This window comes from Mesoplodon mirus (assembly GCF_964341445.2).
Source record: "Mesoplodon mirus genome assembly, chromosome: 18".
In the NCBI taxonomy this organism is placed as follows: Eukaryota; Metazoa; Chordata; class Mammalia; order Artiodactyla; family Ziphiidae; genus Mesoplodon; species Mesoplodon mirus.
In genome coordinates, this window is record NC_138994.1 from 48,375,537 (window position 1) to 48,446,159 (window position 70,623).

At 52.7% G+C, this 70,623-nt stretch overlaps 1 protein-coding gene across 1 annotated transcript; it reads left to right on the forward strand.

Moving 5' to 3' along the window:
- Positions 1-13,013: 13,013 nt before the first annotated feature.
- WSCD1 (WSC domain containing 1) lies at positions 13,014-54,183 on the forward strand. Its single transcript, XM_082604358.1, has 9 exons — positions 13,014-13,174; positions 22,314-23,017; positions 29,367-29,481; positions 29,817-30,001; positions 34,218-34,339; positions 47,606-47,765; positions 48,469-48,633; positions 51,441-51,641; positions 53,055-54,183. Exons 2-9 carry the CDS (start codon positions 22,591-22,593, stop codon positions 53,405-53,407), a joined length of 1,728 nt encoding a protein of 575 aa, XP_082460484.1. The 5' UTR covers positions 13,014-13,174; positions 22,314-22,590; the 3' UTR covers positions 53,408-54,183.
- The last annotated feature ends 16,440 nt before the right edge of the window (positions 54,184-70,623 follow it).

Genomic DNA, 70,623 nt, shown 5'->3' on the forward strand with positions numbered 1-70,623 from the left:
AGCTCATGGGCTCACTGGCCGTGGAGCAGATTCTCTGTGATTTGCTTTGATGTTAAGACCCAAGTAAATAATTCAGCAGCATTTCTGCTCTTCCAGCACATTCGAATGTGGCAATTAGCAAAGGTTCTGCTGGGATTGCCTTGTTTCCAGCGTTCCCTGACCTCTGACCCCTGTGAATTGAATTCTGCTCCTTTAATAATTTCTGGGAGTATAGAATCTGTTGAGTGAGCAGGTTCCCTCCTGCAGAAATCAACTTAAATCCTGAAGCTGCACACTGCATATTCAAGAAGACCAAGCCCTGCTTTGTTTCGCGTGCAAGCAGGAGAAGGCTGCAGGAGTTGCTCTGGACGCAGGCTGGGGAACCAGGCAAAGCCCTGCCTGGAGGTGTGGGGCTGGAGGACAGGCTCTCCAGCGCCCCTCGGATGAATTGCCTGCCTGGGATGCTTTTGGTTCTAGGACAGGCTCCTTTACTAAGTCCCTGCAGGGGACAGAAGAGCTGTGAGAGTGCACGGTGTTCCAGGTTGGAAATGCAAGCCTCTCCCCTACCATTTGCACCTTCCTTTACTCAACAACAATTTAGGCTCCAGGCACCAGACCGGAGGAGAGGCAAAGCTGAGAAACACATGGCCTTTAGGGATCCTTTATGGCCCTTTCAGGAAAGATAGACACGTGTGGTAGACAGGTGTGAAAGGATTAGGCCACTATGGAGTGTAAAATCATCCCGTAGTTTGGGCTCCACAGACGAGCCTGACCCTGGAGGGGCCAACTGGGGCTGTGCCCGCAGAACTGTGAAACTGAATCAGGAACGGTCCAGCCTTCCCATGGCTAGAACCATGGACAGTTTAGATGCTGTCAGGTAATACTTCTCTACCTTATGGCTAAGTTGAGGAAGATGCTGGTCTGCAGAGAGAAAGAGAAAGAGAGTGACAGAGAGGGAGAGAGAGATAGGAGTGAGGCCAATACTGAGATAAAAGCAGAAGTAAAATGGGGAAAGTGGGTACTTAGTATGTTTTCAAGTTTATATTCCAGGACTTCCTGAGGCTTAGCTACATTCTTGCCCTTGGGATTCTGTGAGACACCCCCATATACTTACAACCAGCCCGTCTTTTTGCCTAAGCTAACTTAAGTCAGTTCCTGACGCTTGCAAACAGAAGTGTTTGTAAACTATTATGACAGATGGCGATCTATTGGCAAACTGGTCCTACGGAAGAGAAGAGACTGCAGGAGCTCGGACAAAGGGACGGACATCTCACTCAAGGTGAAGGAGTCAGGCCAGCCAAGGAGGGCTTCATGAGAGGAGCAATATTCAATCATAGTCACAAAGCGATGAACACTGTGCCGGACACTCTTCTAAGTGCTCCGTGATTATCTCTAAGTTAGTTCTTACAGCAACCTGGGAAGTAGGGACAATGGTGATCCCACTTTTCAGAAGGGAAAACTAAGCCTCGGAGAAGCTAAGTTGCTTGCCCAAGGTCGTGTAACCCAGAAGTGGTGGAGCTGAGATTTGTATCCTGGTCTCTGGCTTCGTTAAGCCACTGGGCTGTGCCGCCTCTGATACCCAAGGCATCCGTGCCCAAGGTTAATCCCATGCAAGGACCAGGCAGCGCTGGGCTGAAGGCTGACGCCTCTGGTAGAGAAAACAGCTTGTACAAAAAAAGGTAGAGAGGGGGCTTCCCTGGTGGCGCAGTGGTTGAGAGTCCGCCTGCCGATGCAGGGGACACGGGTTCGTGCCCCGGTCCAGGAAGATCCCACATGCCGCAGAGCGGCTGGGCCCGTGAGCCATGGCCGCTGAGCCTGCGCGTCTGGAGCCTGTGCTCCGCAACAGGAGACGCCACAGCAGTGAGAGGCCCGCGTACCGCAAAAAAAAAAAAAAAAAAAAAAAAAAAGGTAGAGAGCAGTGGGAGAGTGTGGTGAATCTGGGCACGATCTACTACATAATTTGCAAGGCCCAGCGCAAAATGAGAATACGGGGGCTCCTTGCTCAAAACTTATTAAGAATTTCAAGATGGCAACAGCAAAGCCTTAAAGCAGGTGCAGCCCTTCTGGGTGCTGCACCGTGTGTGCCTACACAGGCCACTCGCTCACCTAGAATTTCCTGTCTGGGGTTCAAAAGGGAGCAGGGTGGGTATCGTGGTGTCAGATGTGGGCAGGGTGGGCCTTTTGTGCAAGACTAGAAGCTTTGGATTTAATCCTGTAAGGATTGGGGCACCAGTGAAAGATTTTGAGAAACCAGTGATTCCAGCTAAGTTTATGCTTACACCTAGCAGATCACCAACGGCGCTGGAAATCATCATTTCTATAGGTAACTGTGACAGGGGTTTTCTTAACATAGCCTGCTTGGGACCTCTTAACCATTTGAGAGGATCTGGCCAAGGAAGTTCAGAGGCCAAGGTGGGAAAATACTCATCTAGGGGATGTCAAATCCATTAACACAGTGTTTTTTTTCTCAGCTGGAGGAAAATATTTAAATAGAAGTCATTAGCGAGCATATTTCCGAAGCCAACAACACCTAGTAAGTCAAAATTGCTTTTCCTAAAAATGCAACGTATTGAAGGTTTTTCAACCCATCCCCCGCTTTCTGAAGTGCTCAATTAGGGTGAAAAAAAAAATCCATAGCTCTCCCTGGATTGAAACTGCTGAAAGGCCGGAGTGCTTTCTGGTTAAGTATCATCCAACCACAGTGATACAAATCAGCCCTTTAAGATAATTCATATCTCGGAGAGGACTTCGGAAGTGGGTCCACTTGGAGCTAAAAGCATCATAAATAAGCTGGGTTGGGTGGCTGTGCCAGCTCTGCTGGCTGCAGTGGGAATTGTGGACTGGTCTCTCAGCTTCCCCTGACCCCACCTGGTCCACATGGACACCTCCCATAGTCCTTGTGGGGAACTGAGCTTCAGGGAAGGATGGGGACTCATCCACGGTCCCACTACAGGGCAATGGCAGAGCCAGTCCCAGGGCCGTGCCTCCCGACTGCCTAGTGCGTTCATTCATCTCTCACTGGGCGCTGCGCTGTCTGCTGTCAGAGGGTCAGGAGCTGGCAGTGAGGAGGAGGGACGGTCCAGTACAGGAGGACCCAAACGTACTGTGGAAAGAACCAAGTATCAGCGTTATGATAGAAACACACACACACACACACAAGCATTTGTGTGTGTGTGCATGTGTATCTGTGTGTATGCATGTACTGGTGTGTGCATGTGTTGCCGTGCCCACACATGTTCATGTGCGCAGGTGTGCGTTGTTTGCAGGTGTGCGTGTATCTGTGTTTGCACCTGTGTGCGTGGATATGTGTGTGATGCTTGTTTGTGCACACGTGTATCTGTGTGGGCATTGGGGACACCTAACCCCACCTGGGGGAGTCAGAAAATTTAACACAGGGGCTGGAGGTCAAGTTTGGGGCAAAGGCTGGCAAAATGTGGATGGCACGTTTGGCTGGATCAGGACTGGACTGGTAAAGAAGTTCCTACCTGATCTTGCAGAGCCTTGAAGGATCCTAAGGAGGAGAGTGACTTGGCCAGATTTGCATTTTAGAGACTGTAAATGGCTGCGTGTAAGATGCGATTATTTTTCTCCAGTATTTCCCTCAGAAAAGATTCCTTCCAAAGTCTGTCGTGTAACAAAGAGGACACTGTCTAGATTGTTTCAAAAAGCAGGGCTGGGGCTTCCCTGGTGGCGCATTGGTTGAGAGTCCGCCTGCCGATGCAGGGGACACGGGTTCGTGCCCCGGTCCGGGAGGATCCCACATGCCACGGAGCGGCTGGGCCCATGAGCCATGGCCGCTGAGCCTGCGCGTCCTGAGCCTGTGCTCTGCAATGGGAGAGGCCACAGCTGTAAGAGGCCCGCGTACCGCAAAAAAAAAAAAGCAGGACTGTTTGGGGAAAGACGTGGTAGCCGGAAACCCCTCAATCTGTCTGTACAAATAAAAAAAGACAAAGACGTTGAATACAGATGGAGTAATTAATTATTCCTGGGAGTCTGGCTCCAGAATTGTTGGATGTTATCGTAAGCAAACCTTTCAAAGGTTATCTTTATTTTATTTTCGCCCCTGCCACATGGCTTGCGGGATCTCAGTTCCTCAACCAGGGATTGAATCTGGGCCGTTGCAGTGAAAGCCTGGAATCCTAACCCCTAGACCACCAGGGAACTCCCAAGGAAGTTATCTTTAAAAAGTACCAAGGAAGGTCGTTTCTTCTGAGGAGACAGTCCTAATGCTGGGCAAGGTAAGCCCACCAGCTTGTGGCTGGGTGTGGAGGACCCAGATAAAAGATGGTTTTGGGCCAGGGCTGGGCTGTGGCTGGACACAGGGGTCCAGGGTCTGGGGCAGGGAGGCCGGTTTGAGGGAGGGGTAGGGTAGCATGGGGTGCAGCCAGGCCTCAGCTTGGCTCAGGTGGCTCCTGCAGGGACAGGGGTGTCTCTGAAGTGCTTCATTTGCTCAGCACCAGCTGCATCTGCCTGGAAATCGAAGCGACAGAGACTTAGTGACTCCTGGTGTTTGCCGTCACTTCCCCTTTCCCTGCTCCTCAGAGCCTGGTCAGGACTGGGTGGAAGCTGGTCAGAGAGCCTGACGCACACCTGAGCCCTGCCATCCCTCAGGTGGACAGGGAGGGGGGCCAGGAGGGGCACAGGGGCCACAAGCCAGGCCTTTGCTCGCTGGGACAGTGCTGAAACGGCTTCCTCACCTGGGGACTCTAAGGGGAGTAGGTGGCCACGGCTATTTGTCTTAGACTCGGCCTGAGATGCTGAGGGTCAAACTCATACATACAGAAACAGGAAGATCCCTCTCACGTGCCCCCGCCATTGGTTGCCATGGTAACAGGCAGGCCTGGGGATGTTGGTTAGGATGGTCAGGACCCACTATTCCCCTCCCTTCCCCATACCACTGTTTCTACCCATGGGTGGAAAACTTTCTTTGGCTCTCCGTTACCTAGCTCCAGGATAAAGGCCAAATCCCTCAGGCTTTCCTAATACACTTCTAGCCTCCTGCCCCCACCTGCTTGCCAACCACAGAGAATTTCTCACCTTCCCCTGAGCACTCCAGGTATGTTTGCTGCCCTAGTCTCTGCCGACTTGCACCGGCCCCTCCTCATCCTAAAGTATCTTTCCCCTCCATCCACCAACATTTCTTCTTTGAAGTCTTCTCAATCTCTACTCCTGTTCCTCCAAAGCATATTCCTTGCTCTCCTGAGCTGCCCAAACTGGTGAAAGCAGGGTTGGCAGGGCCTATCTGAATTAGACAGACAGTCTCCGAATCCCCAGGTCCCCACCAGCACCCAGCCCTCACTCACCATCTTCCAGCACTCTACCCCACCCCCAGGCACCAGTGCATGCCCCAGCCTCAGGCACAATCCCTGCAGGGGTGGACAAAGCAAGAATGGAGAGGGAGATCGCAGCATCATTCACGGTTCTCATCTTTCCCAAGCCCCGCCCCATGACAGCCGCTGTCCTACTCCTGGGGAAGCAGCCTTCATGAACTTTAGAATGACCTCTGCCTTCGGGTTTCAAAGTCTAGTCTCAGAAGCAGACATTAACCCAATAGGTACCCAAAAGAAAATATAACTGCAAATTGTGAGAACACATCGGGAGGAAAAGAAGTAATTAAGTTTGTGCATGTAAGGTGGGAAGCACAGTCCTGAGGCCCCTCCAACACCTTATCTCCTCTCATTCTCATTCTCTCCATTTTTCAGATGAGAAAACTGAGGCTCCGAGAGGTGAAAGGTGCTGCTCAAGGACACACAGTCACGTGATTAGTGAATGGCAGAGTCTGTCTGCTCTGATGAACTTCCAGAGAATAGTGAGTTTCTTGATCCAGTGCATTTCCGGTCCTTCTTAGCACCTCTATCCCTCGGCTCCCCTCAGGGAACACACATAAAAGGAAGCAGAGGGAACTAGATGAAACATGGGGGAACACTTTACTCATCCAAGTGACTTTGCTTCTCTCCCTTGTGTGTCCTGTAATAGAATAGATTTCTCTTGAGGATGAGCCCACATGCTTGGGGCACCTGGCACTGGGGTACATGCAGGGTTGGGCTGAGAATTCCTTTCCTCTGCAGCTCTTTTCTCTCCTTCTCCCGAGAGGATCCCTTGATACAGCTCAAGAACCTCTAAGAGAATAACATTTCTCCCTCCCTCCCTCCCTCCCATGATCCCCTGGGCTCTGGCAATGACATTGGCCATGTCCTCTGTCAGTAACAACTCAGCAAGCATCCTTTCCATAGAATTCCTTCAGAATCTGAGATGGAGGACAAGCATGTGTGTGTTGGACTTGGGATGACTGTGCAAGGGAAGGAGGCCAGAGGCTCTCCCTGTGTGCCTCACGGGTGGCATGGGGGGGATGGACAAGTGGGTGGACATGAGTGACCAAGTTAGAGCCCACTGGAACGGGTCCCTTTGAGGCCAACCAGATCTGAGCTCCAGCTCAGGTTTTCCACTTTCTGGGTGTGTGATTTTGGCTCAGTCACTTCACTCTTCTGAGCCTCAGTTTTCTTGTCTGTAAAATGGAACTAAAACAGTACAGACTTCATAGGGTTGTGAGGAGGATTATTTAAATTCACAAACGTAAAATGCCTAGCGTAGGACCCAGCAAACCACGATTCTTCCTAAGTGACAGCACCTTCTCCTGCCATGCTCCCCTGGGGCAGACAGGTGGTGACATAAGTACTTTCTGGGGCAGTAAAGCTCTGAACAGTTCTACACACACACCCCCAACACACATATATACACACACGCTTTTTCCTCCTACCTGGCTCCTGTGTTTCCCCATCCTGGCTTTTATCCCAAGCACAAAACTGTGGGAACACTGATGGGGGTAGGAGATTAAATTTGGACATGAAATCTGGGAAGACTTCAGGGAGGAGGGAGAGTTTGTCCCAGGTCCTGAAAGAGTGACAGATTGTGAGGCGAGGGGCATTCCAGGCAAAGGAAACAGAATGGGCCAACTCCAGAGATGGAGTGACACAGGCTGATGGGAGTAGATGACAGAGAGCACGGGAACGCCCGGAGGGAGACCTATAGGGGGAGGGGCCAGACAGTGGGAGAGGAGGATGTGGAGAGGGGTGGATGGGAACCTGGGCAAGGTAGGGGAGGGGCTGCCATGCGACTGGGCTTCTAGGAGGTAAGGCTATTCAGGGCAGGGGAGAGGAGGGTGCTGGTGACAGCCGTGACCTTGAAGACAAACAAGCTCCCTGCTCTCGTGGAGCTAACCATCTATCCATTCAAACCTTCCTACTGAGCATCTGCCCTCTGTCTGCCCGCAACTCCTTCTGTCCAGCTGCACACCCACAGCCCTTCCATTCACTTTCCACTCATCCGCTTGCTTGTACACCCAACCTTCCAGAAGGCAGAAACTCAAACTATGCAGGACTTTTAGAGTTCCACTCACTTGGTTAGCAGACTTGTTATTAGGACTTTGCTGATCCTATGCTGGATACTGAGGGATCACAACTGGGAGGAAAGAAACCACATCAAAGGGCATAAGTGAGCAGGATTTGTTTCTGTACAAGTAGATCTTAGTTTTCTAACGTGAGTCCAGAGGAAAGGGGGTTCAGACCCAGGCCTCTTCTGTCTTTGTTCTCTGTCCCACATAGAGGGCTGGCTTGTCATCTCATGGTCCGAAAGTGGCCTCTCCACTTTCCAGCACAGCAGCACAGCTGTGTTTAAGGCGCTGTAGTAGAAATCCCTACAAAGGGGAGGGAGAGGAAAGGGATCAGAAAGAACCAAACATGTTTCTCTTTCTTAAAAATACTTCCAAACAAAGGATTAATTTCCCCTGATGAAGATACTTATGGGGACTTTATTGTGCCCACCGCCATCGGTGTGCTGTTTTCTATCAGGCTGAGGTGAGGGGAGAGGGCCAACTGTGTGAGTGGATGAATCTGGGACTCCACACAGGGTGGGGGACGGAAGGGGTAGGGCTGGAGGTGGGAGTGCCGGGGGAGCAGCACTCCTTCCCCAGTGACCCTTCCTGTGTGGCCAGGACACCTGGGATGAGGAGGAACGCAGGTAATGGGCAGACCCTGCATATCAGGTGCGCCTCTGGGAATTGGCCATTATTACATTTGGAGCTTGGAACTTGACATTATGTTTCCTCCAGAATTTCATTTCAGCCAGTAGCCATCTGACAACCCCTGTGCTGTTGGAATTTCTTCCATGGTGGCCTATCTTGTTTCCTTTCCTTAGGATGCTGACCAGGTCTCTCTCTCTCTTTTTTTTTTTTTTTTTTTTTGGCGGTACGCGGGCCTCTCACTGTTGTGGCCTCTCCCGTTGCGGAGCACAGGCTCCGGATGCACAGGCTCAGCGGCCATGGCTCACGGGCCCAGCCGCTCCGCGGCATGTGGGATCCTCCCGGACCGGGGCACGAACCCGTGTCCCCTGCATCGGCAGGCGGACTCTCAACCACTGCGCCACCAGGGAAGCCCCCAGGTCTCTCTTAATGGATCTTGGTCAGTAGGCTCACACACAGAGACAGCATCATTAGTCACGTGATGTCACCGGGTTTAAAAACTCCTCTAGACTGAGACGTCTAGTTGTTTGAAATGAGCCGCCTGGACGTTCCACAGGATACCTGGCCAGTACTTCTCAGGAAAGGCAAGGAAAGAATGAGTAACTGTCACAGAGCGGAAGAGACTGGGGAGGTGGGATAACTAAACGCAATGTGGTAACCTGGACCCTGGAGTGGATCCTGGAACAGAAGGAGGACATGCATGGGAAAACTGGTGAAATACAAATGAAGTCTGGAATCTGGTCAATAGCAGTGTGCCTATGTGAGTTTCTCAGCTTTGACAAAGGTACCCTGGTCATATAAGATGTTAACACCGGGGAACACTTGAGTGAGGGGTCCACACAAATGCTCTGCTATCTTTGCAACTTTTCTGGAAATCTAAAGTTATTCCAAAATAAGAAGTTTATTAAAGTGAACCCATCTCCTCTTTAATCACTGCCATCTGCTTGAGGTGCTCCAGCAGCTTCACTGAAATGACAACTTGCAAGTTCAAGTCTTTGATGAATGACTTCCAGGGAAGTTCGTAAAAATGGAACAAAGATGAGGTGTTTCTTCTGCTAACACACACGTGCACACGGGGCAGACAGGAGGGGCAGGGCAGGGGTCCACTCTGCCACCCTCTCCTCCAGAGCCTACTTGCAGCCCCTGCACCCCTCCACCTTCCAGCTGATGACTGAGCCCAGAAGCTCTGTGTCTAACCCAACATACTTATGCACTCGGCTGGCAGGGCCTCAGTGCTTTCTGTTCCTCAGCCCCAGCTCGTTGCTGCCTCTGTGCAGATAGGAGGGGTGGCGGGGTCAGGTAGTTCTCAACTGAATCCCACAAACTTTGCCAGCACCTGCCACATCAGACCCCCACACCAGAGCCAGTTAGAGTTGTCATCATAACTACCACCAGCTGGAAGAATCATCCTTGCGGTCACTTCCTGAATATATACCGTGTGCCAGGAACACTGCACTGGAAGGAAGACCCTTTCCCCATTTTTCAGATGAAAAAAACTACATCTGGGGAAAATGATTTAATTTGCCCAACTAGAGAAGCAGAACTGACCTCAAAGCACCCTCATTTCGTTCCCCTGCCTCTCTTAAAGAAAGGCCCTTGAATATCAATTAGACAACCTGCCCATTTTACAGAAAGGCAAACACAGAAAGGCAGGTTTTGCATGAGGCCACACAGCCTATTCTGGTCTAGTCAGAAAAGAAACTCAGCCTTCCTCCTCATTCTAATCCCAGTCTCTCTCCGCTACCTCTGAATTCCTGAAACTTTCAGGGCACCTCTGGTCCATGCCTAGGAAGTCCAGATGCTCCCAGACTAGACCAGTCCTCCCTCCCAGGAAGGTACAGATTTCTGCCTTCCCCCCGCCTGGTCTGGTATCTGCAGGCACAGCTCAGCAGGGGGTACAATTACCATCTGTGTGGCTGGAGTCCTCACAAAGGCATATTTAAGTCTCTGCAGTACTCATGGGAGAGAGCAACTAAATAGGCAGCACAGCAAAGTGTCGTAGCCAGCTGCAGGTCTGAGTGCACGAAGGGGCACCAGTAAGTCGCAGCACTACTACAGGGGAAGAAGGCAAAGGAAGAAAGAAGAAACTGCATCCCCTTCTTTTCAGATGTTGCCAGAGGTTCTCTCGGTCTCTGAACGATGCTTGCTCCAATGATGCAGGGTTCCACCAGGAGTGAAAGGCAACCTTCACAGGCTACTCTGGGACAGTCAAGTCCGTGTCACCCTGCCAGGGTACTGATAGAGCAGCAGCCAAGAGCTAGGTAGTCAAAGGAGGAGGATGCTCGGATGCAGGCGCTCGTGGGTATCGGAGGGGCACCTGCTTCCGTATCCCACCACAGGCCCCTGGCAGGGGGACGTGGTTCCATGAGCCCTCCACACTCTCCCTCCTGGTCTCCCTGATGGTCAGTAGAACCCGCTGGGCCATTGTAAGATGGCCAGACACAAACATGGATCTGTCTGTGGACCCAAGCAGGAGGAAGCAGTCTCTGAGTCCTTGGGAAGACACATGGTGACCATTGGGAAACTGCTTGAGTTCATTAAAAATACGTCATGCTAGACACATTGCATTTTTTTAAAAAAACCATTTAATTATTTATTTAATACATATTTAGTGGGCATGCCGATGTGCCCAGAATAAGCTAGGCATGAAGGAAACAGTTCTGAATGAGATAGAAATTCGCGTGGCTTTGTGGGGGCTGAGAGGGGGCTGGGAAGAGAAGACAGACAATAAACAAATAAATCCACAAGGTGAGGATGGGGCAGTATGCTTTATGCAGCCTGGGGCCTGGACAGAGAGGTGGGTGCTTCAGCTGGGACGTCTGGGCAGGCCTCTGGGGGGGTGACATTTGGAGGACAAGAAATCACCACAAGCCTGTGGATCAAGAGAGCCTTGCACAGGTGGTATTTCTGGACTGTAGCAAAGCCTTGGGAGAAAGCTCTTCGTATCATGTTTACTAAAAGGCATTACTTGTGTACCTGCGGCAGACAGTGTGTTATGAACTCACCAGGCATTTTATTTGATTGTCACAAAAGCCCAAGAATGGGTGTATTTTCTCTAATTTGCAGATAAAGATGGTGAAGGCACACACCTCTCACTTATTGTGAGTTTTAAGTGAGACCACGGGCATGAAAGAGTTTAGGGCCAGCTTCACCAGCACAAGAACTGTGCAGGGCATGGGGCCCGTGCTCAGAAGGGCTCCGCACTGGGTTTAATGTTCTGTTCTTGTTTCTTGAAGCTCTTACTCATTCTTGATCAAAGGGCCCACATTTTCGTTTTGCATTGGGTCCCACAAATTATGTAGCTGGTCCTGGAGAGGACTTCAAAAATCAAAAATGTACAGTGGGTTATTGTTGTTGGTAATAATAGCAACACAGCCATTCACACTCCGAAAGGGACGTGCATGGGGGCTTTTCTGCAAGCCAGTAACACTCCGCACGCCCTGTGCCCTCTCCCAGTTCCCCCAAGGACTCCAGAGCTCCCCACCGTCGTCCCAGGGAGGGGGGCTGATTCTCCTAATTCCAGCGCTTGGCCTGACAAACTTAAGCACGTCCCTTTCCCTTCTGGGTGCCACTTGACTGACCTACATAAAGCGGGGCTCCAACTGGTCTCCAGGCTAATCCTCTCCCGGCCCGCCCTCCACCTGTTGAAAATGGGCTCCTCTGAGCCTTGCCAAGCTGCGCTGCCCCTAGCGGGAGTCGGAGGCATGAAACTCCCTTTCAGGAAGACCGGTTTCGAGCCATGCCATCGCATCCTGCTCCGCAGCCTCTGCTGGTGCTCAGCCTCCGGAGCATCTCAGCAGCCAGCCCTGGGTGAGGACAGGGGCCACTGATGCACCTGGCAGGGCAGGGGTAGCACTGTGGCTTGGGGGCTTCCGAGGAGCAGGGGTGGGGCGTGGAGGGGAAATCCTCAAGGTTGGATCCAGCCCTTATTTTAAGAAGGGGATTGTGTACAGCAGTGTGGTTGTACACCTGTGTGTCTGTATCAGTGCCTGTCCGCCTCATTGTGTGTGTGTCTGTGTGTATGCCCGCAGGCCAATGCCCAGTATGACTCTCTGTACAACAGTGTGTCTGTCAGTGGACTCCGGTGCGTGGGCAGCTATACCTAGGTGTGGATTTGTCACCGTAGGTCTGCGTGGGGCAGTGTAGTAGCTGGCGGTAGAGTCCTGAGTGTGTAGGCATAGGAGATAGTGTCAGTGTATTTGTCTGTGGGGTAGTGATTCTGTGGGTGACTGTCTCAGACAGCGGTGTGTGTGTGCGTTTGTGTGTGCATGCATAAGGCTGTGGGTGTCAGTGTCTAGCTTTGCATGGGACAGTGATCCAATGTGTGTCTGCTTCTGTGAGTTGGTATCAGAGCGCTACAAACTGGGTGGCTGGAGGTACAGGTGTGCCTGTCACAGTGCCCCAGCAAGACAAAGCCCAGTGTGTGTGTGTGTGTGTGTGTGTGTGTGTGTGTGAGTGTAGGTGTCAGGGTGTCTGTGAAGCAGTGATTCAGTGTGTTTGAATTAGTGTGCGTGTGTCCCGGAGGGTTTGAGCGAGTGTGGCGGCGTGCTCCCCTGTGTGACAGTGCCCTGTGTGCTTGTGTAGACGCGTGTTGGTGTGAGCGCCAATGCATTCGCCCGGTGGGTGTGTGTATTTTACGGAAAGCGAGGCTCTGTGTGTGTGTGTGTGTGTGTGTGTGTGAGTGAGTGTCAGCGTCTCTGCTCCCCCGCAGCGCGAGTGGCAGCGCCAGGTGGGCTGGTCCCCAGGACCTGGGCTGGGGGTGGGCGCCGCCCCGCCCCGCCAACAGCGACCCCTCCCACGGGCGGCAGTAGGACGGCCGCCTCTAGGACCCGGCGGCGGCCGGCCGCTGTCCCCGGGCCGCGCGAGTGAGCATGTGCAGAGCCGGGCGCCCGCTCGCCCGCCGCCCGCCGCCCGCCGCCCGCCGCCCGCCGCCCGCCGCCCGCAGCCCGCTCGGTGCCCGCTTGCTCCTCAGCCGCGGCTCAGCTCGGACGTCCGCAGCCCAGGGAGCCAGGTGGCGGCGCCCTGTGCCCGGGACGCGTCGGGCCGCTCCTCGCCGCGGGCCGCCCGGGGGCGTGCGGGCGCCTAGGCTCCGGGCACTGCGGGGTTGCGGGCTCGGCGCCCCAGGGAGGCGGGCGCGTGGCCGCCGGAGCGGCCGCCCCAGCTGGCCGCGATCGCGGGGTGAGTGCGATCTCCGGGTGCCCCAGCCGGGACCCCCGCGCGGGCTGCGGGCAGGGTTCCCCCAGCCGCGGGCCAACAAGTTTGTGTAGACGCGGCCGGGAGCGCGGCGGGGCTGCACCTGCTCCGGCTCCGGGGCGCGCTGGCGGGGGGCGCCTCTCGCGGGGCCACGGCGGCTTCGCCCGGGAGTGTGTGCGCGTCGAGCCGGGCTTGGGGGGCCGCTTCGGCACGAGCGGGATGGGGCGGGGGTGCGCAAAGCAGTTTCCCAAGCCGCGTCCGCCTCCTGGAATCCTCAGAGACCCTCCGTTTCCCCGGAGGGAGCCGTGGATCCGGGGAGGGGGCGAGGACAGGCTTTGGGGTGCGCACTGCCTCTTCTAAGAGGAGACGTTTACCAGTGGCAGCTCCCTCTCGTTCCGCCACCACGCCAGGCTTCCGGTCAGCGGAGGGTTTTCTGTGTCTCTTGGTGAACTTGAGGCACACGGGCAAAGGCGAAACGCACGTATTTCGTCCAGAAAATTACTCCAAGTAGAGCTCTGCATTTTCCTAAGAGTAGACGGAAACTCACGACTGGAGGCTACTAATTGCGTTTTTCGTTTCTCATGGGAAGCCTTCAGGGGGGTCTTCTGCCTCAGGGTAACCAACCTCCCGGGTGTCTGTTTTCCCGAGCATCTGTGCCCACGGATGATGCCTGCTCGGTGCTGGCTCGCCCGTGGGGAGGCGGGGGCGGAGAGGGAGACCTCTGACCCTTCTCTGAGCAGTGGGAGGGCTGGTTGTAAGGGTTCCAGCCCCCCAACCCCCCGTCCTGCCCTGGGATCCCGCTGCTGCCCACGCTCGCCTGCTCCCCACCTGCTCCCAGGATGGACAGACTCGGAACTCCTCTCTACTTTTCTAACAGCGTTAGACGCTACCCTCCCTCTTGCCGCTGGAAGGGCATGCTTCAGTTTATGGAGCACTCGGGTTATCCCATGTTGGGACGCCGTGGTTGGGATCAGGAGCTGGGGGGGCCTTTTCTTTTTCTCCTCTGAATAGCCTAGGTTATCGGGCACAGAGAGTGAGGGCTCGTGGCGAGTGGCATACAGGAGGCAGAAAGCTGGCCGGCTCCGCTCTGCCTGCAGCCGCCCCTGCCTGCTGGTTGCAAGGTCTGGAGAGAGGGCAGCGGGGAGGTTTCCCTCAAGTATTCCCCTCACCGCCCCCAGCCCCACGCCATACCCTTAGCTCTGGCCTCACCAGTCCCTTGGAGAAGATGCCCCGGTGGGCCATCAGAGCCCAGCAGTTCCATGGGGAGGAGCGGCCGTGTTCATCTCTGATGCACACTCGCTGAAGGAAGTGTGGCAGGCAGCTGGGCTGGTGCGCTGAGCCCGGCAGCCTCATCTTCCCCCAGGAGAAGCCCCCTGGCCCTCACCTACAGCTGCATCCCCCTGTCTTCAGCAGGACCATTGCCACAGCTCCTCTGGAAGAATGCCTTATTTTGGGGGGAGGGGATCCCTTATTCAGTGGGCGTTGAAGCCCTGTGGGGCACTGTCCTGTGGCCTACAGCATGTCTGGCTAGGAGTGAAGAGACGCTAGGATTAGGCAGAAGGCCAGACCCCTGCCCCTTGCCTCCTGTCTGCCTAACCAGGCAGAAGTGGATATTGTGGGCCACCAGTTGGTCGCCTGCTAAAGCCTGAGCCTCTGAGCACTGGGCAGTGAGTTGCAGAGCTGCTTCCCTGTAGAGTCTGCCTGAACAGGCAACCCAGAGCCTCTAGACCAGAACTGAACCATGTCTGAGCAGCGCCTCTCAGGAGGGCATGTTTCTCTTTGTAGACACGCCCAGCTTGCGATCCTTTTTGGCCTTAGTGAGACCAGTGCCCTGGACTCTCCCTCCGGAGCTACACTGAGGCCAGGGCAAAGCTCGGTGTTTAGACCTTGGGGGTCTTTATCCATAGGATGTGAGTGATGATCAGACCCACCAGCAGGGGCAGAACTGAGTTGGAGGCAAGCCCTGCTCATCTGAGGAGTGAGTGCTTGAACGTGGCTTTGGACTACCTTCTCCCTGGGCCTCTTTTCACACTGCGGCTTTTAATCTCTCTTCCTCGTGGTTTTAATAAACAGCATGTTGACGTATCACCTGGAAAGTTGTTGGAAGGGTGGCACTTTTGGAGAACGTATTTAGGGAGGAACCCTATCTCCCAATGCGGACGTGAGAGTAGTTGGAAGAATGGAGTGAATTCATTGTGTACATCATAAAACACTGTGTGCCTCTGGTAGCTGTTAAGGCTTTCCTCCTCCACTTTGATTCTCTTTTTCTTGCTCCTGGAAACTCATGAGGGGGCCAGGAGGGTGCTGAGGACAGGAAGGCCCAAGGTGTCTTGGCCTCCCCCACCGCCGGCATAAGTCCCCCATCCCAGTGACCTGAGGCACGGCGGGCACAGAGCCAGAGAAGGGCGAGGTTCACTTTGGCTGGGTACTCCACCCACTTGCCCAGATTTATCCAAATCACTCAGTGGGGTTTGGACAAACCTCGAGAGGTTGCCACTCAGTGGGAGAAACATACGAACACATGAACAAAATCGGGTTCTACTAAAGAGGTGGCCCAGAGATAGCCTAAAAGTGTCTGTGATTGGCTCTTGCAAGAGTGGGTTGGGCTCCAGATCAACCAACTAAAAAGGCGAAATGCCTTTTAGTGCATTTGGTGGTATTCTGTCTTTCTTTGCAGCCCTGGCCCCTAGAGGGGTGCCTGGAGGCATCTCCATCCCTGGAGTTGTACAGATGAAGACCATGTGATATGGTAGATGATGCCACAGACCTGGAATCCGAAAACTTGAGTTCAGTCTAGCAATAGCTATTTGTCTTTGGTCAAGTTAATTTGCCCTCTGTCTTCCTCAAATTCTGCATCTCCACGATGGAGATGATAATGATTTGACTTCATGAGTTTATGGGAAAATCAGTCATCCATTTGATGATCTGTTGATTCATTCAGCACACTTGAGAGTGTGTGAAAGTACCTTGCAATCTCTAATATGGTTCATAAAGATTTATTCTTATTTATATGAACCCCAGCACTTTGGTTTGCTGGAGGATTCCCCCCTCCCCCCACCTCCTTTGCATTGAATGGAGTTTCAGCCTTACTCTTATGTTTTTTACCTTTTTAGCAATATTTCTTATTTTGGACTTTTTAAGTTCTGAAGTTCAGAAGATCAAAAGATTTGCCTCCTCAAAGGCAGGAACCCCACCCTATTCCCATTTCCCAGACCTTGTCCCACCCCAGGGCCCAGCAGATCTATATTTAGTGGGCCCTTTGCTCTCTTTCTGAATCTCCAAGACCCAGAGGCGTGGGACCCTGGGATGAGGGCAGCATGGCCCTCAAGCCTTGGAGGGTGTCCAGTGGGCACAGGTGATTGGGGTCTGCCCTGTGCCCCACGCAGAGGTGGACAGAGGCACTGCCTGTGTCTATGAGGGGCTCATAGGCTGGGAGGAGAAGTGGGCAGCGTAGCCGGGACTCAAGGCAGGACACGTCGCCCAGAGCATCCAGCCCCGCCGTCGAGCGCTGGGGAGTGGCTCTGCTCTGGGGATCAGGAAAGCTTCTTGGAGGGGGTGGCATTAGAGCTGAGCCTTGGTAGCCACAAAGCCTTTCAGAGCCACAAGATGGGGCCCACGTTGGAATCCCTGGCCGATGGAAGAGTATGTGTAAGGAGGCATGAAGCATTGCACGCTGGCCAGTGGGGCGTCGAGTTCTGGAAGGAATACTGAAGGGAAGTTGCTGGGAGACTGAACCAGGAAGGGCCACTGAATGCCAGGCTGAGGCGCTTGAACTTGGTCGTCTGAGCCCTGGGGAGCCATTGCAGGCTATAGCATTGCTAGTTCTTGGAGCTAGAAAGATCTCTTTGTTAGGATGCTGGGAGGGGACAGCGTCTCGGAGAGGGGACGGGGTCCAGATGACAGGCACTGAGCCTGAGCAGGGCAGAGGCAGGGGTTGAGGGTGGGAAGAGGCAGGGGAGGGCTAATTCAGAGCACTGAGCCCAGCTGGAGGCTCCCCGGTGTGGCTTTGCTGAGGTCCTGAGGCTGAGACACCCGCCTGCCCCGACCCCAGCTGCTGGCCATGCAGGCTGGGGCTCCGAACTGCTAGACCACGAATGCCCATCTCCTCGTCTGGGGAGCAACATGTCGGTCCCTGTTCCTTGAGCTTAGGGCTCTCACCCTGCTAAGAGCGCACCGCTCTGGATCCCCAGAGGGTTGCAGCCCTCACTGCAGTGGCTGCAGTGGCCGACATGCTTCTGGGGCAGCTGGAGTTGTTCTCCCCTCACCTGCCCGTCCTCTCTGGCAGGGGGGGTGAGGGGTGATAGAGTCACATGACTGAACCCCAGTGGCCACTGGTCAGGCCCAGGCCGTCTCTGACCTCTTTCTTCAGCCCCCAGGCCCGAGGTCTGCCTTCTCTCCTCTCCCGGCTGTCGCCACCCCTCTCCTGTTCAGTCCCTTAGAAACCCCAGCCTGATGCCATCTGCCCAACCCTCGCCCCTTCAGGCTGAGCCACAGCTGCCACCTGGGGCCCAGATAACAACAAAGTGACAGCCAAGGGCTCAAGTTGTCTAAATCCCCACCTGAGACCCCAGAAGCCCCTCTGTCCCAATATTCTCCTCTCATTCCTGGGAAGAAACTGAGGGGCTCCCTCCCCTGGGCCCTGGTCTCCTCTGGGGTGGCACTTGGGCCTCTGGCAGGCCACCAGGCAGGACAGCTGGCATCCACCTTTGTCCAGCCTGAGGCTCAGTGCCTCCCTGGTGCCTCCCCCCTCCCGACAAGGCCAGAACCTCAGGTAGGGGTGGGCCCCCTGCCCCCCCATCGTCCCCCTGAAGCACTTTGCATGATTCCCAGACAGGCGGTGTCACATGGGAAGCATGCCTTGGGGAAAAATGGTCCAGACCTGCAGAGGAGGGGAGGGGCCCAGGAGGCTGTGACGCTGACCACATGGCAGCATCTGGGAGGTCTGATAGGGGTGGGGCGAGGGGGCGTGACACCGTGTGAGACACCATGTCTGGGAGCTTCATCCTGGCATGTCTTCAAAAAGGTGGTGATGGAGGCACACTAAACCCCTTTCAGGAATCAATCTTGCCTCGTGTGAAGCTGGTGTGGGGAGAGAGGCGAGAAGCTTAGTGGGCATGGGGTGGGCTCTGGGAGCAGGGAGCCAGGTCTGAATTCTGGTCCTGGTTTGTCTGGCCTTGGCCAAGGTGCTTCACCTAGCTGAGCTTTAGAGACCTGGGCTCTCAGATGGGGGTGATCAGGGCATCTGCTTCAGCGGGAGATGGGAAGTAAATGACATGGTGCAGGTGAAATACACAACCCAGTCTAGCCGGATTATTCAGTGCTGCGTTTCATAAATGGTGGCATTGAAAAAGCAAGCAATTGCTAACAGCTGTCTTAGCATGGGGGCAGCTTCAAGTAAGACTGGGATAGTGCGCCCTCCCCAGGGAGTTGGAGGCTGAGAGGAGGTGTGGGTGGCTGATCCCCCCACAGCTCAGCTGCTGCAGGCCTCTCCTCCAGCGTCTCCATGTTTGCCTCTTTTGCACTTGTAAGCTGAAGGCTGTAGGTAACAGAAGGTTTACTCCCTGATTCGATCCCAGGACAATGCCTATTTACCCCCATTTAACAGATGAGGAGCCTGAGGCTCTGCCCTGTGCGGTGACTTGCTCAAGGTGGATTTGCTGTAATGGCGGGCCTCCTGGCTTTGGAGTACAGCAGGCACAGCTGATGGGCAGTGGCTACATACGCGCCCCAGGCGCTGGCTGCTTCTGCTGTGCAGCTGCCTTGTGGCTTGGCTGTGAGCCCTCGTGCAGATGCTGCACGTGCCCAACCCCTCACCCCCACCCCCACCCCAGGCCTCTTTCAGATTCAGTCATTCAACAAACATTTTTACGGGCACTGCCCTGCCGGATGTGTGCTAGGATCTGGGGATGTGGCGAGAAGATGAGATCGGGTGTCATCTGTGCCCTGGGGGAGAGGTGAGTGTGGCAGAGAGTGGGGGACGACTGACAAATGTAATATCAGTGGGAAGTGGGGTGGAAGTCTGGGCAGGGGGACAGATTCCTGATGTGGCAGGTGTTCTGGGCTGGGAATCGGCTTCGCGATGTTAGAAGTTCAGAGTGGCAGCCTGCCCTATAGGAGGCCAGGGTCGTTGAGCGCTGACGTGACAGTAGCTGCCCCCTGCCCCCACGTCCAGTGCCCACCTCCCCAGACCGGGGGAGGCCCCTCTGGGAAGGGGTGGCTCTAGAGAGGACTTGGTTGGGGGGGGTGCTTGGGGAACCCAGGTGTGATCAGCCCTGACAGTGCCGCATCCCACTGTGCCCTTTGTAGTGTGCTCCCAGAGCCTGTATACAAATGCGTATGGAATCCTGGCCGGGTCTTGGCTTCAAAATTCTGAACTGCTGATCCATTGCCCACCTTTTGGCTCCATCTCATCAGAACCTTTCTTCCCACAGCAGGCATCCTCTCTCCCCTTATATTTTAGTTTTATAGGATTTTTCACTGGTAGAATCCCAGTGTTGTAACCAGAAGCCTTTTGCAAGCAGATCCGGAAACCTCTCTTCCTAGAATGACACAGGAAGGATAACATATAAAGCTCAGGCACCCTTATTAATTTCCATGTATCTGTAAGACCTGAACTGGTGAAGCTGTGTCCTTTGTGCTCATGTATTACTCCATCTCCCGTGTTTCCAGCGAGGCTCCCACAGCTCTGAATAACTGGAATTTGAGATTTCATTGCCCTGACCCCCACAGGAGGAGGTTTCTGATACCATGATTCGCCTATTAATGTATCTTCTCATTCATTTTAAAAAAAATGTATTCAGAAACAGAGATGGCTGAGCATCTATGCCACTGGGGCTCATGCTGGGGGCCAGGGTTACTAAAATGCACAGGGCATGACCTCTAGCCTTGAGTCAGTCACAGCCCTGCAAGGATGATTGACAAGTACAGGGACAATTAAAATCATCTCGGGGTGGTGAATGCTGGGATGGGGGTCAGCAAGGGCTGTGAGAAGACAGAGAAATCTACACCAGTGGGTGAGTGGTGGTCAGGGAGAGCTTCTCGGAGGAAGTGGCACCTGGGCTGATTCTCGGAAGATACACAAGGATTCACCAGGCAAAGAGGGAGAAAAGGACATCAAATGCATTGTGTACAAATGCACCAGGGCAGATGTGCTGTGTGGTCACTCTGCTGGACTCTGTGTGTGTGTGTGTATGTGTGTGTGTGCACGCACACGTCGTGGGGAAGCAGAAGGAAAGGGCCTGGCGAGAGGTGAGCTGGTTGGGCTGGATCAGGAAGGGGGCCTCGTATGTCATGCTAAGGAGCTTGGAGTTTATCCCAAAGCCATGGGGAGCTACTGAAAAGGGTTTTAAGCAGGGGAGTGCCATGATCAGATTTGTGTGTTAGTAGGATCACCCTGGCAGCCTTGCAGAGGATGGATTGGAGGGGCCAAAGCTAGAGGCAGGGAGATCAGTCAGGATTTCTTGGCATTTTCTCTGCGGTTCTACAAATCTGACAAGGCTGGCTGGGGTGGGCCTGGCACACACCAGCTTAGAGAGAAAATAAAAGCTCTGGAGACCCGTCTGGAAGGGCTCCCAGACTCAGGGTTTAATTCCACCTTCATTTGCTGATTCCCTAGCCTGCCACCCCTGCCCCATCCTAAAGGACCCACCAGACCCCCATATTCCCAGATCCTGCCCTCCCCAGAAGCCTCAGAACCTGGCAGCTCTCAGCATTGAATCAGAAAGGGTCATGCTGGTCTGGGCCCCTCCCGGGACCCTGGAGTGCCAGGCCACTAGAGCCCAAACATTATCTTTCCTCTCACACCCAGCCGCCGTCCGTAGGGCACAGAGCAGCCATTGAGGGGCCGTGGGGCCCTGGCCGGGGTACCGGGCCCTGTTACAGGCAGCGGCTTAGTCACGCCCCTAGGAGTCTTTCTCCCCGGGACAAGCCTGTCCTTGTGTTAAGGGCTGTCCTCACCCAGCAGCCCGGCTCACAGCAGCTGCGGGACCCTCTGCGAACTCGTGACAGTGAACTTCAGAGGCACCGCCAAAGGAAACCAAAGCCCAGCGTGAGAGCTGAGTCCTGGAGAACAGAGGGGCACCTGGGAAGGCTGCTCTGAGAGCCCGCCCCCCTTCACCTCACTAGGCGCCCAGCCCCGTTGGCAGGTGCATGGCCTGGGGCACTCTCCTGCTCTGGCCTCCTGCCTTCAGGAAGCCTGGAAAGACTACGCAAGCCCGCTCTCTCCCCGTGTGCCCTCTCCTGTGTTAAAACCGACCCACGTCTGCAGAAGCATTTCCAAAAGACAGTTTGCAGCCCCAAGGCACCCGGGGAGTCAGCACGCATGTGTTGAGCACCTGCTGTATACTCACGCCTTGGGCTGGGTGCACACGTAGGTGGTGGGGTCTCATAATAGGCTGGGCCACGTGTCAGTTCAGAGTCCAGGCTCTGAATACAGACTGTTCCAAACCTTGGCCCCTCTGCTCACCAGCTGTGTGACTTTGGGAAAGTTACGTTGCCTTCTTTTGCCCCAGTTTCCTCATCTGTAAAATGCGGATAGTACTGTACGGTATCTACCTCGCTGGGTTGGTGTGAGGATTAAATGAGATGACACATAAAGCGTTTAGCTCAGTGCCTGGCATGAAGTAAGGATTCAGTGCAAAGACACTGCTGTGGGTCTTTTTGGTTTTTTTTTTTCTTTTTTTTGATGGGAGTGGAAGGTGTTTCTTTCTTTCTTTTTTTCTCCCCCAGACTCCCCTCCCAGCCAGGCTGCCACATAACATTGAGCAGAGTTCTCTGTGCTGTACAGTAGACCTTTGTTGGTTATCCTTTTAAACACACCTCGGCTGCTGTTTTTCCTCCTTACCACTATCGTTATTGGATCTTCCTGCCGCTCCGGGATAGAGTGTTAGCCCCCTTTTACAGATGAGGAAGCTGAGGCCCAGTGAGGTGAAGTAACCCACCTGATGTCACACAATAATGCAGTGGCGGAGCTGGGACTGGAACCCAGCTCTCTTGTCATGTAATCTTGCAACACGGCTGTTCCCTTTGGTAAACAGAGCCCAGGAGTGCAGGGTGCCTGACCCTGGGGCAGTGGGAGAAGTGGACCCTCCTATTGCATCTAAGTGCCCTTTCTCTTCTTTTCCAGATTTATAAGCTGGAGATGAGGGTCGCTAGAGCCCAGGGATGGCAAAGTTTGTGACACTTGGGCAGAAGCTGCAGCTGCAGGGTCCAGGCCGGAGTTAAGTGATGGGGCCATTTGAGCACCTGCGGAAAACCAGGCAGGAGGAACAGTAACCCCAGGAGAGCACAGGCTGCTGCTGCCGGGATGCAGGGATGACGCCTCCGCAGGCCCCAGCCTCCCTCCCGCCTGGGTGCTAGGAGCCGTCCCTGGGCTCCAGCCGGGAGCCCTGCCGCCCAGGGGCATGGCCAAACCTTTTTTCCGACTCCAGAAGTTTCTCCGCCGGACGCAGTTCCTGCTCTTCTTCCTCACAGCCGCCTACCTGATGACCGGCAGCCTGCTGCTGCTGCAGCGGGCCCGAGTGGGCCTCCCGCCAGGCCCCCGGGCCCCCAGCCCCCTGCAGGCCCTGCCCGTGGCTGCCGTGGCGCTGGGCGTGGGCCTGCTGGACAGCAGAGCCCTGCACGACACCCGGGTCAGTCCAGAGCTGCTGCTCGGCGTGGACGTGCTGCGGGGCCCCCTGGCCCGGCCCCGGCCCGGCCCCCGCTGGCTCCGCAGCCGCAACTCAGAGCTGCGCCAGCTGCGGCGCCGCTGGTTCCACCACTTCAAGGGGGACCCCCAGGGGCTGCCCGCCCTGGGCCCCGAGGCCCCCAGGCCAGCCGCCAGCAGCCAAGGTAGGTGCTCAGCCCTGGGTCTCCTTGCCTATATGGGAGCTACTCCCAGGGGCCCAATTCGGGGGCACAGGACTGGTGTCCCCTGTCCCTGGCGGCAGCCCAAGAAGTAGGCGCCGAGAGTCCATGGCCTTCCCACACCGCCCCTTCCCCCGGCTCCGAGGCAGACAGGAGGGGCCTGGGAGGGGAAGCCCTTTGGAGTTTTGCTCGCTCCCCAGCTGGGCTCGCACGTGGCTGGAGGTTGAGATGTGCGAGTATCTTGGAGCTGAGACAGACCTTGGCTTGAATCCTGGCTCAGCCCCAAGTTGATTGGGTGACCACGTCTCTTACTTTCTCTGGGTTCCTTGGAAATGGAGGTTGGGATACCTGCCCCAGGGTTATGGTGAGGATAAAATGTGACACTATAGAGCAGCGGTTTGCGAAGCAGAGTCCCAGACCAGCAGCCTCAGCATCACCTGGGAGCTTGTTGCAAGTGCAGATTCTCAGACTTACCAAGTCCCAAACTCTGGGGCGGGGTCCGGCACGGTCTCCAGGTGGTCCTCATGCACGCAAAAGCTGAGGACCACTGGGCTAGGCGTCCTGATGTATTCACTGGCACTCAGGAACTGACAGCTATTATTATTTAAACTCCCCCAAGGTCATTCTCTTAGTTTGGGTTCCCCGGAAGCAAACCCTGAAACCAGGATTCAAATGGACTTGGTTAATTTGGGACGTGATCCCAGGAACACTGGTAGGGGAGTGGGCAGTGAGGCAGGCAAGAGAAGGCAGGGAGGTCAAGGGTACGTTATGGAGCAAGTGGGGGCTTGGAGCGAGGGTAGAACATGCATCTTAGGGTGCAGCCTGGAGGCAGCAAGGCCGCGGGGACACAGGCGGGGCACTCATCAGACTGCCAGAGTCATGCAGCTGGGACTCCATCATGGGGTCAGCCTGGTTCCAGGTCGGGACTCTTTACACCAAGTTATCCAGACTATGCAGGGCCCAGTGAACTGTGCCTGTGTGAAGTGAGCACCCACGGAGTGTCACAGCTGTTGTTGGGTGGTGACTGACCTCAGTCAGTGTCCCAGCATCCCTGTCACCACCCCATTTGGTCCTGTACCACAAATCACAGGAGAACTGCTATCCTGAGTATAAGAAGTGTAGCTGGAGCTTAGAGTCCTCAGTGGCAGGATATAGAAGATGAGGCAAGAGCCTGAGGAGGATGAGTCTGGTGGCCCAGTACAGTGAAGACTGGAGGACTCTGCCTTCTACAAGAAAGAAACTTCCATGGAATGAAGTTTCATCTGAAATCCTCTAGGTCATAGCCCTTGTGTGGGCTTCCTCAGCAAGGCTTCATGTAAGAATGAGGGAGAATTGAGGAACTGGTTCTGTAGCTCATTTCATATAGATACAATTTCTGTAAACTCTCCCCAACACATCTAGAAGCTGGGTCTCTCTGCAGGCTACACCAGTGTAACTCATTTAGACTAAAGTGTAAGTGACTAAACAAAGTTGCCATGGATTTCTTGGAAAGAAGGCATGGAAAGAGCACAAGTTTTGAAAACACCTGTTTTCAAATACCTCTTGGTATTGCCAGTTATTGGCTCTATGACCTTGGGCAAGTTAGCCATGATTCCTCTTTTTATTTCTCTCAATCCACACTTACTGAGGACCCACGTATGAGTCTCCATGTGTGCTATTCACTGTGCACTTGAGGAGTTCAGTCTGGTGGTGGAATCAGCTATGCACCCAAATGATTACCCCACAGTGTGACTGAGGCATCATAGAGGCACATGCAAAGGGCTTGGGGCTCATTAGACAGAAGTGACAAGTTCTTTGTAACCTGGCTTCAGGGTGACTGGGCAGCAGAGGGGAGGACTCAGGGTGACCTGGTTATAGCCCTGTGTATAGAATACATATATCCAGGAGAACCAGTGGGTACCCCTTAAGTTATCATTTAGAGAGGCGATGGAAGAGGCTGCAGTGAACGCTGAGGAGATCATGGTGAGATGTAAACAGGACCGATTGTCACCCATTATACACCACCCGTTTCTGCCCTGAGCCCCTGAGTGCCCTCCACACTCTGATGCTCTGGCTGACCCTCCCTGGTGACCCCCAAACCTAGCAAGTGAAGGGTTGATGCCTGGTACAGCGGGAACAGTGAGGTTCCGGGTGTTGAATGGTGATAATTCTGACAGGTTGGTGCCCCGCCCCAATAGGTTATTCAGTATTTTGAATATCCCCCAGGATTGGAGGAAGAATTCGCCCTCTGGGAGAGGCCGTGGTATCCTGGCTGGAGGTCTTCAGAGAAAGTGGGGAGAGGTGGGCACTGGCCTGAGGACCCTCTGGGAGCCCCCTTCCCTTCCTGGGGCTCTGTGGGCCCCGCACAGCCAGGCGGGCCTCCCTGGTGGAGAGTAGCTCGCAGGCCAGCCCTCGGGACAGCTGCTGGGGTTGCAGACAAAGAGAGCGTCTCTTTGCGGCCCGGGCAGCCTGCCATCCCCCTGTAAGGGGATCCGGCAGGCAAGCCTTGGAAGCTGCAGGAGGCCCCATCAATCACTGAGCATTTCATTATACCTTGGACAACATCCATAATGGAATAAAATGTCAGTAAGTTTACTAGGGGAAAAATAGTAACTTCTTCATAGCCAGTTTGTTTTTTATTGATAGTAATTTGCAAAGACATTGCAATATCTCCAAAGCCATCGTTAATAGCCTCATGGCATGTCCATTTTGATGTGCAAATGAGCAGATGCCGAGTCACAGACAATAATATATCGCCTCCGTTTCAGCCGAAAGTAATAAATCCGTCTCAGAATGTGTCCCAGTGCATCCCTGGGAAGTCCTTTCTTTTTGCACATTCTCTCTTTCTAACTCTGTCAGGGAGTTAGAAAAGCCATTCATTATTTTTCCAGGAGAAAGGGCTCCCCTCCTCCTCACAAGCAGAGGGGGAGGCGCCTGCGTCTCAGGCCTTTGCTACAAACTGAGATGGGACCAGTGGGGCGTGGGCGTCCCCTCCAGACCGGTCAGTTCCACCCGATGGCCAGCTGGTAGCTGGTTAGCCTCTTCTTGTTTTTGAAGAACCCAAGCCTGACTGCTCAAAACCATTTCTTTCTCTCTTATTAATGTCTTCCGCTAATATTTACGGAGCCGGGACTTCCCTGGTGGCACAGTGGTTAAGAATTCGCCTGCCAATACAGGGGACACAGGTTCGAGCCCTGGTCCGGGAAGATCCCACATGCCGCAGAGCAACTATGCCCGTGCGCCACAACTACTGAAGCCCACATGCTTAGAGCCTGTGCTCTGCAGCAAGAGAAGCCACCACAATAAGAAGCCCGTGCACCGCAATGAAGAGTAGCCCCCGCTCACCTCAACTAGAGAAAGCCCGCGCACAGCAACAAAGACCCAACACAGCCAAAAATAAATATATTAAAAAAAAATTTACGGAGCCATTGTCACACTCGGCCCCCAGGTTAGAGTGTAGGATCGGAATAATTATAGCTGTTACTTATCTGAGCATCTGTGATGTGCCTAGGTGTACATCTGTTATTTAATCTTTGATTTAATCTTTGATTAAATAACATCTTATGACGTCAGTGGTGCTACCACCATTTTAATGACGAAGGCTTTTGCATCTCAGGGAAGTAAAGTCATGTAAAAATATTTATTGTTAAAAATGACGTATAAACAATAAAAACAGTCACCACTGAGCCCGTACTACATGCCACGCCTGCATTAGATACTTTCTGTGTTATCTCGTGGAATTCTCACAACCACCCCATGAATTCCATGAGACCATATCCCCGTTTTACAGATGGGGAAGTGGAGGCTCAGGAAGGGGAAGCTGCACATGCCAGGTCACGCAGTCAGATAGTAGTGGAACCTGGATTTGAATCTAAGGCAGCCCATTCGCTAAGGCTGTTTCCCCACTCTCCCCGCAAAATGTGTATGTGCCGGTCTCAGCCTTCAGGGATCTTGAGCCCAGGCACCTTTAGAACCTTCTGGTTAATTTCCCATCAACGGTGATAAATGTTTAGCAACCCCTGAGCTTGTTTTGGATGTTTACTTGAAAGCTATAATAGAATTTCTTCTTTGCTGAGCAACACCCATCAGAAATTTCTTAAATACTAGTTTTTTTTTTGTTTTTACTAAGTAGGCAGGCTAAGGAGAGCGATTGATTCTCACTGACCTGGGTGAAGGCTTTCTGGTCTTGGTAGTCCTGAGATTTATATAAAGAGAGAGAAGCTTGTGGGGACTGGGTGTCTGGGGTCCCGAGTAGAGGAGTGGAGCCTGTGTCCATGGACAGACACTGGGTGTGGCCACGTGTGTGCTGCTGGGCATCCGTGATGAAGGTGACCTCAAGAGGCTCATAGCCTGGAAGGGGGAGAGACCCTTTGGCAGACATTGAGAAGGTGACTGTTGCTCTCTCCTCAGCCCCAGATCCTCTAACCTGAGGTCTCTGGGTCTTCAACCATTCCTGGCATGGCGGAGAGTCCCATCTTCCACCACCTTGGTCATCTTCCTCTTGCCTTGCCTTTCTTAACCTGGGGCCCTGGGAATCGCACATTGGTGCAGCCAATGGGACCAGCCCCTCCTTGCATCTGGGCTCTCTGCTCCCCCTCTCGCACCCTCACAGGATGTCAGTGTGGGTTTTAGGAGCTCTAACCCACTGTTGGCATCATGCCTGACCCTGCTTGGTGAGTCACCAGCTAAGGGGAAGGTGTGGTCCCTGCCCTCAATGAGCCTTAAGGCATGGTACAGAGACAGGATACGCAGGTGTACACGATTTTTAACAACAACCGTTAATGATAAGGATTTGGGTGACAGCAAGTTTTTCAGACACTCATTGTGACAAGTCAGAGAAAGGAGAGGCCATAGTGGGCTGGAGTGGTCAGGGCTGTAAGTTGTCAAGGACAGGTAGGAAGTAAAGTGTGGACATGCGGGAGGGAGCAGGGACATGTCCAAATGTGGCAAGAGAAATGAGCTTGGGTGGGGTGGTGGGTTGCATTTATGCATTTGAAAGTTGAGGAAACTGAGGCACAGAATGTTGAAGTGATTTAGTCAAGGTCAGAGATGGATTTAAGTGTGGTGTTCACACCCAGGAAAATCACTCCCTGATTTGGGCTCCAGGAATGAAGGCTGGCAGACCCACTCCTCCAAACCACTCAGCAGGTGGCCCTGAGCTTCTGCTTTGGGCCAGGTTCTTGGCAGCAGTGAGAGCCAGTCTTGCCTGAACAGGGAGCTCCTGGACTGGTGGATGAGATCGTTACTCCTCCCCGCACAGCCGTTTGGGAGCTGGCAGGCTGTTGGGAGGCCTTGGGCATGCTGCTTCCCAGAGACAGCCTAGTTTCCGGAGGCTGCAGCGTACCGCTCAGGCGCCACTTGAGACATCCTGCAACTGAGTGTAGACGTTCCCCTGGAGACAAGCAGCATCTTTATCACGGGTGCCTGATCCAGATCTCGGCACAGCTATTGTGGGTGTGCATTCACAGCTCGGACTATGTGATGGCGTGTTTGCAAACTCCCAATGCACAGTTCCTTTAACGCGCTGTGATGCGCATGACATTTACACACCTGACACGCCTGCTTAGTGCTCGAGTTCTCCAGGCTTTGCTGTGCATTTCTGGGAGGAAGCTCCCTCTCTTGAGGTGACAGGTCAGGGCTGTTTCTCATTGACATGTGCACGGTTGGGTCAACACTGTCACTGCTTTGTGGAGTCTTGTCCCCTAGTGTCCTTTGCAGGGATGTGCCAGAGATGCCCTCACTGGGGAGGCCTCAGCTGTCCCTTGGTCCTAATGATTCCCACACAGGACAGCTCTCTTACATGTTAACAGATGCTGCTTACACACCTGCAGTGATGGGGGCTTACTCCCTCCTGGGGTGGCAGATTTTCTTCTTGAAATAACTCTCCCTGTTTGCAAGATCTTTAGGTTAGCTAAGATCAGACTTTCCATAACTCATTTCTTCCCTCTGGGTCACGAGGAGGTGACAGAACCTGCCTATCGAGACATTTTTGGAGGCAGAGAGGCCTTTTCCAGCCTAGGAAGGGTAGGGATGGAGAGGAGAGGGGTCCAGGGGAAGAAATTAAACCAGCCAGACTCAGTGGGTGAGGGTCAGTGGAAGAAAGTTGTATTCTGGCTGATGCCAGGCTCCTGGAAGGGTGTCTGGAGGGACAGTGGGCCATTAACTACGAAAAGGGGGAGGAAGAGAACAATGTGGAAGTGTCCAGAGGCCCTTCAGGGAGGGTTGGACCACCGCCTCATCCCCTGAGCTTCTCTGAGAAGAGCCTTAGCCAGGAAGGGCAATGCCAAGGGTGGAGCCAGGTAATCTTCCCTCTCTCCGGGGCCTCTGAGTCTCTGCTGTTCTTCCCCGCCTGCAGGCACATACATGGGATGCTTCAGTGACGACGGCCAGGAGAGAACTCTGAAGGGGGCTGTGTTTTTTGACTTGAGAAAGATGACCGTCTCCCACTGCCAGAATGCGTGCGCTGAGCGGTAAGTGTGGGACCCTGACCATCAACTCCACTGGAAATAAGGTCCAGAAAGTGGAAGTGGTGTCCCTGAGGTGATGCATCGGCTTCCAGTTGGCTGTCATGGTGTAAGCAGAGCTCGACCGATCAGATCCCAGTTGTCCGCAACAAAGAAAGTTTACTGACGGGACGGCAGGGGGTTATGGAAAGAGCTCCGGGCTCAGTGTCAGGAGACCCGGGGTTCACTTCCTGCAATGCCAGGACTCAGCCTGGCCCCAGACCCAGCTTTCATTCCTGGAACCAGACCTCAGTGCCCTGGGCCAAGGTCGGGACTCACCCCAGGCCCCGCTCTGCCTGCAGGTCCTACGTCTATGCTGGCTTGGAGGCCGGGGCCGAATGCTACTGTGGAAACCGGCTCCCAGCAATGAGCATGGGGCCAGAGGAGTGTAACCATGAGTGCAAAGGGGAGAAGAGCTCCGTGTGCGGGGGTGTGGGCCGTCTCTCCGTGTACCGCGTGGAGCAGCTGCAGCCCGGCTCCAGGAAGCGTGAGTGTGCCAGTCTGTCCCTGAGCTCCGTCTGTCCCCTGCTCTGCCACCACCCCCGCATCTGCAGCCCCTCATCCAAACCACGTGGGACCGAACCCGTGCTCTGCCTTCCTCACCACCTTCCCCAGACAGGCTCGCGGCAGGGGTTTGGGGTTAGTCTAAGTTCGCTCGAGTTCATGACCGAGGCACATCTTTCCTTATCCTCTATGGGAGAGAGAAACTGATCAGGAGGCCCAGGGCCTAGGTCTAGGTGTGTCTCAGACATGCTGTGTGGCCTCAGGCAGTTTGCTTCCCATCTCTGGGTTCCAGTCTAGTTTGTAAAGTGCAGAGGCAGACTTTGATTTCTAGCAATGGGGCAGACCAGGTAGTCTGAATGTTTCCTAGCTATGAAACACCTAGAAATGCTGGGTAAAATTGTTTTAAATGCACAGCTGAACTAACAAGAAAGTAAGGAAATCCCTGGCTCCAGGAAAGAAGTGGGAACCAGGAATCACAGTGGTGAGATGAAGGTAATCAAGGATGCTGTGCAGCTCTGGGTCTCCGCCAGGGGACGTTGCTGATCTTGGTGATCACACGGCTTAGGTTTTCATGTCCACAGAGAACAGAAAAGGAGGCTTTGAGCCTCTCAGGGTAGGGAGTTGGATTGAAACTTCTGTATATAGTTGGATCCAATTTCACTGAAGTATAAATCATTGAAATTTTAGATTTAAAAAAAACACCAGAAATAGAAAAAACTTGTCTGTTTTGACCTGAGCTTTGGGTGAAAAAAAAAATTTCCTAAGAATTTATAACCTAAGAGTTTATAATTGCAGGCCTGCATTTGTATGAGTTTTGAGGTTCAGATTTCTGCTGTCTGCCTGGTCCTGAAAGCTCCAACATGAAATTTGGCTCTGGGCCATCTGGAGGTACCAACAGAGGCAAATGCAAAATTCTCTCTTGGGAGCTGTGCCACCAACCCAGGTGTAAAGAGTTCCTGTAGATAAATTCTCACTGAAGATGAGTTTACAATTCAAAATTATAGAACTCAGGAGGAAATTATCAACCACGAGGGAGAGTAAGCTGATGCATCAAACAGCAAGACTGAACCTCCCAGAATTTCACCTGAAAGTGCTATCAAACAGCGAGGACAACTGAGGGGGCCCAGCTAGATGTTTGTGAAACTCAGATTTGTCCTCATTGCAAGATGAGCTGCAGATCCACTTGATGTCATTATAAAAGGCCCTTTGATAAAATAATATGGCTGTGTACATTTGCACATTTGGGGAGCCATCCTCTTCCTGACTGGGAGGGGCCAGGCTGGGAAGAAGTCAGAGCGTGGGAGACCTCCCCCCACCACTGGCAAGTGTGAGACTGCAGATGATGGAGGCACAGCCCAGCATCCAGGAACATCAGCTCATGAACTCAGCCACCTCTGGCCATGGACCAGGGCTCCAGCAGAGCTGATGGATTAGTTCAAGAACTGGACAGAGCTCAGAGAAAGGTGTCAGGTCAGAAGCGAAGACTGCAGAGGGGTTTCTGGGAGAGCTTTCCTAGTGATGAAGGAGTTTGCTAAGCAGTCCAGAAGCCCAGCTCAGAGACGCATGGGTGAGCTTCAAAGCCAACACTGGCTACCATCTATGGGGTCAGAGTGATGGGGAGAGTGGCTCAGTGCTCAGACCCGTCCAGCTAGGCTATTCTGGTGCTTCCTATGTTCAGACAGGATTGTCTGGGAGCCAGGGCTCCAGATGGGGGGATGGGGACAGGGGTGGAGACCCTGACAATACACTCTACAGATTCACTAATGAGCCATTAATTCAACAGATACTCACTGACACCTACTCTGTGCCAGGCCCTGTCGTGGTTCAGCAGTTTGCCATGGTACATGGATGTATCAAGTCCTGCCCTGTCATCTGGGCATCCACATGGGCTTCCTGAGGACCAAACTGCTCCAGGAGGGCTTCTTGGACCTTTGATTTTCCTGGGTCCAAACAACATTAGCCCCCCTGACTCCTCAGCCCTGCCCACCAGGAGGATCAGGTCTGTATGTGGGCTCTGGGCTGCCCTGGCAGCTCGTCCTGCCTACTCAGCCACTGACTCTTAGAGATCAGTATTTGGCTCTAGGTTGCCCACTGGTTAAGGGTCAGATATTCCAGTCATTCAAGCCAGCCTCAGATCTCAAGTCGGCTAGACTTGTTGTCATAGTTAATGTTGAAACGGTTGAACAGCCACCCCTTCTGGCAGGCTGTGGAGCCTGCACGGCTGACCTTTGCCTGCCTGCTCCCTTCTCAAGGGCATGAACCGACAGGACCTCTGTCAAGAGGTGACCAGGTGACCGGCCATCTGAAATTTCAGCTTCTCACTGGCAAGGAGCTCTCACAGGAGTAAGACCCATGAAGGTGCCCCCCGGGTTGGGATCAGAGGGAGGTGCAGAGCAAGTCATCAGTGGCTCCATCCTGGAGGTACCCTCTGCCCGAAGTGCCCCTGGAGCTGTCACCTGAGGAGCAGGGGAGAAGGGTGTGGAATGGACTGCCCTGGGTGACAGCCTCTTCCCCGACAGTCCCAGCGGTGAAGTCTAGAGGCAGCTGATGCTTCTAGCCGCATCTTGTAGCACTGACCTGTTACAGCTTATGCCGCGCCCTCACCTGCCCTGTCGTGTCCAATTCCTTATGCTGTCAGCACATTTTGGGCACCTGCTGTGTGTCAGGGTCAGGGCTGGGTGTGGGGAGCATTGGGGTGACCCAGATGCAGCCTCCTCCCAGGCCACAGGGAGGTACTCACTGGGACACTGATCACCCCACTCGCCCTGCCTGTCTTGCTCACCCTCCCTTGCCATGTGGCCCGAAGCCTGTCTCTCTGGAGACTGTCCCACCCCAGTGCAGCTGACCGAGGACCACAGCCCAGTCCGTCTAGATATTTTGTCCTTTGGGGGCCCAGTCATGCTACCGGACAGGACGGAGTTCTGTGGGTCCTGCACAAGTCATCACCCCAGGCCCTTGCACCAAAATCCAGGGCAGGAAAGTGGCTCTGGGAGATGGGTGGGTGCATGTCATTCCTCAGAACAACTCTAGCTGCCAGGCATTACTTAGGTGAGAAAATGGAGAGTCTCTGAGTCCATGACACGCCCAGATGGCTGACTGAGTCCCTGGCGGTGCCGGGGCTCGATCCCAGGCCGTTAGGATGCTCCGCCTGGACTGTTTTCCCAGCACCAGGCTGCTTTCCTTCATCTGTGCCCTGAAAGGTCCGTGCCCTGATAGGTCCGTGCCCTGACGCCCAGACCACTGGTGCCATGGTCGATAGGATGGGCCTCCAGACCCAGAGTTTGGTCCTGCTTTGTAGTTTTGCATGGAGAGGGCCTCCCGCCATGGTGCCGGCTGGCTAGAGGGTTTCTACTCTCTCCAAGAGGTGTGGCAGGTGGAGAGAACCGGGAGAGATGCTGAGCCCCAGGAGATGTTGTGTTCAAAGGAGCATGGGATGAGAATCAGGACGCCATCCAGAGAAACTCTGAGGAGTCTGGAGGAAATAGGAACAGTTGGTGCCGGAACATTCCAGAAGGTTTGTCCCCACACCAAGGAAGCCAGCTAGGGAACTGAACTTCTCCACCAGAAGGTCTGTAGAACAACTTGGCAGCCTGTGTACCACGGGCTTGAGGAGTATTCCTAGAATTTGGCAGGAGTTCAAGATCAGAAAGAAAGCAAAGTAGTGGTGTGACTCGACGGCCCAGCAAGAGGGAGTGTGGCAGGATTTCAGGTTTCCAAATTGACTTTTCTTTTCGTGCGTGTGTGGGTAGGACAGAGTCTTCCAGAGTATCAATCTCTTGGGTCACCTGGTGCAGAATCTAGCACAGAATGGATGCACAGTCCCGATTTGTGGAAGGAAGGAAGGAAGGAAGGAAGGAAGGAAGGAAGGAAGGGAGAGAGGGAAGGAGGAGGAGAGGATGCACACTGTCCCCCGAGGGCTGGCAGGAGAAGCAAGACGTGAGTTCAGAAGCTTCAGCCAAATGGTCCCTTGTCGGTGACCCCGGCGACCAAGGCTAACGAAGGTTCTGGTGCCTGATTTCTCTCAGGAGCTTGGCTTGACCACAGCCTCTACGGGCAGTTTGCCCTCTCTGATTGGAAATCTGCCTTTCCCAAGTGTACTTCCACCTGTTTCGGCATCTGAAGCCACCATTTTCCTCTGTGACAGGCACTTAGAACGGTGGGCACCATTTCTCACCGGAACCCCATTTCCTTCCCTGCAGGAAGGACCGTCACGTACCGGGGCTGCTTCCGACTGCTGGAGAACATCACACACACCTTCCCCGACTCCCTGGTACAGGCCAACGTGACCGTGGAGACGTGTTCAGGATTTTGTTCCCAGAAAGTAAGAACAATTATGATCTCACAGCCCTGTCCTTTAACCATCCAGCCTGAGTGGTGGTCTCAGGGAGGGGCAGGCGCCCGTGCGGGGCTGCGGCTGTCCGTCCTCGGAGCCTGGGTGGGAGCCGAGGAGGGAGGTCCGGGAGGGCGGCGGGCGATGATGCAGCAGAGTCGCCGAGGATGCCAGCAGGAAGCCCGCTAACGAGGTGATCGGGGCTGGGTGGGGAATTGTCAGAGAAGGTTGTAAAGCTGAAAGAATCATGCCTTTCCCGACATGAGCTCTTGGCACACGTGTCAGATGTTAAATTGACTTGGTTTGGAAGCAGGAAGATGCTGGCTTGGGACTTGGGGAGTGCAGATTTTCTGTTATTTGCGCTGACAGCGTTGGGCCATGAATCTGACTTCGGGGGCTGTAGACACTCATGTACCTTTGGTTCAGCCTGGGCTGAGGACTGGAGTGTGGCTCTGTGCAGGGGCCAGGCTGGGCACCAAAGGCCACTGTCCTTGCATTGCGTGCCAGCTCCAGGGTGGGAAATGTTGATCAAGGCCACATGGGGCTTGCACAAAGCAGGACCGGGGACGGGGTGTGAAGCGAGGCTGGCGGGACCGGCGGGCCGCCCAAAGAGCTCTGAGAGCTGGGGCTGGAGACCCGTGGTCTCCAGATTGGGCTGGATGCTGTGGCCCTGGAAATAGCCCTGGGGGGCAGTAGGCTGGGATTTGGGGCTGCTCCGATGTGCTGGGGTTCAGTAGCCTCGATGGGACTGTGATACGTGGCAGTGTAACAGAGTAGGACTAGCAGAGAGGAGGGCCTTGGCAACAATGATGCTATTTATCAACAGAAGCTAACAGGTATTGATCATTTATTCCAGGTTCTGTTCCAACTTTACATGTGTTAACCCATGTAATCCTCTTGACAACCATAGGTGCTCCTATTTTTTTTTTTTTTTTTTTGCGGTACACGGGCCTCTCACTGCTGTGGCCTCTCCCGTTGTGGAGCACAGGCTCCAGACGCTCAGGCTCAGTGGCCATGGCTCACGGGCCCAGCCGCTCCGCGGCATGTGGGGTCTTCCCGGACCGGGGCATGAACCCGTGTCCTCTGCATCGACAGGTGGACTCTCAACCACTGCGCCACCAGGGAAGCCCCCATAGGTGCTCCTATTAACTGCATTTTGCAGGTGAGGAAACAAAGAGCTCGGGCATTCTGCCCAAGGTCACACAGCCAGGAAGGGAGAGATCCAGGATTTGAACTCCGCCTAGCTCCATAGCCTGCTGGTTGTTAGAAGGGTATAGGGCGTGGGCCTCAGCGAAAGCACATGTAGTTGGACACGAAGAAGCACTCCCTCCATGGGGCCCCGACCCACAGGGAGCTGCTGTGCTCTCAGCCCTGTTGAGATGCTTCCCTTGGAGGCGGGGGGAGACAAAGCCTTTTTCCTACTCGCTTCCCTCTTGCACAGTCGCGGCCTTTGAAGTGGCTCTCTGACATCTCCGGCATTTCCAAAGCCACTGCCAAGGATGTCTTAGGCATCGGGGCTCATGAGACACAATTCTGGGAGCCGAAAAGACTGTTGATTCACAGACATCTGGCCTGGGGACCCCTTCCTGCCCTCTCCCCCTGGTGGGAGCAGAACCAGTAGAGATGGCAGGGACACCTGCTCGCCCGGCGGGGAAGCACGCCGCCCGCTCTGGGCTTCCTTCACACCTGCCGTTCAGAGCGGCTCCCCGGAGGGCCGCCCACTGGAATCAGAGGAACTCAGCTGGTCTGGGCCTGCTGAAGGCCAGCCTCCCGGTCAGCAGACATAGAGGCATCTTCCTGTGTGCCGGGCGCTGGGTTGCAGCCTTCCCACTGGTGGGCGGCTCTGATCCTCTCAGCGCTCCGTGAGCGGGGATGGTCTGACCCCTGCTTGCTGCGGAGCCAGTGCAGGTTTGCAGGAGTGAGAGCCCTCACACGCAGGCACAGAGCGACGGGCTTTACATCCCACTCTCGACACCACGCCCCGTGCCTTTCACGCTGCTGCCCCTCGGTGTGACATCGGCGGGGGAAGGGGACAGGCGAGTTAGCCGGAGGAGACAGGAGACAGGAAACGGAACGAGAGGAAAGGGCGCGGCAGCGTCATGGCTGTGCCTCTCTGATGTTTTAAATGATTTTCAATAGAGAACGTGCTCACGTGGAACACAGTAAAAAGACACCAAAGGGGGTCGAGGGGAAAGTCTCATCCCTGTGTGTCGTCCACTCAGCATCCTTCCTTGGACACAGCTGACGACGGGCCTGACCTCGGCCAGCCACTCTCAGAGAGATTCTATGAATATTCAAGTGGTTGTTCCTTTACAGAGTCATGATGCCTTTACAAACCCCACAGATGGTAACGGGCCACACACACACTCTCTCTTAGAGACTGGTCCACATTGGCACAGAAAGCGCTTTCCCACTCTTTTATTCAATTACAGGGACGTCCTATAACTTATAACCTATAACTTAACCTATAACTTAACCTTAACCTTAACCTATAACTTATCTAACCAACGCCCGGCTGTTAAGCATTGAGGTTGTTTCCAGTCTTTTGCTTTTACAAACAAGGCTGCGATGACTATCCTTGTAGGTGGGTCGTTTTGTGTCGGTGGTGGACCTGCCAGATAAAATTCTTAGGAGGTGCCAGGTCAGAGGCTGGCTGGCCTTGTCCTGTGGGTAAACTTTGCCGTGCTGCCCTCGGCAAAGGTTGCGTTAATTTTACGCCCCACCGGCTCTGCATGAGAGGGAAGCAAGGCATCCTTGTGCCTTTTCTGTTGGAGAGGATGACTTCAAAGCAGCATTCCAGGTAGACGGCCCGGCATTCTGGGGATGCCTCCCCTGGGGCAGCCCACAAGGGCCCAGAGAATTCTGCCTTGTGGTTACAGACACAGAACTTGAAGATTTTAAACTCTTCAACTCCTGTTTCCAGCCATTCTTCATATTTACTGACAGAAATCCAGGTCGCTGCAATCTCACATTGCAACGTGTGCCAAAAGATACCTGAGGGTTGTTGATAGCTTATGCCGTTTTGCACCTTTGCATTTTGTACGTCTCCCCTCGAGATGCATTTCAAGGACAAGTTACTTGCTTGGCTCTGGGCAGTGATGCTGCGAATTGTTGAGGTCAGAACAAGGATGAAAGGGTGTCCAGGGTTCTCAGAAATGGCCTTTGCCCTACAGGCATCAGAATCTGTGCTGACAGCTTGGCTCATATCCTGGCCTCCCCTGTATTGTCAGATGGGGCAGGGATGGTGGCTGTTTCCTTGAGTCCCATTGTTTCGATCCACAGAATGTTGCAGCTGTGAGGATCAGAGTCACTATTTCCAGCTTTCAAGTTGAAAGGAGGTCTTGGCAGGACATACTTGTGGGACGGGGGCCAAACACATACACTGACACTTATGGGGGGGATGCCAGCTGCCCCATGAGATAGAGCTCACCCCTGAAGCAGGGCTAAGACAGGAACTGGGTGATTCTGACATACAGCAGAGGAAGGTCAGTGCCTGATGGGGATGAAGGAGGCTTGGAGGGAGGCTTCAGTAGGAGGCGGCAACTTTTTGGAAGGGTTAGAGCTGGAGGATGTGGGGTGGTATCAGCGGGCAGGGGAGGGGCATGAGGAGTGCATCATAAAACTAGGCAATGTCTGGGCAGGGGTGAGGTAGTGGGAAGGCAGCCAGCCTGCCCAGAGTGCAGGGCTCCACGGTGCCATGTGAAAGGTAGGACGGGGACAAACTGCAATAGGCCTTGGATGCCCGCCTCCAAGTCCAGATGTTTTTCGGTGGCTAAGAGGGAGCTACTGATGGTGTGGCAGGGAGGGGGCGGTGTGACTGGTGTGGGGCTTCATAGCTGTGGGTAGGATGCTCTGGGGTGAGGGGTGTTCTCGGTGGATCCCTCTGGGAGACAGCAGTCCTCAGGGCCACCCCCGGAGACGCCTTGGCAAAACTGTGACTGGAGTCCACCTGTGACCTGGCTCTGGAATTAGGAATTCCACGTAGGGCAGGGATGATGCCCCAGATGTCATACTTGTAAGTAAAACCACCATCTGCCTGACAGAGTGAACCTTTGCTTCCCAGAATGTCTGTTCCTCCCTTCTCCCTCATCCTGCTCTGCGGTTGTTGGTATGACTTGGACTCAAGCCTTCTGGATGGTCCCCATCAGCTCTCAGGTTCCCAGTGGGAGCTAGGCTGGGACCCTGATCTCACTCTAGGGCAGGGTTGCTCATCCTTGCAACTGTTGACATTTTGAGTTGGATAATTGTTTGGGGATCTGTCTGTACGTTGTAGGATATTTAGCAGCATCCCTGGCCTCTACCCACTACATACCAATAGTACTCCCCACTTAGCTGTGACAACCCAGACTGTCTCCAGACATAACCGGGGGTCCCCTGCAGGGGAACCACTGTCCCAGACGGCCACCTGGAATGTGTTGGCTCAGCCATACGCAGGCCCGGTTCACGTTCCCCACGCATCTGAATCCTGGTGATGGATTGTCTTTTACAGCTATTTAGGGAGGATGAAGAAGCAAATTCCGCCTCCAGCGCTGAGGTCTGGTGGATACAGGATCAGCTGGCAGTTCAGCTGGCAGTTCAGCTGACCCGGGCCTGCAGAGGCCAGGGATCTCTTTGCAGGAAGCGTCTTCTCTCTCCTCTCCTGGACGTTGAGGGTGAAAGAGAGAGGTGAATTTGGAGATTTCTGGCTGTACTTTCCTGACCGACGTGCCAAGCACTTCCTCTCCAGAAAGGCTGGTGGCACCAAGGCTGCAGAGACGTCCCAGTGGCAGATTCATCTCGTCCTAATTTGGCTGCAAGACAAGCTCAGGTGTCCCACGACGTAGGAATGGTTACATTATGCCACGGCCATACAGTGGACTATAATACAGCCATTGAAAATGTTTTCAATGACTTTTATGATGGAAAATGCTCACAGCAGACTGTTAAATGGGGCAGAGCGAAACCTGAGGGTGGGGACCACAGGCTTAATTAGGGCTGGCTGGGCAGGGGGGCCGGGAGCGGCAGATGCCAGAGGTGGGGCATGCAAGCAGGAAAAGAGGGGGGGCCTTCTTTGTGCCATGCCCCAATTTCGAGCACCATCTGAGATTTATTTGTGGCTCCCGATCAAAATCTCTACTGTTTTTTTGCTAGTTAGTTACAACGGATTTGGGGAGCTCCCAGAGTGTAGTTTGACAGGGAAAGAGCATTTGGGGCCACATCAGCATCTTAATGATCTGACTCTCTGCCAGCAAGGGCGACTTGACCTATGTAATGTGTTTTTAAACACAGTAAAATGATCTTGTCTAATTTTCTGCGATCGTGTTGGTGATGGAAGAATACCTGTTCATTCTCAGGCCTCTAGATGTTATCACCTCCTTCATTTAAACAGAAGGTGAAAATGATCTTAGATGTTTGCATCGCTACCCATTCGGATGTGGGGTCGTGAATTTTGAAGCCCCGTATTGGTGTTCGAGTAGATAGGCTGTGCCATTCCTGCGGTGGGACTGATGGGTGAAACCTGGCACCATCTGCCAATAGGTTACTAACGTGTGAAGCTCCGGCTGTTACACCTCGTGATCTGAGGTTTGTTCTCCCAGCAACTGCTCGTGGTCCTACTGAGAAAGGCATCGCAGGGAGAGAGGTGTTATCCTTCCTGCCTGCCCTCTTTTAGCCTCTTTGGGGTGTATAAGTTCTTCATACAGAATCGTTAGCACCTGGATGTTTTCCCATCGACATTTCTTCTGAGGTTTTTCCTTTGTCCGTTTAAAGGAGGCGCTAACCCTGCTGCCTGTGGAATGGAAAGGCACGCATTAACGCGGAGCTGGCTTGTTCTCTGCTGGGCAGTGGCTCTGGCCACGTCCCCTTGGATCCTGATAGATGCAGTCCATCCTGCGTGGGTCTGGGTTTTGTGAATTACTACCTCTGTCTGCTGTCTGGGGCTCCAGTCTGCCGAGAGCCATCGCCCAAGGGGACATCCCCTAGGGGCCTCTGGAGACACTCTGACATTGAGCTCAAAGTAGTCCTGAGGCAGCACCTTTGAGGCTGGACACGTGGAAGAGGGCTGATGAGTTAGCTCTTCCGGTGGAGAAGAGCGAATACAGAGAGATGGCCTAATGCCCCCCCCTCCATGCCTTTGGCCTCCTCCGGACTCGGACCAGCCAACTTGCTGAGGGTCTGCTCTCTGAAAGGCCCCTTAAGAGTATAATTGTTCCTTGAAGAACACAGGTTTGAACTGCACTTGTCCACTTATGTGTGGATCTTTTTCAATAAATTCGTACCACAGTATACATCATCAGCCATTGGTTGAATCCACGAACACGGAACCACAGACTTGAGGATCCACGGATTTGGGTATCTGTGCCAGGTCCTGGAACCCATCCCCTGCAGATACCAAGAGATGAGCGTATTTCATGGCATCCTAAAATCCCCCTGACAGCTGGAGACATCAAGACTCAAGCCGTCTAAATTTAAACTCACACCAGAGCCCTTAATCATTAAGCTATGCCCCTTTTACAGATAATAAAACCAAGGCTCACAGCTGCCCGGGAGCTTCTTGACAGTCACACAAATGAGATTCAAAGCCCGGGATTCCTGACGACAGGCCTCAAACTGGGTCCACCTCCCGTAGCTGCCCCTCCAAACCACACAGCCCCGCACCTGCAGTCAGATCAGAGGGAAACATGCTCTCAGTTACAGGATCAGCGGACGGGTTTGCATTCAAACTGACATTTGCCGGTAAGCAAGAGTCGGTCCTTTCATCCCCAGCCCCACATCCCCCTTCGTGGGCCTCTCCTCTCCTTTCTGTGTCTTGAATGTTCCCCAGTTCTGCCTCTGGAGGCAAGAGACTGGTCAGAGGCAACCTCCATGCCGGTTCCTGAATTTCGTCGCAAACCCACCGCATTCACGTTTTTGCCTCCCAGGGGCTGAGTGTGGTGTGTGGCAAAGCCCCGGACTGGGAGTCCAGAAGGCTGGCTTCTGCTCCCACACACCCCAATGGTCTGAGGTCATGGGCTGTTTGCCGCCGGCCTCCAAGCCTCAGCTTCGCCTTCTGAAACCAGAAGTTCTCATCTCTGAAGTTTTGGTAATTCTGTGTAATCCTGGAGATTCTGAGAAAGGTGCCCAAGGAGGAGGGAGGATGGAGAAGAGGAGACCCCAGTGGGGGTCCTTCTTGAGGCCTCACTCCTTGCCTGTCGGAATGTCCGCTCCTTGACCCCTTGGCCATGGCCAAGCCTTGGCGTGTGGATCCCCGCTGCCCGGAGAGCCCAGCCCTGGCTGTAGCATGACCCAGCTCCAGGCTGAATGCCCAGACATACTGCAGACCCAGTCCCCGCCTGAGCCCCCATCCTGGACACCCAGGCTCAGGCTGTAGAGAAAGTACTGGGGTCAGGGTGTGCACCCACCCTGCCCTCGGAGCTCCTCATCTATTCGAAGCAGTATCACATCTGTGTTCCTGTTTCTCTGCCTTGTCTTGGTTCATTTTCTCCTCTTCTCTCTCTCTGTGCTTTCACTCTTGCTCTTGTTCTGTCTCTCTCTCTCTCTCCCTGCAGCTTGACGTGGAGGTACCGGGGAGCAGCAAGGTTGGCAGAGAGATAAGATTCATCAATATTTAATTTTTATGGAAATCATGTCTTAGAAATCCCCAAGGGGCTGAAAATTGGTCTGTGTTTTCAGAATCCAATGATGTTGCTGAAGAGGTTATGTTGTAAATAAAACCACATTACTGTCTGCAGCTCTCCCGTTGCTCTGCAAACACCCGGGAACTTGACAGTTTAATCCACTCAAGGAAGCAAAAAGGTTCGGGTCACTGGTGGGGGCAGCCTGGCCCCAGCCCTGGGATACAGGATCGTGAGGCATCAACATCAGCCATTACCGCCGGGGAGGGAGACAGAGCCAGCCTGCCCTGAGCAGATTTTTTTTTTTTTCCACTGTGTTGGTGAAATGTTCTTGTCTGAACAGGAATCTCAAGATGGCAGAGTCCCCTGGGGTTCCTGTTGACAGGGAGGGTTTGCTTAGATGGAGCAGGCTTTCTTCTCTTTACTCATGGCTGGGCACAAGTGACCAACAGAAGGCTCATGTTCAAGTCTATTGCCAACAACTCTGGTGGGAGTTGGGATCTGGAAAGGACATTCATTCATTCATTGGTTCATCCATCCAACATTCATTTAGCATCCAGCATGTTCTAGACTTTGTTCTAGGTACTGAGAATGCAGCAAAGCACACCAGACACACAAAAATCACGGCTTATATTCTTGTGGGTAAAGGCAGACAGTAAACCAGGTAAAATATATAGTATGTTGACTGGTGACAAGCACCGTGGAGAAAAATGAAGCAGGAACCTTACATATTTACCCATTGGAAACGAAGATGTGTATCCACTGAAAGTCTTGCCCAAGAATGCTCATAGCAGCATTATTCGTAATAGGTAAAAACTGAAAACAGCCCAGGGATCCATCAAGTGAAGGAGTCCACAAATTGTTATGTCCACACACGGAATGATACCCAGCGATAAAAAGCAACAATCCACTGCCAGATAAAACAACATGGGTGGCCTTAACAAATATTTTTCTGAAAGAAACCAGACTCAAAAAACTATGTGCTGAGTGATTCTATTTATAGGCCATTCTAGAATAGACAAAACTCATCTGTGATGATGGAAGTCAGACTAGGGGTTGCTTTGGGGGAGGGGGGTACGACTGGGAAGGGGCCGAGGAAACTGGTGTGTATGCTGATAGGCATTCATCAAAACAGACTGGATGGTACATTCAGGGTCAGAGTGTTCCATCGAGGTAAGTTATACCGCTGAAACAAAAGTAGAAAACACAGCAAGGGATTGGGTGTATCGGTGATAGCAGGAGGGTTGTTGCAACTAGAAATGGAGTGGCCAGGGAAGCCCTCACAGAAGAGGTCTTGCAGAAGGTGAGGGAGAAAACCATGAGGGTATCTGGGGGGCTTCCCTGGTGGCGCAGTGGTTAAGAATCCGCCTGCCAATGCAGGGGACACGGGTTCGAGCCCTGGTCCGGGAAGATCCCACATGCTGTGGAGCAACTAAGCCCGTGCACCACAACTACTGAGCCTGTGCTCTAGAGCCCACGAGCCACAACTACGGAGCCCGTGCGCCTAGAGCCCGTGCTCCACAACAAGAGAAGACACTGCAATGAGAAGCCCACACTCCTCAACGAAGAATAGCCCCCACTCGCCGCAACTAGAGAAAGCCCGCGTGCAGCAACGAAGACCCAATGCAGCCAAAAATAAATTAATTAATTAATTTAAAAAGAGAAAGCTGCGAGGGTATCTGGGAAAGGACATTCCAGGCAGAGGGCACAGCAAGTGCAAAGGCCCTGAGGTGGGAGTGAGACTGCAGTGGCCAAGGACTGGTAAGAAAGCTAGTGTTAGTTTGCTCGGCCTGTCATAACAAATTCCCACAGACTGCTGGGTGGCTTAAACAATAGAAATTTATTTTCTCTCAGTTATGGAGGCTAGAAATCTAAGATCAAAGTGTTGGCACGGTTGGTTTCTTCTGAGGCCTGTCTCTCTGGCTTGCCAATGGCCTCCTCTTCCATCTCTGTGTGTCTGGGTCCTAATCTCTTCTCATAACGACACCAGTCAGATTCGATGGGGGCCCATCCTAATGGCCCCAGTTTAACTTAATTTCCTCTTTAAAGGCCCTGTCTCCAAATACAGTCATATTCTGAAGTGCTGGGGGTTAAGGCATCAACGTATGAATTCTAGGGGACACAATTCAGCCCATAACAGCCAGCGTGGGTAGAAGTGTGGGAGACACAGACGCAGACCGCTGCGTGCTGTCTGCTGCCGCTGCCGTGGTACCCAGGCTGCTTGTTCCCGCTGCTCGCTGCGATGAAGGTATTGATCTGGGACGAGACGGGATGAGGGCTTTTCGGGAGAGGATGGATAGCAGTGGGAGAAGCCAGAGGTTGCAGTTCTTCTGATGGCTTTTCACTAACTCACATCAGCAGGAGAACTTGCTTCCAGAAAGCCAACGACATTCTGATTGAGGGTCAGGACACAGATTCGCTTTCTGTTGAGAAATGACATGGGGGCCCCAGGGTGGGTGGAGTCTAGCCAGAGGTACTGATGGGGTTTGTCCAGCCTTTTGTCCACTCACTCCAGGCCCAGCGGCCCCAGCAGCCTGTGCTGGACATCACCACAGCTCCAACATTGATGGCAGCTGTGGCTGAGTGGGTCCTGGTTCCAGGGTCAGGGCCCCATTGTGGCCACTGAGCCCTCAAAGCAATTCTTTTCTTTTTTTTAATATATGTTTAAAATTTATTTTTTGGCTGCATTGGGTCTTCGTTGCTGCACGCGGGCTTTCTCTAGTTGCGGCGAGTGGGCGCTACTCTTCGTTGCGGTGCAAGGGCTTCTCATTGCAGTGTCTTCTCTTGTTGTGGAGCACAGGCTCTAGGCGCGTGGACTTCAGTAGTTGTGGCGCATGGGCTTAGTTGCTCCGCGGCACGTGGGATCTTCCCGTACCAGGGATCAAACCCGTGTCCCCTGCATTGGCAGGCAGATTCTTAACCACTGCACCACCAGGGAAGTCCCAGCGATTCTTTTCTTTATGTGTCTGATCGAGATTAAGGACCACAGGTGCTGCTTGGGGGAGGGACTTGCAACCTTTGCTTGATCCTGAGCTTTTGGGGCCTTGGAGGGGGAGCCAAAAAGAGGAATTTTAGGAACCAAATTCTCAGGTACTCTGCGTGTCAGGAGGGTGGTCTGGGGCCCGCCTCTAGTACAATTAAAGGTCTTAAGAGTTAAGAGTAAGGGATCCCTTACTATGTGCTGGGTCCTTCTCATGCATCGTCCTCCCTTCATTCTCCCAGCACTCTATGGTGTGAATATTATTGCCCCCAGATGACAGATGAGACAGCCAAGACTTGGGGGGCAGGTAGTGATTGGTCCAAGGTCATACAGATATTCAACTGTGGCCCTGGGATTCGAGTCCAGGTCTGTTGGATCGTAAACCTGGTGCTTTTTCTCCTACCGGGTGCTTCCTCCCTGGTGCCTCTGGACATGAGCCCATGGACACCCAGAATGACTGCCTACCACTAGCCCCCTGTCCTGGGAGAAATTTGCAACTCAAGCCTCTTCCAGGAAAGGCATGGGGGTAAATGTCTTAGTCTCACTGGCCCTCACGGTGGATCAGAGGGAGAGAAATGAGATCCTCCGACTCTTCCAGGCAGGACAACTCAAGGAATGTGTCCATTTTACAGATGGAGAAACTAAGGATCCAAAAGGGGAGGTGATTTGCTTATGGTCCCATAAAATGTTTAAGGGCATTTCTAATGCCAAGGTGAGCACTGAGCTCTGGAAGCAGATTGTGCGTGTGTGTGTGTGTGTGTGTGTAGGGGTGTGTAGTGTAAGAATAGTGAAAGCATCCTCTCCTGTCCCCACATGGCAGCTCAGCCCTGAGAGAGGGACGCAGGGCTGGCAGAGGCAAAGCTGCCCCTGAGCCTTGATGAAGGAGGAGGGGGGTGGGGAGAGGCCTTCGTGGGGGCTGTGAGGCCTCTGGGAGAGCATCCCACCTACGCTTAGGAGAACAGCCCTCCACTGGGGGCAGCCTCCCCTCCTACCTCCTAAGGGACCACCCGGCCCCAGGTTCTGCATCACCCTCCCCTGGCTGGGACACCATCCACTGTCTTTTCTGAGTGCCGAGATCCTGGGCTCTGCCAAGCCACGCTCAGAAGACGCTATTGATTTTCCTTTATTTATTTATTTATGAGATTTTTTTTTTTTTTTTTTTTTTGCTGTGGGCAAAAAATAAAAAGGTTTGTTCAGCGTTTCCCTTAGCGGCGAGAAGTTTTCTCTGCCCACTGCTTCCCTCGCCCCCAAGCACACACCCGATTGACTCCTCTCCTCTCTCTGTGCTCCAGGGGGCCTCGCATCTCCTGTTTGCAAGATGCATGGAGAGGCAGAGTGGGAATGGGGCTGAGTGTCCTACTTGGTGCCTGGTACATAGCAGGTGCTCAAGTAAAATATGTGGGAGAGGTGAGTGGAGGAATTGCCCACCAGGGAAAGGAGGCTGAGGATGGCCCGCTCCTCTGTGAAGAAAGCACCTACTGTGTTCTGGGCCTAGCGCTGGGCAGTTTGGACCTTTCTCATCTAGTTTTCACAGCCGATGTGCAAGGTGGGTTTTATTCCCTTTGTTCAATGGTGAAATGCAGAAAGGTTCAAGGTTACCCAGGCTGTGAACCTGAATTCACATTCAGGCCTTCCCAATGCCAGTGCCCCAGCTCTCGCTGCTGTGCGGTGGGTGCAGCCTTCTCCCCAGAGGGAACCAAGAAAACATATGTAAAAAACTGCCAGGAATTGGCTTGGCCTTCTAACCCTGGCCAGGGCCCCTCCGATTTAAGGAAGCCCCCATCAGCCCGAGCACCTCGGAGCGGTCAAGGCCTGACCTTGCCCACCCCTCCTGTCCTGGAGAGATGCTGTGTGGGAATCTGTCACCGGCCCAGCACCCCACCCTGCAGCAGGACTGCAGAAGCAGGAGTTAGGTCTATCTCTTTCCAGGGAGGGCTGGCGGGAATTCTAGACCTCACTGGGGGCTCACAGTCTGTTGGTTAAAGATGTTGAATGCTGAGCTGCCCTGGGTGGGCCTTTCTGTCCCATTCTAACCCAGACACATGTGGTTTCCCCACCTGGAATGCTGTTCCCTCCCTGGCACTCCTGACGACCCCCTAGATGTCTCCAAAATCCAGGTCCAGTCCCCCCAGTGGAGTCACCCCTCTGTAATAGCACCGGTGCTATTAACAGTGGACTTTTCTGGACTTCCTGGTGGTCCAGTGAGTAAGACTCCACTGCAGGGGGCACGGGTTCGATCCCTGGTCGGGGAAGTTCTGCATGCCGTGTGGTGTGGCAAAAAAAAAAAAAAATTTATACACACACACACACACACACACACACACACACACACATAAAGAATGGGTAATAGAAGAAGGTAGTTATAAATACCAGCTATGACTATGTGACCAGTTACATAAATAAAGACTGTAATTATCATAAAAAACAAAACCAACCAAACAAACAAAAAACAGTGGACTCGTCACCGGCCAGCGGTGAGCTGCTAGAGGGCAGAGGTCCCATCTCATTGAGCTTTGTCTCCCCTGGGCTTGGGCCCAGAGCCCAGCGCTGGAAGGATGGACAGACACCCCTGTAGATCCCATGCAGCTGGCAGGACATCCCCCGTGCTCACCCTGGTCCCTGAGCAGCGGGGGCATGGCCCCTACATTCACCCAAGATGCTTCTCTTTCTCTCCTTCCCTGGCAGGAGTTCCCCTTGGCCATCCTCAGGGGCTGGGAGTGCTACTGTGCTTACCCCACCCCTCAGTTCAACCTGCGGGATGCTGTGGACAGCTCGCTGTGTGGCCAGGAGTCTGAGGCCCAAAGGCTAGCGCAGTACTGTGAGGTCTACCAGACGCCCGTGCAGGGTGAGTTCTGCCCCGGAGGTGGACAGGCATGCAGGGCCCTCCTCCTGTGTCTACCACTGGTTGTGGCACTTGGTCTGGGGGTTTGGACTGAGTATGCGGTCCTGGGGCGGGGAAGGTGTCTTGGTGGGTGGTCCTATCTTGGGATAACGGGAACAGGAGGCCTCCACCATCCCTGGAGGCAGGACACAGGATGCGGGGTTCGGTTTGAAGAGCCCCTGACCTTTATCTGAGCCTCTCTGGGGATGGAGGTGGTTTAAGGACGAGCAGAGAGGCAGGGTCCAGAGGGATAGCAGTGGCAGGGTGGTGGGGCTGGGTGACATGGCAGCCAAGTGGCCACGGGGGCCTCCCTGAGCCAGTCCAGGACCTGGGGACCAGTAAGTCACCCAGGCTGTGTGCCCAGGCTCCAGCATCTTCCTTGTGTGAGAAGCAGGTCTGTCCCAGCTGACCTTGGGAGTCTGCAGGACGCTGATTCCCACCAGGCTCTTACACTGGGAGGTCTCGTCATCACTGGGGCTTTCTCTGGCCAGCCACGGACCCATGCAGCCAAGGTCCAGGTGGCAAATCCCTTCCCCTTTTTGGGCCTCAGTTTTCCCATTCATCTCCCAGTGGGAGTCTTGGGTTGGCATTTCCTATCTAGGGAAGTCTGAGAGTCTGGGAGTCGCAGTGGAGGTGGGTAACCCTGAGACGACTTCTGGGCTTTCAGATACCCGGTGCACGGACCGGAGGTTCCTGCCCACCAAATCCAAAGTGTTCGTGGCTCTGTCGAGCTTCCCGGGAGCCGGGAACACATGGGCGCGGCACCTCATCGAGCATGCCACCGGCTTCTACACAGGGAGCTACTACTTTGATGGAACTCTCTACAATAAAGGTTAGTGAAGGCTGCAGGGCAGGGAAGAAGGCAGTTCCCAGCGCCCAGACTGCAGCTTCTCCAGCCCAGCTCCTCCTCGGAGCACTAGAGCTGTGCTTCTCAAACTTGAACGTGCAGAAGCGTCACCTTGAGGGCTTATTAATTCAACATAACTTCCTGGTTTGCACGCCCCCCTCCACCAAGAGAGTGTGATTTAGTCGATCTGAGATGGGGCCTAGGAATTGGCATTTCTAACGAGCTCCTAGGTGGTGCTGACACAATCAGCCCTAGGACCACACTTTGAGAGAAAATTCACAAGATCTGTTCTGGATTCAAAGGGAAAGCCCAGTAGCTTAGATTCCCTCTCTGTAAACATTTCTTGAATTTTCCTTAATTTTTAGAACCCTCAATAATTAGGGGAAACTGACTTCATGTGTTCATTTCTTTTTTCTTTTTTTTTTTTGAGGCAAGTGTAGCTTATCAAAATACGATTTTTTAAAACGAGGTCCAAAAATCTTCAAGAGTTTAATGATTTCTAATATTTCTCTTGTAGAATAAGAGGCCTCATTATGTCACGTAAATGAACTTTAAAATGGCTCAAATCTGCACTGTTTAAGACTAAGAACCTCAGATAAGCCAAGTGGGATCTATATTTGGTGAAATATATTTCTCTGTTGTCAAGTGTTACAACAGTTTCTCTGGGATTCTTAGAGTTTGGTTGAGGAAAAGAGGATACTATCAGTAACATCCTAGAGAAAACACAAACTTTCTGAGGTGGGCAGCGGGTTCTAGAATCACCCACAGCAATGTTGGTCTGGTTGGGAAAAAGCCAAGGGTGTCCATATAACCCAGTTTCATCACCCCTGGGAGTCTTGAGTGTTATGGCAGCTACAGGTGAAGTGGCCAGATGAAGCACATGGTCCTGCCCACTCTGGCACCTAGTCCCCTGGGAACCACCTAATGTGTACAGGCTGCAGCTACCCACCGTATTCATCTAGAAAGAAGGCCTTTACCTTATGCAAACAGCTGGCTGTCTCAGTCTACAAATGGCTAAGTGGCCCAATGGCTCGATAGCTGGGCATAATAAGGATTGGGTCGACACTGCCTCAGAATGGCTTTAGAGATCCCCGATGCATCTTTTTTTTTTTTTTTTTTGCGGTATGCGGGCCTCTCACTGCCGTGGCCTCTCCCGTTGCGGAACACAGGCTCCGGACGCTCAGGCTCAGCGGCCATGGCTCACGGGCCCAGCCGCTCCGCGGCAAGTGGGATCCTCCCGGACCGGGACACGAACCCATGTCCCCTGCATCGGCAGGCGGACTCCCAACCACTGCGCCACCAGGGAAGCCCGCCCCGATGCATCTTTGAGCCTTACGAGACTGCTTAGATGTAGCCACTGGCCTCAGAGCACTGTCAGAGCAGTCACAGACACACACACACACACACACACACACACACACACACACGTGAAATTCGCAAGGAAGCTCCAATGCCAAAATGCCAAACCGTCATGGGTGAGCATGGTCTGAGTTATAAGGAAAAGTGGTGCCTGTTGAAACAGGCCAAGGCAGTACAAAAGGCACCCTGGGCCTCAGGGTGTCAGAGACCAGATCTCATGTTTACTTAGCTCATGGTTTGACTCATTCTTTCCTGGAACTTCCCAGCTGTTTGACAGAATGAATCAAAGACTTTTGGTGTTTGGCCCACGGCAGAGATGAATTTGAAACATGTGTTGAGTTTCAGCTGGTGACCCCGGACTTACAGACTCAAAGGACACTTGCATTTTCCACGCATCAAAGACTTGCTGTAGATACAAATACTTCCCAACCATTCATGAAGGGGAGTGGGGGGATGGGACTCATTTATGTTTCCAAGAGCCTGAGGCAAGCTCGTGGGCAATTTTGGAGCTTGTCGCCAGAGCTGGATGGCATGGGCTATGTTGAGATGTGGCCAGGAGACCAGGTTCAGGGGACATCTTTCCGGGAAGCCTTCTGTGACATCCCACTACACTCCCAAACTAGTCCCCCTTACTCTTTGTTCCCATAAGCCCCTATGCTCTGTATTACACTTGGGCTATCCCCCCACTAGACTGTAAGCTTAAAGACAGGGTCTGAGTTTTACCCCTTTATCCCCAGTGTAAAGTCCAATGCAGAACGGGCACACAATGACATTTGTTGATAAATGTGTGACTCTGTGTAGGGATGGGTAGAGTCTCCACAGATGCGAGACTGGAGCCCAGTTACAGGACTGTGGCATAAGGTCAGAGGGTGGGGCTACAGCTGCTGACTGCCCTTGAGCCTGATGATGGGGATCCTGCCCCTTCTGTGGGGAGGTGAGTAGAAGACAGAGGCCTCGCAGGGACCCACAAAGCCACGTGGAGAGAGCCCTGGCTCTGATGCCGTGGTGCTGTGTGATCTTGAGCAAGTCACGTACCCACTCTGAGCCTCAGTCTTCATCTGACTATGCCTGCCGCTGTGGTCAACTCACAGGGTTATTTGCAATGCTCACGTGACACAGCCATGCAGATGCCCAAATGGATGCATCTACAGTGTCTAGAGAGAGGGCATTGTCGGGCTCTGCCTCCTGACTTCTGGGATCTACAGGAGGTGCCGTATCTTCTTTCTCTTACAGATGCCACCTTTCCCCACTTAGATGCCTCCTGCTCTCACTGTCTCTTGGGCAGGGTCAGGCCCTACCATCCATCCACAGGCCATCCCAGTGCCTTCTGCTGTGCCCCTAATGTCGGTTCTCCCTCAGGGGTGCAGGTTAGCGTTCAGACCTGTCTGCTGCCGTGGCAGCAGGGGGCTCCACGATGCCTTTCTCCTGGGCAGGGTTCAAGGGCGAGAAGGACCACTGGAGGAGCCGGCGCACCATCTGCGTGAAGACCCACGAGAGTGGCAGGAGGGAGATTGAGATGTTCGACTCGGCCATCCTGCTGATCCGGAACCCGTACAGGTCCCTGGTGGCCGAGTTCAACAGGAAATGCGCCGGGCACCTGGGCTACGCAGCTGACCGCAACTGGAAGAGCAAAGGTGAGCAGAAGGGGCCGGCGGGGTGGGGGAACGGTTGCAACTTTATTCGTGGGGTCAGTCTGCTGATACACGCTTGCTGAAGTCCTACTATGTGCCAGGCACTGGGCAAAGCGCCAGGAGCCCAGGCTACAGGGGTCACAGTCTCTGCCCTCAAGGCACGAACAGTCTCTAGCCTTTGGGCAATGAATTAAAGAGACACGAGTCAGGATAGTGAGTGATATAAAATGAAGCCATCAGAAATACAGCTGTGTCCAGCAGAGTGGGCGGCATGTGAGACACGGGGCCTGAGGCTGGGCAGGCTCGTGCTTCCATCCCTGTGTGACTCCGGATCAGCTGAGGCTGGTGGGTGTCCCCCCCTCTCCCTATCACCCTCCCTCTAGAGCAGCCCCCGTCAGCCATCCCTGCCCTCCTGCTGACTCCCCTTGAGGACGCAGGCAGGCTGAGCTCTGATCCCTCCTGGGTCTCTTACCAGCCCAGTGATCCCAGGCAAGCTGCAGACCTTGTCTTCTGAGCCTCGGTTTTCTCACCTTAAAAACAAGGGTGGTCCTATCTCCTAGGGTCGTTGTGAAGATTAGAGAAAGCAGATGCTTCCCATAGCATTTGAGGTGTCTTAATAGCCCAGTTATGGAAACTATTTTTGTTGGGGCGATTCTTGACATTTGCACCCTTCTCCCCACTTAAAAAAAAGACCCACCACATTTCTAAATTTGCTGAAAAAAAACCTCATGGAGGAGATCACCTGCCAGAGATTGCAGCGGCCCCGTCTGTGGCCGCATTGTACGTCACTGGTTAAACCAGCGATCACACCCACAAGACACAAGAAGCATCGATTAGGCACCCCATTCACGTAGCTGTGTAGGAGGCCCTGGGACAGGAAATCCGGCCTGCACAGCGTCTTCATCTGACTAGGAGGCACAGAAGCTGCCACACACACACTGCTCGGCCCCCATGACCCAGACTGGATGTGCAGAGCTGCCAGGGCAACATCAAGGTGAACCGAGGGTCATCTCGACAGAGAGGCCCTGCCTTGGTCGTCTTTAACTCCACTATGTCCCACAGGCCCGAGACCCTGGGCTCTCGCCATGCAGGGCCAGTCCCAGAGGGCAAGGTCCACCAGAGAGAGAACCAGTTCTTGGAACGCACAGTCCCCGTTCGTCTTAACTTGGTGTGTTTCCAAGGAAACTGCTGGGGGAAGGTGGACCTGAGGCCACAGCTCCCAGGCGGGCTTGCAGCTCTTCAGAGCCCAGCCCGATAGTAAGCCTCCCCTACACGAGGTCACCAAGAGGGCCTTCCTCCGTGGGAGATCGGGTAGGTCGGCCCTGGGTGGCGGACGATGGAGCATCCTGGCCCCCAGGAGGCCAGCAGCCCCACCGGGGCCGGGCCCTGACACGGCGCCCCTTCTCTCCCACCCAGAGTGGCCGGACTTCGTCAACAGCTACGCGTCCTGGTGGTCCTCGCACGTGCTGGACTGGCTCAAGTACGGCAAGCGGTTGCTGGTGGTGCACTATGAACAGCTGAGGCGCAGCCTGGTGCCCACGCTGCGGGAGATGGTGGCCTTCCTCAACGTGTCCGTGAGCGAGGAGCGCCTGCTCTGCGTGGAGAACAACAAGGAGGGCAGCTTCCGGCGGCGCGGCCGGCGCCCGCACGACCTCGAGCCCTTCACCCCCGCGATGAAGGACCTGATCAACGGCTACATCCGGACGGTGGACCGGGCCCTGCGTGACCACAACTGGGCCGGGCTGCCCCGGGAGTACGTGCCCAGATGATAGGCCCCGGCCCGCTCTGCCCACCCCGCTGGGAGCCGGCCGCCCCCGCGGGGCTACGCACGTGCTCAAGTGCTCGGGTGCCCCCCGGGATGCTCGGGTGCCGAAGCCACCTGCAGGGAGGTCCCCCCCCACCCGGGGCTGCCTGCCCCCTGCACGGGGAGACTGGACGTGAGCCCCGGCCAGGCGGACCCGATGTCACAGGATGGACGCAAGGGGACACGCACTCCTAGCCAGACCCGCTTAGACCTGCCACTCGCTGCTCACGGTGCCCTAACGCGCCTAAGCCACCACCCCGGCTGTGCCAGACACTCCCAGACTTGCAGACGCGAACGTTGATGCAGGCGTGCAGACGCCAGGTTGTGCGTTCCTAGGGGCTGCCTGTCCGTCTCTCCCACACACTGACACACACGTGCACCCGGGGCTCTCGGAGGCCCCGGGCTTCCTGTTTCCAGCCCAGTGCAGGCTTGCTGCTCAGGGGCTTTGACTGGGGGATACTGGGCTGGGCGAGCTTAGTGCTCTGAGGACCTAGGAGCCCGGCCTGGAGATGGGCTCACAGCCTGTGCCCGCCGGGCCGGGCAGCCCTGACCGTGCGCCTGCGTCCCACAGTGTGTGTAGTGCGATGACCGGGCCCCGCCAGCTCTGCGGCCCTGCCTCTCCCTTCGCTGGGGGTGGGCTGGTGGCACCACGGGTGGAGCGGAGCTGCCCACACAAACCCCGCACCTCAGGACCGGCCACAAGTTCTGTGCACCCCCGACCCCCCGTCCAATATCAGCACTCCCTGGAGTGGGCGCCTCCTTGCCTGGCTTCTTTCTCCGACTGTCCCCATAACGCTGGGGACTCGGGCCATGTCCCAGAAGCAGGGTGTGGGGGCGAGGGGACAGCAGGGCAGGGAAGGGGCTGGGCCTCCAGGGGAGCCCCAGGCCTGGGGACCCTGCACGCCAGCAATGCCAGCAGAAGGGGGCTTGGGGTGGGCATGGTTAGATCCGGGAGGGATGAGTCTTGGGTGCCACTGGGGCTGGCTGTCCCCCCATCTTGACGGGCCCCTGCTCTCCACGGGGTCGCCCCTGGGTTCATGAGGAAGGGGGGTGGCGTGGCCTGTCGACAAGGCTGCAGCTTCTCTCTGACCCCCACGGGCCCAGCCCTCTCTGTCTCTCTGTTATTCACCCACCACTTCCTGTCACTGGGCCTCTTTGTCACACCCTCTGTCTCTGTTTTCTGCAAGGCTGACATCTTTCCCACTCGTTCATCCAAGAAGGGGAAGGGAACTCCCGGGCGCCGACGCCTGCTGCTGTGTACAAGCCTACGGGCCTCCTGAGAAGGTGGATTCATAAGGTCCCCTCCCCTCACTGTCTAGTGGGGATTGGGGAGGGGTTGTCACACATGGGAGTGAGAAACCCAGTGACAGAGGAGTGTGTGTGCTGTGCGGGCTCCCAGGGGGTCAGGGAATGCATCACAGCGGCTTTGAACTGGTCTTGAGGAACCTGTAGGAATTATTCCAGCCACGCAGAGGGGAAGGGTAATTGAGGCAGAGGGAACAGCATGTACAAAGGCTCAGAGGCTTGGAAAACCCTTGTATGTTTTGCAGAAGAGGTGAGTGGGTGTGGGCCGTGTGTCTGTCTGAGTCTGTGCAGCAGGAGGATAGGAGTGGGTGGGTGAGGACAGAGGAGGCGACACAGAAAGGGACCCTCCTTGCAGCCACTTAGTGCTCAGCCTGGGAGGGGCAGAGGCGCAGATGCTAATTACCTTCTTTTTTTTTTTTTTTTTTTTTTTTTTTTTTTGCGGTACGCGGGCCTCTCACTATTGTGGCCTCTCCGGTTGCGGAGCACAGGCTCCGGATGCGCTGGCTCAGTGGCCATGGCTCACGGGCCCAGCTGCTCTGCGGCATGTGGGATCTTCCCAGACTGGGGCTCGAACCCGTGTCCCCTGCATCGGCAGGCGGACTCTCAACCACTGCGCCACCAGGGAAGCCCGCTAATTACCTTCTTGGGTCGCCCTTTGCTACATGTCTTGGGCTCAGAAATGAGGCTGCGGAGACCAGGGGGCTCAGGTCTGGAGGGTGGGGTTGAGCCCAGGAGCACAGCCCAGGACAGCTGAGACCCAAGGCGGGCTGCGGAGAGCTCGGCTGCACACTGACCCCTGCGAGGGAGGAATGTGGACGGGCCCGAACTTGGGCAGCCCCTGAGCCCCACTGCACCTTCTCCAGGCCTGTGCTGGGCCTGCTGGTCTGACCTCTGCATCAGCAGGAGAAAAGGGGGTGAGGGGTTTGGGAAAGCCGGGCATGGGTATGTCAGACCCTGTGCTCCCTGGCTGGCGGTGGGAGCTGAGGGCCACTCCCAGTGGGGAAGGCAGGGCCCAGAGGCCTGGTGGACCTGTCCTTCCTCAGGGGGAAGCCTCCCACGCCTTTGGTTTTGCCAGTGAATGGCCTTGAGTATCTGTTCCTGGTGGCCTCCAAGTTCTTCCTGAGGCTCCCCCAAACCCACACTGATGCCGACAGTGTTTTAGATCCTCCTAAAGCATCACTCGGCTCAGCTCAAAGCTGGAAACACCAGGGTCTTCATAAACAATTATTGATACAGCATGGCTCTGTGGCCAAGTCTGTGACGGCCCCTGATGAGGCCAGTTCTCCTGAGTTGTAGGTGTAATTGAAACCCACTGGGAGCTTCCACACTGCCTTGGAAGGGAGGCCAGGGGATACCTGCATCCCAGAGCAAACCTAAAGTCTCATAGGAGACCGTAGCACTGAGTGATGGAGAATAGGGAAGCTGGCCTCCTCCGGAGACTGGCTTCCTGGCTCTGGCCCTCACTGTCCTGGCCACCCAGACGACCTCCAGGGAGAAGACTCCTATGCCAAGGAGTCTGTGAGGGGCAGTGGAGTAGCTGAAGGACCGACCAGGACTGCAGCCAGGGCCTGGCCCCCTGGGCTTCCCCCATCACCCCAGGGGGTCAGGAGAACAGCGGCACCGGCTCATTCTTCCAGGTAGATGCGTGAGTCCGTTCCCTGCTGCCAGGTACCCAGAAACCTCCTCTCCTTCCAGGTGGAGGGCCACATGCTCAAACAGCCTTGTAGTTTCCTTTGCACCTTAGCCAGGCACACAGATGTGTGGAATGATGGGATCTGGGTGCATCCAGGTCGTGTTGAGTCAGTCCACCCAGCAAGGCACCTGACCCCTGGTACGTTCTCCCAGAGGCTGGGTGAGGAGGTGCTAAGGCTCTGTGTGTGGATGGTTCTCAGCAGCTGTCGCCCAGCTCCTGAGAAACACAGGAAGGGAGTTTGTCCTTTTGGGAAAGTCCACTTGTCTCTCTCCACGTTAGGTCTCATCTATAGCTCTTAGCTTCTCCATGAAGAGGACACTGTCCCAACCAGCCACAGAGTAAAAGAGGCTCTGTATTTAGAAGCGTGACAAATGCATCAGGAACCAATCAGACCAGAACAGGGAAACCTTGACTGTCTACAGATTCCAACTTTAATAGTAAGGCTGTGGAGTTACACAAACCTGTGTTAAAACATGTAATTCTCATGGATTTCACCTCCCGTTGTGGATCAATTTGGAAAAACCAAAATATATAATTTTAAAAAACTAAAACTCATTCTGATAATCACAGTGATGTGTAAATGAGAGAGAAGAATAGACAGGCTTCCAAACCCTGGGAAGAAAGCTGCTTACTTATGTGAGCATCCTATAATGAAGTCTCTTACGGTTAAAATTAGATTTTGAGTGCATGAATATGCAATAATGTTTGCATATCAGAATGCATTTTTCCCCTTAAAAGTAGCAGGAGCTACTTGGTTCTTAGGGGGTCCCAAGAGGGGAGATGGAAGTGCTGGGATTGATCTTTGTGGTTGCAAGAATTCTTGGGGCTGAAGTTTGATTTCTTTTGGCTGGAAATTTGTTGGAGGTGTTTAAAATGTGATGCCTCCGAAGTAGTTCATTAGCGTTTAGCGAGAAATTGATTGGTCTGAACCCACGTTGATGACCACTCAGTATTTGCTGAGTTGTCCTGAACAAGGTTGTTGGTTGCATGTCCAATGTTCATTCCCCCATTTCCTTTCCCAGCAGACCCTGATGTCTGTTGGCAGGGGCGGGTTATGATCTGCTGGAGCTGTCTCTACCATCACTTCTGGGGTGGGACGCATGACCTAGACTAAGCCCACACCACACCCCATCTCTCTGGCTACAGTGATTTGTTCAGGTATGGTCATATGAGCTAAGGCAATGGAACCAGATGGAATTTCAAGACTTTTTCTGGGAATGTTTTTATACACTCTGCTGGATGTGAACGAGGAAGTAGGTAATCCTGGGTCTTGATGGCAGCTGTCTTGCGATCCTGGGGCAGGAACCACTCCCAGCGTGAAGCTGATAACTGAAGGGAGAGTCAGGAGGGAAGGAAACCAGGTCCTTGGTGACACTGTTAAGTGCAGGATCTAGCTTTGCCTGTGATTGGCCCTGTCCGTGGATGGTTTTGTTACATGAGCCAATATAGTCCCTTTATTGTTTAAGTTGGGTTGAGTCTGGTTTCTGTTACTTACAACCCAGAGCTGTGTACAAAGGGCTTGGGTTGAGAGGCCCTGGGGTTCTGACATTCTCTGTCTCTATGGCTGAAGTAGATAAAGACGGAGGCTGGGACAAGAATGAGCTGTCAGATTTAGGAAGTTGCTTTTTACGGGAATGGGGGGTGGGTGTGAAATCCTCAGTAGGAAGCTGTGCTCTGTCAGCCAGGACAAGTAGCATTTTTAAGTCAGTACATTATGAGGTCACCTGCATATCCTGAGAAAATCATTCCTCTTGATTGCCCAGCCCACACTAGAAGTTGTCTCCTTTAATCCTTAACCAATGCTATGTAATTATCTCCACTTGATAGATGAGAGGGCTGGGATAGTAATCTGTGATGATTATAAAACCGTGGTCCTGTTCTATTTACCATAACTCCTTTCATGGAGAATATGATGTCATGTTGGAAGGAATGCTTTGACAAGTTACTTGGATCGAGTGTGAGACTCCCTTTGAGGGACATTTTCAGGTAACAGCTGATGGGCAGTAAACTGCCTTCAAAGGAGGGTAGGTATGCTTAGCCCTACCGCTTTGGTTTTGCTGAGCTGAACACGCAAGCTTGGGGCAAAGCAGAATCACTGCCATTGGCGGAGAGGTGGGATGATGCCACTGAGAGGTCCCCTCCTCTGTTTTAACCTCTTTAACCCTACTGTGTGCTAAAAATTGGAGGGACAAAGGGAGTTATATGTGGCCCTTATCTTCAAACTCTCCTTGGAAAATCTGACCATAATACAGTGTGCAGGACAGAGGTCCAGAAGATATGTAGGCGGAGTCAAGAGTCCCAGGAAATCGATGTGAGTATATTTGTCCCCAGTGCTCCCTTTTGTGACTGAAGATAGATTTGGGGCCCTCCTGAGAACTTCTACTATGCAAAAGCATTGCAGAAATCTGGGTCCCTGCCATGGGAAATACGAGCATATCTACCCAAATAACAAACATAATTGCTTATATAAAATGAGGAATCTTGATAACAAAAATGAAAACAATTCCAGTTTTGGTTTTTTTTTTAAAAAAACATATGAAAACAATTCCAGTTGATGCTGGATGCATACGCATGAGCTGAATGAATGAACTTCCTAAGGTGTCTTTGGTACCTGCCATATTCTTTTCAGGTTGAGACAGATCCACGGCTTGATGATGTAGCCAATGATGATCAAGAACAGTAAATAGTGTTCTTACAGGTCAGAAAGTGTCACAGATGTCACCCCACATGTGCCTCGGTGAGGTGGACATTATTTCCACTTGCAGGGAAGAAAACTTTAGTTTCTGAGACTGAGTTGCCCAAAGTTCAAATCCTTTATTTTACAGATAAGAAAAATGAGACTGGGAATGGGAACGGGTTTCCTACGAGGTTAGGCTGTGAGAATGGGTGGGGGAACAAGGGCCGGAATGTGGGCTCCTTCCCCCCAAACCACGTGACTGCCCCTGTACTGCAGCCCTATAACTCTTCCACAAGTTGCTGAAAATGAGGCAAGTGTGCACATTCAGCTCATTTGGAAGCGACTCCTTTTGTTTCACTGCTAATTCTTTGCCAAGGTACTTTTTGGTGAGCACCTGAGTTCAAAATTAAGGGCCATTTATCAGGCATCCCCAGTCCTTGAAAATCTGCTCAGAGGGAACAGCACTTTCCAAAGGACTGGGGTTAAAGAGAGGCACCGTAATTGGCACAAGATAGGAACCCAGAGTTTTCATCCTAAGTTACCAGCACCTGAGGCAACAGAAAGGCCCTGCTCCTCCAAGATATTAATAGATAAGCATCTTTGGTGGACCTGAGCCCAGCAGTCTGTGCGTTTATGTGTATGTGTTTGTGCAGGTGTGCGCTGCAGTTGCTGACAAACAGCTGCCCCTTTGAATCACATGCCAGCCATCCTGACCACTACAAGTGACAAGAGCCTGGATACCTGAGAAGCCAGTCTTTGTCAGGTCTCCTCCAAAATGGAAAAGAGGAAAAATAAAATCCTCTATCAAATAATTTTTGTTTATTCCTTCCATTCTTCTTTTTTTGAATTTGATAATCAATTCACCAACATTTTTTCATTCACTTGAAAGGCTATATTTATGTATTTTTTCACTGGCTTTTAAACCAGTGAAGACAGGAACAGTATCTATCTTTGGAACCTCAGCCCTTAGCCCAGGACCTGATACCCAAGAGGCACAGGAAACATTAGTGGAAGGAAGGAGGATGCATGGAAATCTTAGATCGCCTGGTTTGTAAAGTTTCCAGGAAAACAACATCTTCCTGGAAAATAATACCCTGTTCTTCCTATTTGTGAGCTGAGGAGATGTTGCTGAGACACTTGTTGAATTTTTCCATACCCTGTTGAGACGCCTGGGGACTGGATTGATCTATAAGCATTCAGTGCCACAGGTAAAAAAAAGGGGAAGAAATATGGTAGCCCCCAAATTCCACTGGAGAGTTGTTTTGAACTGTTACATAAGTCCTCAGTCAACCATCTGCACCTGACTCATAGAGAAGAACAGGAGACAAACTGGCAGGATTCTTGTCAAAGCTCTTCCCTGGATGTTCAGGTAAATGGTCTAATGGCGTCATCCCCACCTTTGCTCCCCATGGGAGCCTCCACTGCCGATGGACGCCATTCTTGTTTGCCTTGGGACAGGTAGCTTCTCTACCTCCTCCAGATCTGCAGCTCATTCCTTAAAGGTAATCATTAAACCTCTAGCAAAACGTCTTTCTTCTAAATAAAAACCTCCTTTCTATTGGAGGCTCCAAGGTGTAGCACACAGAACACCCCCTCACCCTGCCTTTTTCTCCTGAGAGCAATAGAAGAGGAAGAGTGTGTCTGGATGGGTGGCAAGAGAGGGAAGGATGGAGGGGATATCCTCCCTGGACCGACTCCCATGCCCTGGCTCAGGCAGGAAATGATGAAGGTGTCTCTCCCAGCCCCACTTCCCAAGTTAGGTGAGGTAGAGCCTTTCTCTCTCTGAGATGGCGCAAGGGTGAGAAATGCAGAGACACAGCAAGGAGAGTCTGCCTCCTAGGCAGCCTGGAGCTCCTTGACCCAGCAGCCTTGTAGAGTCTAAAGCTCACTGTATCCACTATCTATCCGCATGTGACAAATTACCACCAAATTTAGGCATAGCTTAGAGCCACAACTTTAAAGAAACATTCATCAACTAAGAGTTCCTCTGGGTCAGGAATCCAGGCACAGCTTAACGGGGTCCTCCCGCTCAAGGACTCTCATGAGGCTGCAACCAAGAAGTTGGCTGGGCTGCAGTCTCATCTGAGGGTTCAGCTGGGAGAGGACTCAGTTCCAAGCTCCTTCATGTCGTCATTGGCAGAATTCAGTTTCCCACGGGCTGTTGGACCGAGGACCTCAGTTTCTCACTGGCTGTTGGCCAGAGGCCACACTTGGTACCTTGCCATGTGAGCTTCTCCATAAGGCTTGATTCATCAGAGTGAGAATGTGAGAAGACCTAAAGAGACTGTGAACAAGATAGAAGTCACAGGGCTTCCCTGGTGGCGCGGTGGTTGAGAGTCCGCCTGCCGATGCAGAGGATGCGGGTTCGTGCCCCGGTCCGGGAAGATCCCACATGCCACGGAGCGGCTGGGCCCGTGAGCCATGGCCACTGAGGCTGCATGTCCGGAGCCTGTGCTCCGCAACGGGAGAGGCCACAGCAGCGAGAGGCCCGCGTACTGCAAAAAAAAAAAAAAAAAAAAAAGATAGAAGTCACAGTTTTTGTAACCTAATCTGGGAAATCACATCCCATCACTTTTACCGTATTGTATTTGTTAGAAGTCACAGTTTTTGTAACCTAATCTTGGAAATCACATCCCATCACTTTTACTGTATTGTATTTGTTAGAAGCATGTCAGTAGGTTCAGCCTACATCCAGGGGAGGGGAGTATATAGGGGCATGAATACCAAAAGGTGAAATCATGTGGGAGCCGTTTTGTAGCTGCCTGCCAGCTCCAGTGGAGGACCTTCTACCGTTGAGTCAGTCCCTTCACAGTCCGCCCCGCTGCTGCTTCTGCTTGGTGTCTCCCCAGCACAGAGCCACATCACAGCCCTCAGCATCCTCAGCAATGCTTCCCCAGACCCACAGGCTGGCAGGGCTCCTGCCTACATCACTGTTAACGGTGAGGGCTCGTTTCCTGCCGTCTCCGCCCTTAAAATCACAGGCATCACTTCTTGATACCAAGGAGAACTGTCCTGGTCCCCACATTCAGCCTGGCAGGGAACCAACAAGTCAGGAAAACTCTGGCCAGACATCCTAATGGGATGGTCCACTCCTTGGGCTCACCCATGAAACCAGCTCTTAGCGTAATCCATTACTCCCTGTTCTGCCCAGGCTTCCCCTGTTCCATGGCCACATTAACCTCCATCAGATAATTAAGGGCTTGGCTTTCCATGAGAGGCCTTAAATGTCACCTTTCTGCCACCCAATACGTCTTTGAGTGACACAGACACTAATGAGATGTTCAAATATAGAAAACTGAATGACTCCTTGCCTTCATCATGACTTTTATTCAGCCGGAGTGATCTGACTACACCACCACATTACTTATAATTTCCACCTGACCTTGGGTGGTGGAGTGTAATCTTTAAGGAAACTAACCATTTATTCTCCCTCACCTTATTAGCATTTAATTACTATGACACATTTTCAGATGTACCAAGCATGTTAGGATTATAATTCAATTTTCCCTTCCAACGGCCCAGTAGCCAAGGACAGTGGGACCATCTCGGACACCACTGAGTTCTGATTGAGGAAGCATCCTGGACCTGACTTCGTCTCCTGCCCCTCAGAGCACCAAGCAGGGCTTATCCAACCATGGCTGCCCCGTCCAAGGACCCTCTGCCCAAACCTTCTCTGTCTTTCTCATCACTGGGCTGAGGTTGTTTTGCTGCTCAGGGTCAGGCCAAGTCATGGGGCCAGGAAGAGGATGTTTGATGCAAAGGATGCCAGCAAACCCTCAGATCTGACAGCTGCACTGGACAGTGGGTTCCATAAGTGAAATGTTTTATGCAGATTTTTGATTGCAGAAGAACAACAGATGGAAATAATCCAGAGACACGCTCATCTATTCTCACTCCTTTAAACACCCACATTCTGTTTCTGTGAATTACTCTGCCATTTTCCCACAGAAATGCCCTGTTTGATACCTCTTGCATGTCCTAACCCCATAAATCACTGAGCTAGTCCTCGGATGTGGAGAATAAGACAACTCTGAGGAGGGAAAGCTCACCAGACCTGGGATCTGCAGAATTTGGGCTACAGAACTGTCTGGGCCACTTCCATCCATCTGTGGGAGATTCCATCCCCTTCTCTATCACTCAAACATGGCGGTGGAGGTGACATCTGGGTTTAACCTCACGACCTTGTATTCCCAGCCAGAGTTCACTGGGACTCTCTAACCTGAGCTGGGGTGATCCGATTCTCTATTTTGGTCACTTGGACTTGGGCCTGAGAGACACAAGCCTGTCTGCCAGGTGTGTGAAATGAAACCACGGGAGCGTGGGGTCCATGGAGCATGGGCACCGGCATGCACAAGGTCTCTGCAGAGAGGACAATGGGTGATGTCATTGTCCTGGGAGAAGGAGAACCTAGGAGTAAATACCCCAGAGGGAGACGAGACGGTAGCTGTTAATATTGAGGTTAAATGAAAACCAAAACACAAGACAAAAGCTATGCACCTAATCCAATCACTACCCTCACTTGTCCATATAGTTTTCTAGTCCCTTATCATATGCTAATTTAATTTTTTACCTATGGGAACAAATGTAGACTTTTACTTTCCTTTTTATTTAGCATTATATTACGAACATTTCCCCATTTTGCTATAGTCTTTTTTTTTTTTTTTTTTTTGCGGTATGCGGGCCTCTCACTGTTGTGGCCTTTCCCGTTGTGGAGCACAGGCTCCGGACGCGCAGGCTCAGCGGCCATGGCTCATGGGCCCAGCCGCTCCATGGCATGTGGGATCTTCCCGGACCGGGGCATGAACCCGCGTCCCCTGCATCGGCAGGCGGACTCTCAACCACTGCGCCACCAGGGAAGCCCCTGCTATAGTCTTTTTTATATCTTCCCCCCCACCAATTTCCTTTCTTTTCAAACCTTCCTGTCCTGCCCCCAATATAGTCCCAATAGTGACAGCCTGGTGTAATCCATTCACACTCTTCTCTATATTCCTATGAATATGTAAAAGCATGTGTGTGTGTGTCTCTATGCCTATATCCATATATCTATATCCATGAATATAGTGCATCACTTAGTGGAAGATAAAAAGGAAGAACAATCTGCATTGTATAATCACATTTTTGCAAGATCAAATGATGGCCCCCAAAATTCAATTTCACTCTTTTAGGAAGGTAGCATAATATTCTCTAGCAAGGATCTCCAAAACAGGGTGCATACACCCCACTGGCACAAGGAAAAACTATTCAAAGTTTTATCTCTCTTTATTTTTATCTCACCTTTTTAAAATCTCTATTTTGTATTTGTTTATCCTACACTTAAGATATTCATACATGCAAATAAATATCCATATTTGGGAGGTGCATGCTATCATTAAATGAGCAATCAAAAATACTTAGAGACCACCAGTCTACGGAATCAGAGAACACTTTACTCACACATTGCCCTTTTGATGGATATCCAGGCAATTTCTAGTTAGGGCCACTACAAACTATGCTGAAAAAAGCATCACTCTACATATGCATTTCTATACGAGTGCTTTTAGATCTATAGGACAGATTCCCAAAAGTTAAACTGCTGGTTCAAAGGGTGTGTGTACTTATAATTTTAATCAATACTGGTGGCCTGCTCTCAAAAAAGTCTGTAACAATTCATATTCCCATCAGCAATGTATAAAATGCTTATTCCCCTGCGTCTTCATGGACTTTGGGGATTATCATTCTTCCTCATGTTTGCCAGTCCAGTGGATGGGTTGAGAAATGGCATCCAATCTTTAAGGGCCCATTATGTATAGGTGAGGGCATTGGACAAGATGACCTCTAAGCTCCTCCCAGCTCAAGTGTCCATGCTTCTCTAATTATCTGTTTTCAGAGCTTACCTGCTCCAGGTGTGTCTCTAGTCCCCGTTGACTAGCCGTTTGTGAATCCCAGAGACACCTATGGTACAGTTGCTAGAAACCAGCGAATCAAGGACTAGAAAGAAAGCTAGCTGAATGCTGTCCAGAGGGTCAGCTTGTAAAAACCAACTAGGCTAAATCCCTGCAACTTCATCCAGAACAAATAATAAAAAGCAGTGTGTAATATTTCTAGGATGAGCATATTCATAGTAAATATTTTCAGATCAATGGCTGCACAAAATGCGTTTTCCTTGGAGTTTCACTTTTCAAATGGCTTTGTATTAAAAGTGAAATTTCAATAAATATTCATGGGGAAATTCACTGATGTGTTTTACCATTTACAGCTAAAATTTGTAAGGTCCTGGGGGGAAAAAAGATGTATGATGTGTATTTTACCCTCTTAAGAGAAAAGTGGCGAAAAAATGCATGATATGCTTTTGTTTTCTCTGACCATAAACCCTCCAAGGCAGAGAGCTGGGCTTTCCCACTCATGCTCCTCTCCAGCCAGTCCTGGGGCAGTTTGCAGCCTGGGCAGAGGGTAACTGCAAGAAGACCTGACAGAGGAAAGGGTGGTGGGAAGTGGGGAAGGCCTGTGTGCTGAGTCTTTTCAAAGTTCCCAAAGCCCCTTTGAACATCTACCATTTGATGAGCACTTACTGCATACTTGGCGTTGTGCTTAAAACTTCCCGTACATTCTCCCACTGAGTCCTTACCACGACCTTGTGAAATGGTCACCATGATTCCCATTTTACAGATGAGGAAACTGAGCCTTGGCAAAGTTAAGCAATTGGTCCCCACGGTCACACAGCTAGTTAAGTGGCAGAATGAGGGTTCAGACTCAGGTCCATCTGGCTCTAATGTGCTTTGTCCCTCAGTGTCCCATCTATAATTTCCCCAGATTGCCAGGAGCCCACTGGGGCCGCAGGGATTGGAGGAAGCTAGGTGTCGTGCTAAATGCCTTCCTGTTTACCTCCCCTGCCTCACGGTGCCTGGTAGGCGTCATTTGGCTGCCGGCTCTGAACACGAGGCATCCCACAGCCTCCGTGACATCATTCTTCTTGGCCCCCTTGCCTGTGGCAGGAAGCTAACTCACACAGGCAAGGCACTGAAAATCTGGCTGCTTATTCCTGCCAGTTTTCTCAGAGTCTCAGGTGAATGTATTTATTTTTATAATGACAAGTTGTACCCTTGGCAAAGATCAGATCCCATTGTTTGTTTGCTTAAGATGCTGGAATCACTTCCCATGGCCAATAGAATAAAACCCAAATGCCCCCCACCCCTGCCTTGGCTTGGCATTCAAGGCTTTCTGTAACCTGGCCACATGACCATCCTCTTCCCCATTGTCGTATTCTTTTTTTTTTTTTTTTTCCTGGTACACGGGCCTCTCACTGTTGTGGCCTCTCCCGTTGCGGAGCACAGGCTCCGGACGCGCAGGCTCAGCGGCCATGGCTCATGGGCCCAGCCACTCCACGGCATGTGGGATCCTCCCAGACCGGGGCACGAACCCGTGTCCCCTGCATCGGCAGGTGGACTCTCAACCACTGCGCCACCAGGGAAGCCCTGTCATCTTCATTTGATGCTCAGCTACCCTAGATGGTTAGCTGTCCTTTGCCCATGTTCATGGTCTTCCATTTGCCTGGAATGTCATTCGTTCACCTCTTTGACTGTTAGCATCTTAAATACCCTTCGAGGCCCACTTGAATGGACTTGCATCCTCCGAGTGGCCTTCTCTGCATCCCCAGGCAGAGTTCACAGGTCTCTCCTCTGCAGTCCCCACAGTCCCCTTCAATCATTCTGCCACTGACCCTCACGGGCACTTTTCATATCAGCCTTTGCAGCTGGGCTGTGAGCTTTTGAGGGGCAGGGGCCATGCTATTTATCTCTGTTTCCCCAGCATCCCACTCGACATTTGGCTAAAAGTAATAGTGACAATGACAACATCAATGACAGTAATAGTAGCTAACATTTATGGAGGATTTAAAACGTGATCTTACTGAATCCCTCAGAACCACCTCATGACGCCGATACTATATTTACTCGTATTTAGCATAAGGAATTGGGGGTTTGAAAAAACTGTGTGGAAATGAGGGAGCTGGCATCTGAACCTAGGGGGCCCAGTTCCCGAGCTAACTTCTCTGACCCATTGGCTTCATGAGGTGTTTGTGAAATGTTTGTTGAATGAATAATCAAACACATCAATGAGCAAATGAGTAATGAGGGGAAAAATCACACAAATATAGAAAAATTATCCACTCCACTGACTAAAGCAAGGCATTTCCTAGCATCTAAGCAATGATCATAAGCATTTTCCTCCATCATCCAATGGTAGCCCCCCTGCCACTCGGGAAAATTCCATCAACACACTTATTATAGAAGCCACACCAGTGGGTGTCATTCCAGACATATTCCTAAGGGATATAGAGAAGGATGTCTCATCTTTTGGGGTAGAGGACAATGCTGTGATGATCCCCAAGAGGACAGGAACTTAGAGCTGCACCCAGGACAGGAGGGGTGGGTGACTCTGGCTCACTCACAGCCCCTCCCATGATCCTCCGGGGACAAACAGTGGTTCGAAGACTGCTACATAGTGTCAGAAAGCGGTACAGGCAGAAAGTGTTTGCAGAGCCCAAGAAAGCCAAATGGGATGTAGGAAACAAAAGGAAGGGCAGATGGAGAGCCGCCAGGGCAGAGCAGACACCAGGCTGCAGCTGGAGCTTTGCTTGTGGGGAACCACAGGTGCCAGCAAAATGGCGGTCATGGTGCAGGAATGTGGGAAGGATACCCTGTGCCTTGGTCTCAGAGACACCTTGGTGCTGGGTGGGCACATGGCAGATAAGCTTAGCTCAGGGAGGAGACACATTCACCTGGGGTTCAGCCAGGAGCAAACACACGGACTGGGGTGTGGCCCACCGGCCTGCTGGCGGCCGCCCAGCCCTGCCTGATGCTCAGGAGAGGGGCAAGCCCTAGAGCATTCTCCATCCTCCCTTCTCCCACCTTCCCCCCGACAGGAAGAATTCTGGAGACATGGGAGCACACAGACTTTCACTCACACATACACACACACACACACACAAACACACATGCTGAGAAGGCTGGTCAGGCTTCCAGCACTTCACAGCATGAGTCAGTTGGTGGATCTTGTTTCTGGAGAGAAACCAGTATGTCCGGAAGGTCTCTGAGCTTCCTCCCTCTGAGAGGCCGCCAATTGGATTTTCAATCTCCATTTTCATCCATGGCGATTTTCTGGCCTTGAACATGATAGGAAAGTGAACCTAGAGGCCAAGGATCTGACAGGGGCAGGAAAGCAAAGCTGCACAGCCATAAGGAACAAGAAGGAAAAGAAAACACATTTCACACAGAGGACTGCATTTCTACTAAGGAAGACTGAAACAATTTCCAAAGGTGGTTTTGGAAACACATGAAAGCGTTTTCCTTTCTGAACCTGAGAGATGGATCCAGAGGCTGTAACTAGTTCCCTGGGAGCTCAAGGTTCTGGTTCTCTTTCCATAAGAGCTGGGAACCAACGGCAGTGAGATATATATATAGTTTCTGCAAGAACCACAAGGAATGAAATATGGGAAGTCCCATCCAATTCAGTGGATTCCATCCATCCATCCATCCACCCATCCATCCATCCATCCATCTAACATTCATTCATCCAGCCAGCTAGCCAGCCTAGGGTCATTCGCTCATATAGTTAACATTTATTATCACCTGTTTAGGGTCTACCTTTGGCCTGGCCCTGGAGTCCAGTTACCCTGAAAGGACCTGGAGTCCCCTCTTGATTATCTATGGAAAGGAAGGGATACTAGTGACAAGGACTCTTCTAGTTCTAATTCAAAGGCAAAACAGAGGATAAACCCTCTCAGATGTGAAAAGTCTCTTGGCTTGAGGACAATGCAGTAGTTCATCCGGGGCCTGGCCCAAGCCAGATTCTCAGGAAAGACCTGTTAATTCAGGGTAACTTGTATCACTTGTTTAATGCCCTTGCTGAACGCTACACTTTCCATCTTTGAAAATCTTTCATTCAGGTTTCATGATGGGAGAAGGCTGAACGATTATGTAAGAGTGGTTTTTTTTTTTTTGCAACAATTTTATGGATATATTTTGAAGGAAGCAAACATATGCCTATTAAACAGGGGGAGAATTATCAGTGAATGTTTTTAAATGACCAATAAAAATGAAATTATCATTGCTCATTGTTTTTTATGGATCATAATGTGTTTTTTTTTCTTTTTTCTGATGGAAATATCCAACAAACTCCCCTCCTAGGCGTCGGCCGCTAATTACGCAGTTAGCACACAGTAATCCAGGCAAGTGGGTTCTCGCCTGTCGTAATTCATCTTCATAAAGATAATTGGCCCAGTGAATGAGACCACAAAATAATTCTGCAAACAGGAGACAGATTCAATAAAAACTGATTTTACTCTTCTCCCTTTCAAAACTACAAGCTTGAGAGAGGAATTTTCAAGAACATATCAGATTTCTCCCCAGATTGCCACCCCCACCCCCATTTGTTTATTACCGAAAGATTTACTGAGGACCCACTCTTTTTGAATCATTAGCTAAATACTGGGGAAAAGCAAAACTTGGACCAAATTCCCCATGACAAGGAATAGGCAATCAGGTAAGGAAATACATAAGCAGCAGACAGAAGTAACATGACACACGGTGGACAGTCAAAAAATGCTCCAGAAGACATGCAGAGAGAGGGCTACTGGAGTTCAGAGGCAAAGCGGGTGCTTCCGGCTGGAAAATCAGCAAAGGCTTCATGGAAGAAGTGGCGTTTGCTGAATACTGAAGGGGTGGGAGAGGGTGGGGAGGTGAGTGGCCATTCGGACAAACACGGGAGCAATTTCAGTGGAGCACAGACAGGTGACAGGAGGAGAGATGGAGTGGAAAGATAGGTTGAAGGTTGTCGTGAAGTGGGAGAAGCAGATTTTTAACTTTTTAACTCATGGCTGTGCCCTTCCCCTCTGCATATGTGATAGGTATTAACGTGACACAATCAGTAGAACACACCCACTATGTGCCAGACCCTGCGCTAGGGCTATGCGGGAGACCCAGATGATTTAGCTACAAAACCTCCCCTCAGAAACTCAGAAGGGGTCAGAAATGTTGATGTGGCCAATACTGGCTGAGCTCGTGCCTGAATTTATTATTGGAGGTGGCGGGAGGTGTGGGTGTGGGTCACTGTTCAAATGAGGCAGGAGGCTCCAGATGAGCCCACCATCCATCCAATTCCACATCACAGCAGGCATTGTTAGCATCAGGCTCTAGTTGTTTCCAAGGCAAAAAATTTTGGGACTATTTACTGCCAACTACTTCTTTTCTCTATCTCTGTCGCCCAAATTTCCCTCCTTGAAAATTTGAAAGAGCCAGGAAAAGACAGTGAGAAGAAAATGTTCAGGGAGATAGGAGAGCAATGCAAATGAGAATCACAAAGCAGAATCCCAGGGAATGGGAATTTCAGGAAGGGAATTGTTGACAGTGTCACATGGTGTAGAGAATTAAAAGGAGAGCTGGCAGGTGTCCGTTGGACTTAGCATGGAGAAAATCATTGATGAGCTGGTGAGAGTCACATGAGAAAAGTGGGGCCTGGGGAGCAGAAGCCA

What these genes read in the sequence shown, in the direction of transcription:
- WSCD1 (XM_082604358.1), top strand. Translation starts at nt 22,591, where the DNA reads ATGGCCAAACCTTTTTTCCGACTCCAGAAGTTTCTCCGCCGGACGCAG. An exon ending in CAGAATGCGTGCGCTGAGCG is followed by an intron (nt 29,482 to 29,816) that starts GTAAGTGTGGGA and finishes CTCTGCCTGCAG; the next exon opens with GTCCTACGTCTATGCTGGCT. An exon ending in GCAGCCCGGCTCCAGGAAGC is followed by an intron (nt 30,002 to 34,217) that starts GTGAGTGTGCCA and finishes CCTTCCCTGCAG; the next exon opens with GAAGGACCGTCACGTACCGG.